Source organism: Moschus berezovskii, chromosome 23 (assembly GCF_049115385.1).
Source record: "Moschus berezovskii isolate FMDL1 chromosome 23, NW_MosBer_1.0, whole genome shotgun sequence".
Lineage (NCBI taxonomy): Eukaryota > Metazoa > Chordata > Mammalia > Artiodactyla > Moschidae > Moschus > Moschus berezovskii.
The window spans coordinates 40,567,476-40,639,564 of record NC_142482.1 but is presented as its reverse complement, the minus strand read 5'-3'; the positions used below and the strand labels follow the sequence as shown (position 1 = coordinate 40,639,564).

At 38.9% G+C, this 72,089-nt stretch overlaps 5 protein-coding genes across 5 annotated transcripts; 3 read left to right on the top strand and 2 right to left on the bottom strand.

Annotated features, from left to right (window-relative positions):
- Window positions 1-21,778: 21,778 nt before the first annotated feature.
- On the bottom strand, window positions 21,779-22,711 carry LOC129543291 (olfactory receptor 2G3-like). The gene has a single exon (XM_055406387.2). The coding sequence runs from the start codon at window positions 22,709-22,711 to the stop codon at window positions 21,779-21,781; it is 933 nt and encodes a 310-aa protein (XP_055262362.2).
- Window positions 22,712-33,542: 10,831 nt separating this feature from the next.
- On the bottom strand, window positions 33,543-34,475 carry LOC129543502 (olfactory receptor 2G3-like). Its single transcript, XM_088831110.1, has one exon. The coding sequence runs from the start codon at window positions 34,473-34,475 to the stop codon at window positions 33,543-33,545; it is 933 nt and encodes a 310-aa protein (XP_088687236.1).
- A 5,759-nt stretch (window positions 34,476-40,234) lies between these two features.
- On the top strand, window positions 40,235-45,681 carry LOC129543519 (olfactory receptor 2G3-like). Its single transcript, XM_055406661.2, has 2 exons — window positions 40,235-40,257; window positions 44,742-45,681. Exons 1-2 carry the CDS (start codon window positions 40,235-40,237, stop codon window positions 45,679-45,681), a joined length of 963 nt encoding a protein of 320 aa, XP_055262636.2.
- A 6,797-nt stretch (window positions 45,682-52,478) lies between these two features.
- On the top strand, window positions 52,479-53,420 carry LOC148774162 (olfactory receptor 2G3-like). Its single transcript, XM_088831257.1, has one exon. The coding sequence runs from the start codon at window positions 52,479-52,481 to the stop codon at window positions 53,418-53,420; it is 942 nt and encodes a 313-aa protein (XP_088687383.1).
- A 15,975-nt stretch (window positions 53,421-69,395) lies between these two features.
- Window positions 69,396-70,340, top strand: LOC129543467 (olfactory receptor 2B2-like). The gene has a single exon (XM_055406575.2). The coding sequence runs from the start codon at window positions 69,396-69,398 to the stop codon at window positions 70,338-70,340; it is 945 nt and encodes a 314-aa protein (XP_055262550.2).
- Window positions 70,341-72,089: the final 1,749 nt, after the last annotated feature.

Sequence of the window (72,089 nt, the reverse complement as noted above, 5' to 3'; positions counted from 1 at the left end):
GGTTGCCATTTCCTTCTCCAATGCATGAAAGTGAAAAGTGAAAGTGAAGTCCTCAGCCGCGTTCGACTCTTCGCGACCCCATGGACTGCAGCCTACTAGGCTCCTCCGCCTATGGGATTTTCCAGGCAAGAGTACTGGAGTGGGGTGCCATTGCCTTCTCCGATAGAAGCATTATTTCCATGCAATTATTGAGAGAGTCAGTTCCTAGACAGGTTAATAAGAAGTCCAGGGGTCCCCGAGGAAGGAGGGGTCTGGAATTCTCAAGGAGGAGGAAAGAGTAAATGTTTCTTTCTCCTCTACATTCCTTAGTCTTAGTCATATACAAGGTTTTTTTTTTTTTTCTTTAAGTCTGGAACTGATGATTACACAACAAACAACTCAGTTTAAACTCTGTACTAGGGATGATATAACAAAAATGTTTTCTGCTTGATGACAGTTTCTCCTTCTTGAAAACCTTCTGACTAATCCTGATATTTTCAGTTCAGTTCAGTTCAGCCGTTCAGTCGTGTCCGACTCTGCGACCCCATGAATCACAGCACGCCAGGCCTCCCTGTCCATCACCAACTCCCGGAGTTCACTCAAACTCATGTCCATCGAGTCGGTGATGCCATCCAGCCATCTCATTCTCTGTCGTCCCCTTCTCCTCCAGCCCCCAATCCCTCCCAGCATCAGAGTCTTTTCCAGTGAGTCAACTCATCACATGAAGTGGCCAAAGTATTGGAGTTTCAGCTTTAGCATCAGTCCTTCCAATGAACACCCAGGATTGATCTCCTTCAGAATGGACTGGTTGGACCTCCTTGCAGTCCAAGGGACTCTCAAGAGTCTTCTCCAACACCACAGTTCAAAAGCATCAACTCTTCGGTGATCAACTTTCTTCACAGTCCAACTCTCACATCCATACATGACCACGGGAAAAACCATAGCCTTGACTAGACGGACCTTGGTTGGCAAAGTAATGTCTCTGCTTTTGAATATGCTATCTAGGTTGGTCATAACTTTCCTTCCAAGGAGTAAGCGTCTTTTAATTTCATGGCTGCAATCAGCATCTGCAGTGATTTTGGAGCCCCCAAAAATAAAGTCTGACACTGTTTCCACTGTTTCCCCATCTATTTCCCATGAAGTGATGGGACCAGATGCCATGATCTTAGTTTTCTGAATGTTGAGCTTCAAGCCAAACTTTTCACTCTCCTCTTTCACTTTCATCAAGAGGCTTTTGAGCTCCTCTTCACTTTCTGCCATATGGGTGGTGTCATCTGCATATCTGAAGTTATTGGTAGTCTAGTTTAAATGGTGTTACAGAGTCTTCAGAGAGAAGCATTGTTGTGAGTTGCAAGTAAATGTTTAGCGCCTCATTAAAAACATTTTGTTTTTAATCGATATTTTATTTTATATTAATTAAAGGACCCAAAGCTTCTCAAAAATTTCATTTATTTCATAAAATTCTTTTTGAAATATTATGATTTTTTTCTTTATATAACTTTGTATTATATAGTAGTAGAATATCAAGTCTGTTTGATTCCTTTGTGATATGTCACTAACTTCATAACACTTTCATTCATAGTAACTGCTGACTCTCTGCTGAAGAATTTGATGATAAGAGACAAAAAACATTTTTGGAAAGGAGATAAAGATGCAGTACATTTTTAAAATGACAGCCTTTTTAGGCAAGTGAAGTAAAGAGTGAATAAGAGCTTACTAGTGGATAAGATAAGGAAGGACTATTTTCAGCAGAGGAAGTAGCTTGGTAAGGCTTTAAACTGAAAAAGCATTGAGGAGCTGAGAAATATCACTGAATAAGGAACATGATGGGCAAAGTTTGTCTTATGGTTAGACTGCAATAGTCAGCAAACAAAACAATCAAGAAAAATGTTTGTGATTTGTATTTATCCAAGGCCGGTGGCGCAGACGCGAGAGACGCTGGCTCTGGCACAACCAACCATGCACAGAAGCGCAGCCGAGAGGAGCTACCCCACGTCCAATAGGCGGTGGCTGCGTGGGTGCACGAGGGCTGAGAGGAGCTATTTGACGTCCAATAGGCGGTGGCTGCATGGGTGCAGGAGGGCCGAGAGGAGCTACTCCACGTTCAAGGTCAGGAGGGGTGGCCTTGAAGAGATACCCCTTGTCCAAGGTAAGGTGCAGTGGCTACACTTTGCTGGAGCAGCTGTGAAGAGATATCCCACGCCCAAGGTAAGAGAAACCCAAATAAGACGGTAGGTATTGCGAGGGGGCATCAGAGGGCAGACACACTGAAATCATAATCACAGAAAACTAGTCTATCTGATCACATGCACCACAGCCAAATGTGGTCCACTGGAGAAGGGAATGACAAACCACTTCAGTATACTTGCCTTGAGAACCCCATGAACAGTATCAAAAGGCAAAATGATAGGATACTGAATGAGGAATTCCCCAGATCGGTAGGTGCCCAGTATGCTACTGGAGATCAGTGGAGAAATAACTCCACAAGAAATGAAGGGATGGAGCAAAAGCAAAACCAATAACCAGTTGTGGATGTGACTGTTGATAGAAGAAAGGTCCGATGCTGTAAAGAGCAATATTGCATAGGAACCTGGAATGTTAGGTCCATGAATCAAGGCAAATTGGAAGTGGTCAAACAGGAGATGGCAAGAGTGAACGTGGACATTCTAGGAATCAGTGAACTAAAATGGACTGGAATGGGTGACTTTAACTCAGATGACCATTATATCTACTACTGTGGGCAGGAATCCCTTAGAAGAAATGGAGTAGACATCATGGACAACAAAAGAGTCAGAAATGTAGTACTTGGATGTAATCTTAAAAATGACAGAATGATTTCTGTTCGTTTCCAAGGCAAACCATTCAATATTACAGTAATCCAAGCCTATGCCCCTACCAGTAAAGCTGAAAAAGCCGAAGTTGAACGGTTCTATGAAGACATACAAGACCTTTTAGAACTAAAACCTAAAAAAGATGTCCTTTTCATTTTAGGGGACTGGAATGCAAAAGTAGGAAGTCAAGAAACACCTGGAGTAACAGGCAAATTTGGCCTTGGAGCATGGAATGAAGCAGGGCAAAGGCTAATAGAGTTTTGCCAAGAGAATGCACTGGTCATAGCAAACACCCTCTTCCAACAACACAAGAGAAGACTCTACACATGGACATCACCAGATGGTCAACACTGAAATCAGATTGATTATATTCTTTGCAGCCATAATGGAGAAGCTGTATACAGTTAGCAAAAACAAGACCAGGAGCTGACTGTGGCTCAGATCATGAACTCCTTATTGCCAAATTCAGACTTAAATTGAAGAAAGTAGGGAAAACCACTAGACCATTCAGGTATGACCTAAATCAAATACCTTATGATTATACAGTGGAAGTGAGAAATAGCTTTAAGGGACTAGATCTGATAGATAGAGTGCCTGATGAACTCTGGACGGAGGTTCGTGACATTGTACAGGAGACAGGGACCAAGACCATCCCCATGGAAAAGAAATGCAAAAAAGCAAAATGGTTGTCTGAGGAGGCCTTACAAATATCTGTGAAAAGAAGAGAAATGAAAAGCAAAGGAGAAAAGGAAAGATATAGCATCTGATGCAGAGTTCCAAAGAATAGCAAGGAGAGATAAGAAAGCCTTCCTCAGCAATCAATGCAAAGAAATAGAGGAAAACAACAGAATAGGAAAAACAAGAGATCTCTTCAAAAAAAATTAGAGATTCCAAGGGAACATTTCATTCAAAGATGGGCTCTATAAAGGACAGAAATGGTATGGACCTAACAGAACAGAAGATATTAAGAAGAGGTGGCAAGAATACACAGAAGAACTGTACAAAAAAGATCTTCATGACCAAGATAGTCACGATAACGTGATCACTGACCTAGAGCCAGACATCTTGGAATGTGAGGTCAAATGGGCCTTAGAAAGCATCACTACGAACAAAGCTAGTGGAGTTGATGGAATTCCAGTTGAGCTATTTCAAATCCTGAAAGATGATGCTGTGAAAGTGCTGCACTCAATATGCCAGCAAATTTGGAAAAGTCAGCAGTGGCCACAGGACTGGAAAAGGTCAGTCTTCATTCCAATCCCAAAGAAAGGCAATGCCAAAGAATGCTCAAACTACCGCACAATTGCACTCATCTCACATGCTAGTAAAGTCATGCTCAAAATTCTCCAGCCAGGCTTCAGCAATATGTGAACCGTGAACTCCCAGATGTTCAAGCAGGTTTTAGAAAAGGCAGAGGCACCAGAGATCAAATTGCCAACATCCGCTGGATCATGGAGAAAGCAAGAGAGTTCCAGAAAAACATCTATTCCTGCTTCATTGACTATGCCAAAGCCTTTGGCTGTGTGGATCACAATAAACTGTGGAAAATTCTTAAAGAGATGGGAATACCAGACCACCTGACCTGCCTCTTGACAAACCTGTATGCAGGTCAGGAAGCAACAGTCAGAACTGTTCATGGAACAACAGACTGGTTCCGAATAGGAAAAGGAACACGTCAAGGTTGTATATTGTCACCCTGCTTATTTAACTTATATGCTGAGTACATCATGAGGAACCCTGGGCTGGAAGAAGCACAAGCTGGAATCAAGATTGCCGGGTGAAATATCAATAACCTCAGATATGCAGATGACACCACCCTTATGGCAGAAAGTGAAGAGGAACTCAAAAGCCTCTTGATGAAAGTGAAAGAGGAGAGTGAAAAGGTTGGCTTGAAGCTCAACATTCAGAAAACAAAGATCATGGCATCTAGTCCCATCACTTCATGGGAAATAGATGGGGAAACAGTGGAAACAGTGCAAGACTTTTTTGGGGGGCTCCAGAATCACTGCGGATGCTGATTGCAGCCAGGAAATTAAAAGACGCTTACTCCTTGGAAGGAAAGTTATGACCAACCTAGATAGTATATTAAAAAGCAGAGACATTACTTTGCCAACCAAGGTCCATCTAGTCAAGGCTATGTTTTTTCCCGTGGTCATGTATGGATGTGAGAGTTGGACTGTGAAGAAAGCTGATCGCCGAAGAATTGATGCTTTTGAACTGTGGTGCTGGAGAAGACTCTTGAGAGTCCCTTGGATCCAACTAGTCCATTCTGAAGGAGATCAATCCTGGGTGTTCATTGGAAGGACTGATGCTAAAGCTGAAACTCCAATACTTTGGCCACTTCATGTGATGAGTTGACTCACTGGAAAAGACTCTGATGCTGGGAGGGATTGGGGGCTGGAGGAGAAGGGGACGACAGAGAATGAGATGGCTGGATGGCATCACCGACTCGATGGACATGAGTTTGAGTGAACTCTGGGAGTTGGTGATGGACAGGGAGGCCTGGTGTGCTGTGATTCATTGGGTCGCAAAGAGTTGGACATGACTGAATGACTGAACTGAACTGAACTTGAAGGATTTATAAACAGGTCAAAGGATAACGAATGTCAGGAGGGAGTCAATAATTGACACGTTGTTTTTGTTCCTTTGCTAAGTCATGTCCGATTCTTTACGACCGCATGAACTGCAGGATGCCAGGCTTTTCTGTTCATCACTATTGCCCGGAGCTTGCTCAGAGTCATGTCCATTGAGTTGGTGATGTCATCCAACTATCTCATCCTCTGTCAGCCCCTTCTCCTCTTGCCATCAATCTTTCCCAGCATCAGAGTCTTTTCCAGTGAGTTGGCTCTTTGCATCAGGTAGCCAAAGTATTGGAGCTTCAGCATCAGTCCTTCCAGTGAATATTTGAAGTTGATTTCCTTTAGGACTGATGGGTTTGATCGTCTTGCTGTCCAGAGTACTGTCAAGAGTCTTCTGCAGCACTGCAATTCAAAAGCATCAATTCTTTTTTGCTCATGTTGTTTGTGTCTAAAAAACAACTGGGTCATCCTAGTGCACCAGCCACTGGGATGACCCAGAGGGATGGGATGGGGAGGGAGGTGGGAGAGGGGGTTCAAGATGGAGAGCACATGTACACCTGGGGCAGATTCTTGTCAATGTATGGCAAAACCAATACAATAATGTAAAGTAATTAGCCTCCAATTAAAATACATAAATTAAAAAAATAAAATAAAAAACAACTGGGTTGTCGGTCCTAAGATGGTGGAGGAATAGGACAGGGAGACCACTTTCTCCCCCACAAATTCATCAGAAGAACACTTGAACGCTGAGTAATTTCCACAAAACAATTTCTGAATGCCAGCAGAGGACATCAGACGACCAGAAAAGCAGTCCATTGTCTTCAAAAGAAGGTAGGAAAAATTATAAAAGATAAAAAGAGAGACAAAAGAGGTAGGGACAGAGATCCGTTCCGGGAAGGGAGTCTTAAAAAAGAGAGAAGTTTCCAAACACCAGGAAACACTCTCACTGGCAAGTCTGTGGAGAGCCTTGGAACCTCAGAGAGCAACATTACCAGAAGAAAAAATAAATAAATAATTAAAAACCACAGATTACATGCCCAATGGTAACACCCAGTGGAGAAGCTGCGTAGACACCTGCATCCGCCATTAGCAATTGGGGGCTAGGCAGGGAGGCACGAGCTTCATTGCTTAGAGTGAGGACCGGGCCTGAATGCCCCAAGGGAAATCTGAGGTAACTGACTTGAGATAGCAAAGCAGACTGTGGGATAGCTACCCCGCGAAAAGCCCTAACCTAAGGCACCGCCAGGCCCGCTCACAGAACAAAGGACTGAGCAGAGCTACTCGGCAGTGGACCAGCCCATCCCCCGCTGGAAACAGGCAGATGAGGGCAGCCAGAGCTGGAAGGAGGCAATCATGGCCCCAGAGAGGCATCATCTACCAAACTGCAAGCAGGCTATGCTGGTAACCAAGACTTCTTGGGATTCTGGACAATCGACAGCCGCCTGAGAAGGTGCGCTAGTTTTACACCCAGAAAACCGAGCAGCAGGGACAGGGGAGGTGATTAGTCACAGCGACCATGCTCGCCAAACACCTGGTCACCTGAGCTGCTCGAACCTGGGAAGGGCACAAAACGAAGGCCCAACCAAGTCCGTGCCTTTGTGGAGTACCTGAGTACCTGAACCTGAGCGGCTTAGACCTGGGATGTGCATGCCCAGCACTGGCTTCAGACAGTTCCTGGCAGAGCAACCTAGAGCCTGTGCAGTATAGACAGGAAAAGCACACACACCATGAGCGGGGGCAAAGCCAGTGTGGCCGAGACACTGTGAGCACTCCCCACGGATGCCAGTGATATTTGTTTGCAGTGTTCCTTCCTCCCCACAGCACGACTGAACAAGTGAGCCTAAAAAAGTGCCCACCACAGCCCCCTAGTGTCAGGGCGGAAATTAGACACTGAAGAGAAGAAGCTAAAACAAACAGAGGGAACCGCCTTGGAAGTGATGGATGAAGAGGTCTTGAGGCTACTGCAAGAATAAGACTGAAAACCAGTCTTAAGGAGGAGGCTTAAGTCCAAATCCTGAGAACACCAGAGAACTCCTGACTCCAGGGAACATTAATTAATAGGAGCTCATCAAACACCTCCATACCTACACTGAAACCAAGCACCACCGAAGGGCCAACAAGTTCCAGAACATGACATACCACGCAAAATCTCCAGCAACACAGGAACGTAGCCCTGAGTTTCAATATACAGGCTGCCCAAAGTCACTCCAAACCCATTGACATCTCATAACTCATTACTGGACACTTCATTGCACTCCAGAGAGAAGAAATCCAGCTCTACCCACCAGAACACCGACACAAGCTTCCCTAACCAGGAAACCTTGACAAGTCACCCATCCAACCTCACACACAACGAGATAACTACATAATAAAGAGAACTCCACAAACTGCCAGAAGACAGAAAGGCCACCCTGAACACAGCAATATAAGGAAGATGAAGAGGCAGAGAAATACCCAGCAAGTAAATGAACAGGATAAATGCCCACCAAACCAAACAAAAGAGGAAGAGATAGGGAATCTACCTGATAAAGAATTCCAAATAATGATAGTGAAAATGATCCAAAATCTCGAAAACAAAATGGAGTTACAGATAAATAGCCTGGAGACCAGGAATTGAGAAGATGCAAGAAAGGTTTAATAAGGACCTAGGAGAAATAAAAAAGAGTCAATATAGAATGAATAATGCAATAAATGAGATAAAAAAAAACATACCAACAGTAGAATAACGGAGGAAGAAGATAGGATAAGTGAGGTAGAAGATAGAATGGTAGAAATAAATGAAACAGAGAGGAAAAAAGAAAAATGAATTAAAAGAAATGAGGACAATCTCAGAGACCTCTGGGACAATGTTAAACGCCCCAACATTCATATCATAAGAGTCCCAAAAGAAGAAGACAAAAAAGAAAGACCATAAGAAAATACTTGAGATAATAGCTGAAAACTTCCCTAAAATGGGGAAGGAAATAATCACCCAGTCCAAGAAACCCAGAGAGTCACAAACAGGATAAACCAAAGGTGAAACACCCCAAGACACATATTAATCGAATTAATAAAGATCAAATACAAAGAACAAATATTAAAAGCAGCAAGGGATAAACAGCAAATAACACACAAGAAATTCCCGTAAGGATAACAGCTGATCTTTCAACGGAAACTCTTCAGGACAGGAGGGAATGGCAGGACATACTTAAAGTGGTAAAAGAAAATAACCTACAGCCCAGATTACTGTACCCGGCAAGGATCTCATTCAAATATGAAGAAGAAATAAAAAGCTTTACAGAAAACACCTGATCTGCCTCTTGAGAAACCTGTATGCAGGCCAGGAAGCAACAGTTAGAACTGGACATGGAACAACAGACTGGTTCCAAATAGGAAAAGGAGTACGTCAAGGTTGTATATTGTCACCCTGCTTATTTAACTTATATACAGAGTATATCATGAGGAACGCTGGGCTGGAAGAAGCACAAGCTGGAATCAAGATTACTGGGAGAAATATCAATAACCTCAGATATGCAATGACACCATCCTTATGGCAGAAAGTGAAGAGGAACTCAAAAGCCTCTTGATGAAAGTGAAAGAAGAGAGTGAAAAGGTTGGCTTGAAGCTCAACATTCAGAAAACTAAGATCATGGCATCTGGTCCCATCACTTCGTGGGAAATAGATGGGGAAACAGTGGAAACAGTGTCAGACTTTATTTTTTGGGGCTCCAGAATCACTGCAGATGCTGATTGCAGCCATGAAATTAAAAGACACTTACTCCTTGGAAGGAAAGTTATGACCAACCTAGATAGCATATTCAAAAGCAGAGACATTACTTTGCCAACAAAGGTCCATCTAGTCAAGGCTATGTTTTTTCCCATGGTCATGTATGGATGTGAGAGTTGGACTGTGAAGAAAGCTGATCGCTGAAGAATTGATGCTTTTGAACTGTGGTGTTGGAGAAGACTCTTGAGAGTCCCTTGTACCGCAAGGAGATCCAACCAGTCCATTCTAAAGGAGATCAATCCTGGGTGTTCATTGGAAGGACTGATGCTAAAGCTGAAACTCCAATACTTTGGCCACTTCATGTGACGAGTTGACTCACTGGAAAAGACTCTGATGCTGGGAGGGATTGCGGGCAGGAGGAGAAGGGGATGACAGAGAATGAGATGGCTGGATGGCATCACCAACTGGATGACATGAGTTTGAGTGAACTCCGGGATTTGGTGATAGACGGGGAAGCCTGGCGTGCTGTGATTCATGGGGTCGCAAAGAGTTGGACACGACTGAGCGACTGAACTGAACTGAATCAATGAATATAGTAAAGTTGCAGGATACAAAATCAATACACAGAAATCCCTTGCATTCCTATACACTTATAATGAGAGAATAGAAATTAAGGAAACAATTCCATTCACCATTGCAATGAAAAGAATAAACTACTTAGGAATATATCTACCTAAAGAGACAAAAGACCTATATACAGAAAACTATAAAACACTGGTGAAAGAAATCAAAGAAGACACTAATAGATGGAGAAATAGACCCTGTTCATTGACAGAAGAATCCATATAGTTAAAATGAGTATACTAGGCATCTCTCGCGTCTGCGCCACCGGGGCGGCCTTGAGGAGATACCCCTCATTCAAGGTAAGGTACAGCGGCTGCACTTTCCTGGAGCGGCTGTGAAGAGATTTTCCACGACCAAGGTAAGAGAAATCCAAATAAGACGGTAGGTATTGCGAGGGGGCTTCAGAGGGCAGACACACTGAAATCATAATCACAGGAAACTAGTTGATCTGATCACATGAACCACAGCCGAACGTGGTCCACTGGAGAAGGGAATGGCAAACCACTTCAGTATACTTGCCTTGAGAACCCCATGAACAATATCAAAGGGCAAAATGATAGGATACTGAATGAGGAATTCCCCAGGTCGGTAGGTGCCCAGTATGCTACTGGAGATCAGTGGAGAAGTAACTCTAGAAGGAATAAAGGGATGGAGCAAAAGCAAAACCAATACCCAGTTGTGGATGTGACTGTTGATAGAAGCAAGGTCCGGTGCTGTAAAGAGCAATATTGCATAGGAACCTGGAATGTTAGGTCCATGAATCAAGGCAAATTGGAAGTGGTCAAACAGGAGATGACAAGAGTGAACGTAGACATTCTAGGAATCAGTGAACTAAAATGGATCGGAATGGGTGACTTTAACTCAGATGACCATTATATCTACTACTGTGGGCAGGAATCCCTTAGAAGAAATGGAGTAGCCATCATGGTCAACAAAAGAGGACTGATGCTAAAGCTGAAACTGCAATACTTTGGCTACCTCATGCGACGAGTTGACTCACTGGAAAAGACTCTGATGCTGGGAAAGGTTGGGGGCGGGAGGAGAAGGGGACGACCGAGAATGAGATTGCTGGATGGTATCACCGACTCTGTGGACATGAGTTTGAGTGAACTCAGGGAGTTGGTGATGGGTAGGGAGGCCTGGCGTGCTGTGATTCATGGGGTCGCAGAGAGTCGGACACAACTGAGCGACTGAACTGAACTGAACTGAACCCAAAGTAATCTATAGATTCAATGCAGTCCCTATCAAGCTACCAACGGTATTTTTCACAGAACTAGAACAAATAATTTCACAATTTGTATGGAAATACAAAAACTTGGAATAGCCAAAGCAATCTTGAGAAAGAAGAATGGAACTGGAGGAATCAACCTGCCTGACTTCAGGCTCTACTACAAAGCCACAGTCATCAAGACAATACGGTACTGGCACAAAGACAGAAATATAGATCAATGGCACAAAGCAGAATGCCCAGAGATAAATACACGCACCTATGGACACCTTATCTTTGATAAAGGAGGCAAGAATATACAATGGAGAAAAGACAAGCTCTTTGACAAGTGGTGCTGTGAAAACTGGTCAGCCACTTGTAAAAGAATGAAACTAGAACACTCCCTAACACCATACACAAAAATAAAATGGATTAAAGATCTAAATGTAAGAACAGAAACTATAAAACTCTTAGAGGAGAACATAGGCAAAACACTCTCCGACATAAATCACAGCAGGATCCTCCATGACCCACCTCCAAGATTATTGGAAATAAAAGCAAAAATAAACAAATGGAATCTAATTAAAATTAAAAGCTTCTGCACAACAACTATAAGCAAGGTGAAAAGACAGCCTTCAGAATGAGAGAAAATAATAGTAAACAAAGCAACTGACAAAGAATTAATCTCAAAAATATACAAGCAACGTCTGCAGCTCATTTCCAGAAAAATAAACGACCCAATCAAAACAACGGGCCAAAGAACTAAACAGACATTTCTCCAAAGAAGATATACAGATGGCTAACAAACATATGAAAATATGCTCAGCATCACTTGTAATCAGAGAAATGCAAATCAAAACCACAATGAGGTACCATTTCACGCCAGTTAGAATGGCTCCTATCCGAAAGTCTACAAGCAATAAATGCTGAAGAGGGTGTGGAGGAAAGGGACCCCTGTTACACTGTTAGTGGGAATGCAAACTAGTACAGCCACTATGGAGAACACTGTGGAGATTCCTTTAAAATCTGGAAATAAAACTGCCATACGACCCAGCACTCGCACTCCTGGGCATACACACAGAGAAAACCAGAATTGAAAGAGACATGTATACCCTAATGTTCATTGCAGCACTGTTTATAATAACCAGGACATGGAAGCAACCTAGATGTCCATCTGCAGATGAATGGATAAGAAAGCTGTGGTACATATATACAATGGAGTATTACTCAGCAATTGAAAAGAATACATTTGAATCAGTTCTAATGAGGTGGATGAAATGAGCCTATTACACAGAATAAAGTAAGCCAGAAAGAAAAACACCAATACAGTATGCAAACGCATATATATGGAATTTAGAAAGATGATAACGATAACCCTGTATGCGAGACAGCAAAAGAGACACAGATATATAGAACAGTCTTTTGGACTCTGTGGGAGAGGGCGAGGGTGGGATGATTTGGGAGAATGGCATTGAAACCTGTATATTATCATGTGTGAAATGAATCGCCAGTCCAGGTTCGATGCATGATACAGGATGCTTGGGGCTGGTGCACTGGGATGACCCAGAGGGATGGTATAGGGAGGCAAGTGGGAGGGGGGATTCAGGATGGGGGACACATGTACACTCGGGGCAGATTCATGTCAATGTATGGCAAAAACAATACAATATTGTAACGTAATTAGCTTCCAATTAAAATAAATAAATTTATATTAAAAAATATAAAAAACAACTGGCCTCAGATTGCAGAATGGATTGACAAGTAGTGAATGAAACAAGGGAACTGGTTAGGAGGCTGTTGCAATACTTCAGGAAACAGATGGCTTGATGTTAGCAGGGAAGATTTATATTTTTAGACAGACTACAGATTCATGGGGTCGTGGAGAGTCGGACACGACTGAGCGACTGAACTGAACTGAACAGACTAAGTCTAGACAAACTCCAGACTCTGGATGCAGAAAGTGAGACGGAAGTGTCAATAATAGGTCACAGGTTTATTTCTTGAAAAATTGGATGCCATCTACAGAGAAGCATGAAAGCTTAAAAATTTTTGTAGAGAAAATGCTAGATACACATGTCTCTGTTGATGATTTTAAAAATGTTGAATGGATCAGAATTTCAAGCATGATTCAATTCTACTTTTGATTCTTTGTCACATATCTTCTTCCTAAGTCATCCAACTTGGACATACCTCAGTTCAGTCCAGTCACTCAGTCATGTCTGACTCTTTTCAATCCCATGGACTGTAGCATGCCAGGCTTCCCTGTCCATCACCAACTCCCAGAGCTTACTCAAACTCATTTCCATTGCATCGGTGATGCCATCCAACCATCTCAACTTCTGTTGCCCCCCCTCTCCTTCTACCTTCAACCTTTCCCAGCATCAGGGTCTTTTCAAATGAGTCGATTCTTCACATCGGGTTGCCAAAATATTGTAGTTTCAGCTACAGTATCAGTTCTTCCAATGAATATTCAGGGCTGATTTCCTTTAGGATGGACTGGTTGGATCTCCTTGCAGGCCAAAGGACTCTCAAGAGTCTTCTCCAACACCACAGTTCAAAAGCATCAATTCTTTGGTGCTCAGCTTTCTTTATAGTCCAACTCTCATATCCGTACATGACTACTAGAAAAACCATAGCTTTGACTTAGTTGGTAAAGAAATGTCTCTGCTTTTTAATATGCTGTCCAGGTTGTCATAACTTTTTTCCCAAGGAGCAAGCATCTTTTAATTTCCTGGCTGCAGTCACCATCTGCAGTGATTTTGGAGCCCCCCAAAATAAAGTCTGTCACTGTCTCCATCATTTCCCTATCTATTTGTCATGAAGTGATGGGGCCAGATGCCATGATCTTAGTTTTCTGAATACTGAGTTTTAAGCCAGTTTTTTCACTCTCCTCTTTCACTTTCATCAAGAAGCTCTTTAGTTCTGGTATAATTGGAAAGCTTCAGTCCTTTCCCTGACAAAAAACGTTTCATTTTGCAATATTCTATCAATTGCATTCATCATTTGGATAGTATAACTACCCAAATTTAAGTTTAAATGTGATGACTACATTCATGCATTTTAACCAATATATTCTTATTTCATTTAATTTCCTAAGAAGACTTTTTAATTCATATCATCCTAGATGGCAACACATTCTAGATGATCTCATATCTTTTAGTTTGTATTCTTCATTCAGTTCAGTTCAGTTCAGTTCATGATTGTCAGAATCATACAACAATGAGATATTTATCAAGATACAACTTCTATTTCTTAAATACAAAATTGACTTTAAGGCTCTGTACAATTTCAGTTTCCCTTTCTGCTTTCAGAATTATGTCTCATCATTTAGAACTTGTTTTGGCCAAATCAATCTCTCTGTTTTCATAAAGTTCTAATGTACCGAAACTGCTTGCTAACTCCAAGTCTCCTCCTTTGAATGTCTAACCCACTTCTTTCACCCTTGACAAACTCTACTTACCTGTTAATGTTCATCTCTATATCAATATCTTCTAAGATGCACTTGCATCCTTACTGTACAATACACTTGTCTTCTGAAATCCTGATTTACTTTGTAACACTGTGTCAATATGCACAAGGACCTTTTTCATTAAGCATGCCAAGTGTTATAAAATGGAAAGTAACCTCTTAATGGGCTAAGATATCTATCTTAAATATCTTTTGTATTATCCTTAGCATACCGGTCTTTTTTAACATCAGTTCAGTTCAGTTCAGTTGCTCAGTCGTGTCTGACTCCTTGTGACCCCATGAATCACAGCACACCAGGCCTCCCTGTCTATCACCAACTCCTGGAGTTCACTCAAACTCATGTCCATCGAGTCGGTGATGCCATCCAGTCATCTGATCCTCTGTCGTCCCCTTCTCCTCTTGCCCCCAATCCCTCCCAGCATCAGAGTCTTCTCCAATGAGTCAACTCTTCCCATGAGGTGGCCAAAGTATTGGAGCTTCAGCCCCAGAATCAGTCCTTCCAATGAACACCCAGGACTGATCTCCTTTAGGATGGACTGGTTGGATCTCCTTGCAGTCCAAGGGACTCTCAGGAGTCTTCTCCAACACCACAGTTCAAAAGCATCAATTCTTTGGTGCTCAGCTTTCTTTATGGTCCAACTCTCATATCCATACATGATTACTGGAAAAACCAAAGCTTTGACTAGCTGGACCTTTGTTGGCAAAGTAATGTCTCTGCTTTTGAATATGCTATCTAGATTGGTCATAACTTTCCTTCCAAGGAGTAAGCGTCTTTTAATTTCATGAGTGCAATCAGCATCCGCAGTGATTCTGGAGCCCAAGAAAATAAAGTCTGACACTATTTCCACTGTTTCCCCATCTATTTGCCATGAAGTGATGGGACCAGATGCCATGATCTTAGTTTTCTGAATGTTGAGCTTTAAGCCAACTTTTTCACTCTCCTCTTTCACTTTCATCAAGAGGCTTTTTAGTTCCTTTTCACTTTCTGCCATAAGAGTGGTATCATCTGCATATCTGAGGTTGTTGATGTTTTTCCTGGTAATCTTGATTCCAGCTTGTGCTTCTTCCAGCCCATAGTCAAAGCCAAATAAATATGTTTTGAATAAACGAATAACTTTGCTAATTCTACTAAACAACTCTTCACCTGAACTAACAAAAAACATGTCTAAAACATATATTTTAACATAAAGCAACATAGCTACATATAATAATGTTAATTTTAAAACCAAGTATCTATTTCAAAGGACCTACATTATTCAACTGCTGCACCAACTCCCCCCATGATTTAGTCTGTGAATTTTAATGTCATCAGCAACAATAAAGAAGCTTTACATTTTTAAAAATGTAGAGCTCTGAAATATATTTCTCAGAAATGGTAGGGAGTTTTCTTAAGATAGATAAAATCTCCAAGTATTTCTTCTGATACAGTGATGATGCCCATATGTATTTAACTCACTCATTAACCCAATGCTATTCATGCAACTTGTCCCTAGGAAAACAGAATGCATGAGAATCACAATTTACTGCATCCCACAATTTAAACTGCATATATTTAGATATGAATGGAGTCTCTTCAATTATCTACCACTCTTGAAAAAATAAAATGATTCCCAGACTAAGGGGAGGAAAAACACATACATACAAACACAACATAAACATACACATATGTATGAATCCAAATGTATGACTTTATCAGAAGAGTTAACATCTGCAATAACTTAACAAACTGTATAAGTGGAAATAATTTAAGAAAGCCAAGAGTGACAAGGAAATTCTTCCAAATGTAGAGAAAGCACGCTTTCTTTGTTTTCTGTTTCTGCCTTTACCCATCCTGAATGTACATTCTTCAAAATTAAAGGATCTGTAAAAACAGCTTAATTCAAATTGAACCCCCTTCTAAAACAGTAAGAGTAAGTTTAAAATGATATTCAGAAATGAAAACACATTATAGACAGTGGACATGAAAGCTGGAAGAATTGTTATTGGCCAGGGTGGCTTGAGGAAGACTGACATGAGCAATTGTAGAACATAATTATTATTTTGTCTTTATATAGATAACTTGTAGAATGTGTAAATAAGCAAGAGAAAATATGTGGTTGTCATTATTTCCTCACCTCTGAAAATTTTGTCCTTCACTCTTCTAACTAGTTAAATAAGCCAGGAAAGTGATGCTTACGCATGAACTTTCCAAGGTTCTAAATATGTACCTCTAAATCCAAGACCAAGCTGAGGTGGTAGTGCTTATTTCTGTAACCAGAATAAACTTAAAATTTGTTACTATAGTAGGAATTGATATCAAGTCTTAAATGGAACCTTCAGTTCAGTTCAATTCAGTTCAGTCGCTCAGTCGTGTCCGACTCTTTGCAACCCCATGAATCACAGAACACCAGGCCTCCCTGTCCATCACCAACTCCCAGAGTTCACTCAAACTCATGTCCATTGAGTCAGTGATGCCATCCAGCCATCTCATTCTCTGTCGTCCCCTTCTCCTCCCGCCCCCAATACCCCCCAGCATCAGAGTCTTTTCCAGTGAGTCAATTCGTCGCATGAGGTGGCCAAAGTATTGGAGTTTCAGCTTTAGCATCAGTCCTTCCAATGAATACCCAGGACTGATCTCCTTTAGAATGGACTGGTTGGATCTCCTTGCAGTCCAAGGGACTCTCAAGAGTCTTCTCCAACACCACAGTTCAAAAGCATCAATTCTTCGGTGATCAGCTTTCTTCACAGTCCAACTTTCACATCCATACATGACCATGGGAAAAACCATAGCATTGACTAGATGGACCTTGGTTGGCAAAGTAATGTCTCTCCTTTTTAATATACTATCTAGGTTGGTCATAACTTTCCTTCCAAGGAGTAAGCATCTTTTAATTTCATGGCTGCAATCAGCATCCGCAGTGATTCTGGAGCACAAGAAAATAAAGTCTGACACTGTTTCCCCATCTATTACCCATGAAGTGATGGGACCAGATGCCATGATCTTTGTTTTCTGAATGTTGAGCTTCAAGCCAACCTTTTCACTCTCCTCTTTCACTTTCATCAAGAGGCTTTTGAGTTCCTCTTCACTTTCTGCCATAAGGGTGGTGTCATCTGCATATCTGAGGTGATTGATATTTCTCCCAGCAATCTTGATTCAAGTTCGTGCTTCTTCCAGCCCAGCGTTCCTCATGATGTACTCTGCATATAAGTTAAATAAGCAGGGTGACAATATACAACCTGGACGTACTCCTTTTCCTATTTGGAACCAGTCTGTTGTTCCATATCCAGTTCTAACTGTTGCTTCCTGACCTGCATACAAGTTTCTCAAGAGGCAGGTCAGGTGGTCTGGTATTCCCATCTCTTTCAGAATGTTCCACAGTTTATTGTGATCCACACAGTCAAAGGATTTGGCATAGTCAATGAAGCAGAAATAGATGTTTTTCTGGAATTCTCTTGCTTTCCCCATGATCCAGCGGATGTTGGAAATTTGATCTCTGGTTCCTCTGCCTTTTCTAAAACCTGCTTGAACGTCTGGAGGGAAGTTCACTGTTCACATATTGCTGAAGCCTGACTTGGAGAATTTTGAGCATGACTTTACTAACGTGTGAGAGGAGTGCAATTGTGTGGTAGTTTGAGCATTCTTTGGCATCGTCTTTCTTTGGGATTGGAATGAAGATTGACCTTTTCCGGTCCTATGGCCACTGCCTAGTTTTCCAATTTTGCTGGCATATTGAGTGCAGCACTTTCACAGCATCATCTTTCAGTATTTGAAATAGCTCAACTGGAATTCCATCACCTCCACTAGCTTTGTTCGTAGTGATGCTTTCTAAGGCCCACTTGACTTCACATTCCAAGATGTCTGGCTCTAGGTGAGTGATCATGCTATCGTGATTATCTTGGTTGTGAAGATCTTTTTTGTACAGTTCTTCTGTGTATTCTTGCCACCTCTTCTTAATATCTTCTGCTTCTGTTAGGTCCATACCATTTCTGTCCTTTATCAAGCCCATCTTTCCATGAAATGTTCCCTTGGTATCTCTAATTTTCTGAAGAGATCTCTTGTTTTTCCTATTCTGGGACTCGATAGTCCTAATAGGGCAATTAATACCAAGCCCAATAGTGACCAAGAGCAAAGGTCTCATAGGAAAACTGTATGGAAAGAACTACTTCTCATCACACAGATCTTCAGTCTTGAAGACTTATAGACCCCAGTGCACATGCTAAAATAAAAACTTAGAAAAGTGAAAATGAAGTTCTCACTCTCAGCACAGTGTATGCATCTTCCCAACCCAGGGGTGGAACTCATGTCTCCCACATTGCATGCAGACACTTTACTGTCTGAGTCACCAGGGAAGCCTAGTGTATGTATAGAGGCATGATTTCCATGCAATTATTACCATTACTTTCATGTTTAAATAATCACTATATAATCACCAAGCCCTCAGAAGCGTAACACATGTACATGTGTCACAAACTGAAGCACCCCAATAGGACTGGAGACTCCAATAGAAGACTTGGTAGTAACACATTTACTTTGGCCATCATTTCCAAAACTTTTCAAAGGTTTCTCAGGTCAAATAAGTTTGAGAAATTCAGCATATACACTCCTTAGAAACCCACAAAGTACACTGGTATGGTAAAGGCAATGCCTGTTTTCATTAGATTTCTTCCAGAATATCCCCAAACTGTTTGTCCACAAAGCATTGTATTGAGTAATGCTGTGAACATCTTGTGTAAGGAAGATAGTAGAACAAGTTTCCAGGCACATTTAAACAACATTTTACAATGAACATGGATTTTATGGAGAGTAATTATAAAATGTGAGAGTTGGACTATAAAGAAAATTGAGTGCCAAAGAATTGATGCTTTTGAACTGTGGTGTTGGAGAAGACTCTTGAGAGTCCCTTGGACTGCAAGGAGGTCCAACCAGTCCATCCTAAAGGAGATCAGTCCTGGGTGTTCATTTGAAGGACTGATGTTGAAGCTGAAACTCCAATACTTTGGCCACCTGATGCGAAGAGCTGACTCATTGGAAAAGACCCTGATGCTGGGAAAGATTGAGGGCAGGAGGAGAAGGGGATGACAAAGGATGAGATGGTTGGATGGCATCACCGACTCGATGGACATGGGTTTGGATGAACTCCGGGAGTTGGTGATGAACAGGGAGGCCTAGCGTGCTGTGGTTCATAGGGTCGCAAAGAGTCGGACACGACTGAGAGACTGAACTGAACTGAATTGAATTATAAAATGTCTGCAGTTAGACAGAGTAGGATAAAGGAAATTTTACTACTTATTACTCTGAGAGGATCCTGAAATTGGCCCCAGTTCATTATGTCTTATAAAAAGCAAGCTAATAGAAGACATTACATACAAATATGTGAAATTGCTATATATATATAAACTAAGATAGTTTAAAAATAAGGGCATTATTATATGCAGATGAAATTAAGTTAATAATCCTTCTTGAACAGATTAACTGGTAGATACAAAATAGCTAAAATTATAAATTATTTAAAAACTTAGAAGAGCATGAGAGCTAGGAAATAATAAATAAAAACATTTTAAACATTCTAATATCTTCTCACAGTTTTTAGAAAAATATGTTTAAAAGTGATTATTACAATTTGAGGGTAAAAGAAAACATGCACAAAGAACTAAAGAATATCAGAAAAATAATGTGTAAACAGAATGTGAAATCATCAAATTGGTGAAATAGACGCTTTCTACCATCTTTCCCCCAATAATGGTATTTTTGAGACTTTCTTTATGGAACTCCAGGAATCCAGAGATTCTGAGGATGGAGGCATTGACAAAGGTAAAAGAACAGTTTCACTTTACTTGTGTCACCTCTCCCGCGTGGTGGCCTAGTTCATGCTAAGAGAGATCTCGGTCTGTGATTTCTCCAATGGGAAAAAGTGAGACAAGGGAGTGAGTGCCCAGCTTTCTGGGCAGTGTGGGATGCTGCCAAAGAGACCCACTTCTTTAAGAATACTGAGGTCTGTAGCATGACTAGTGGGTAGGAAATGGCTGGGAGAACAGCAGCCAGGGCTCTTGGAGTGCATCAAAAAGACAGGGATCCTAACCAAGTCCTGGACCCCCTTAGGAAGCCTGGCCTTGAGTCCCTGAGGAAGCCTTATCTGAAGATCCCTCAAAGGGTCCATGGGTATTCCAGAGGCTCTCCATGCCTCAGCCACACAGTGGACATGATTTTGAGTAAACTGGGAGTTGGTGATGGACAGGGAGGCCTGGCATGCTACAGTTCATGGAGTTGCAAGGAGTCGGACACGACTGAGCATCTGATGTGAACTGAACTGACTGAAGGATCTTGATAATATTTTATAAATAAATATCCGCTGTGAATATACGGGAAAAAGTCAATATTTTAAAGAACGTTATTGGAACAGATAAAAATGTTATATTCAATATGAGGAAAAACAATTTTGCAAATTCTACAAAATTATATTATCTATAAAAGTGAATAACATATAAGAGACAAAAGACATTTTTTGTAAAGATATCTCTTTATTTTGTCAAATTAAATATTCACATTTAATGACATACTTAAAGCTCTATTTGCATATTTACTTAGATTCCAGATATAAAGCTAAATAATTGATCAAAAGAGATTGAGAAGTATTTTGTGCTGACAAGACATGTTTCAAAGAGAAATACTCATCTCATGGCTCATAGCCCTTGGAAGCTTTCCCTGTGGGTAGAGGAGATCTGAAAAATCCCAGGTGTACTTAATCCCAGATTCCTCTAGAGAATGAACTGGAATCAACAATCCTCCAAATAAGAAAAACTGTTAGGTAATTGTGGCTCTTTCAGTGAACCTTTTCATTTTCATATAAACTGTGCACAGAACACATACAGCCTAGGAACTATTGAATGTGAGACCTGGAGAGCGATAGGAAGGTCTCAGGTAAACCCCCATATCCGCAGCTATGTTGTGAGCTCTACCACGATGAGGCAGAAGATTTCTTCTGTGATGAGAAAGCAGATGTGTCATAACAGTATCATTATCATTAATGAGTATCTGTCGTCTATGGGGTCTCACAGAGTTGGACACGACTGAAGTGACTTATCAGCAGTAGCAGTCATTAGTTAATCACTAGAGCAGTAACTCCAGACTTACAAAAGCACATGTACAAATACATATGCACATAATATAAATATTTATTTATTCATAGGATCTTTACAAAATAGCTGAAAAAAGAGACACAACATTTCTGAGAAGAGAATAAGAAGAATTTAGAATTGGTAGCTTCAAGATGTCATTAAAAGAAAATTTCATTCCATTTTATTCAGGAGATTTAGTTGATCCTCATAAGTGAAAGGAGAAACCAGAAGTAGATGATGTTAAAAGTTCCCAGCATCTGAGGGACTGCATGAGGATGGCTCACATTTCTCCTTAGCTTGAATCTCTTCCCACTAACCTTCTTAGCGCCCACTTAACTTCTTTATTTCTCAAGGTGTAGATCAAAGGATTAAGTGAGGGTGTCACTACAGTGTAGAAGAGGGTGAGGAATTTACTGTAATTCTGTGTGTATTTGCTCTTGGGTTGAATGTAAATGGAAGTTAGAGTCCCGAAAAACAAAACCACAACAATTAGGTGGGACCCACAAGTCCCAAATGCTTTCCTCCTGCCTTCAACAGATTTTATCCTCAGCACGTTCCTAACAGTGCAGCCATAGGAGACCAGAATAAGCCCCAGAGGTATCACCACATAGAGGACAATAGCTATGGAGAGCTCATTTTCCAGGAAGGTTGTGTTCACACAGGCAATCTTAATCAGCGCAGTCTCCTCGCACATGAAATCATCCACCATGTGATGGCTGCAGAGAGGCAACTGGAAAACAAGGATGGTCTGAACCGTGGACCCCACAAAGCCACTGATCCAGGCCAGAGCTGCTAGTTGCTGGAGAAGCTTTGGGTGCATGATCACTCCATAGTGGAGGGGTCGACAGATAGCGTTGAAGCGGTCATAGGCCATAACAGTCAGCAGGACACACTCCGTGGAGCCCAGCCCCAAAGCAACATATAGCTGGATCACACAACCAGTGTAGCTAATGGTCTTGTCAGGCCCCTTGAGATTCCAAAGCATTTGTGGGACAATACTGGTGGTGAAACAGAGGTCCAGGATGGAGAGATTGGAGAGGAAGAAATACATGGGTGTGTGGAGTTTGGGGTTAAAGTACGAGACCAGTATGATCGCTGTGTTCCCCATCAGTGTCAGAATGTATATGATAGAGACGACAGGAAGGAGAACCATCTCCAGGTGGGGCTGGTCAGAAAAGCCCAGTAAGATGAAACCTGCCGAAGGGCTAGCATTTGTTCCTTTCATTGCTTAATGGTGAGTCACCATTCTTGGTCATTCCTATTTTCTTCCTGTGGGAAAGAAAGTCAGATATCATAACTAAAATAATATAACAAACTAAGTAAAATGAGCACTTTGATACTGATTTTTTTCTTATAGAGAGAAATACCAGAGTAAAATTATGCAAAATAAATAGTATAATAGGTTGTCTTGTTACAAAGAGACACAGAGAGTCTGAAAACACCAAATGCATTGCAAGGAAATACATAAACATAGAATAGACTTTAGAGAATAACCCAGAACAGATGTGAGAAGTACCCCAAATTCTCTGAAGACAAAATACATGGGCCATCAACGTGCATAGTGTGAAAAACCAAAGAAATGGAAAGCAAGATTATTGTGACACATACACACACATGATAGATGACAGATATAAAAGAAAAATATTGACAAATACATCGAGTGAGCAAGAGTCTGAAACACAAGGCATATAGAATTCAAAACATGGAACAAAATAGGAATTGTTAGAATTTTCAAAAATGAAGTGTTAGAGATAATTACATTAACATTCATTGTTTTTCTGTGAAGCAAATAATTACTGATCTAGTAAGTGTGGAGGGAAACTTCTGAAATCTCCCCATTTGAGTCACAGGTTTGCTATTTTGTGAATCTGCTCTCTGGGAAATTCTTTTTACAATCCCCGAGCTCTACCCTATATGACATGAATAGTTCACATGCTTTAATGGAGTTTCATTACAAGAGTTCATGAATTCAGCCTAATGCAATCCAGTGATCTTCCCTCAACTAAGTTATGTTGAATTTATCAGTGTCTTAACACTATTAACTTGCAAAGATTAAGAAACACAGGTATGAAAATTTGTACTTCTGAATGGTCAATTTTGAAGTCTTCAAAACAGGTTCAGTCATTTACCTTGGAGATTGAATCTAAACAAGTTGCTTAAAAACAAATGAATATACAACAAAACCATTTAATGACAATTACTGATCTCCCCTTAAGTATCCTAGCAAGAAATTTAAACTTACTTCTAAGAATTCCTCATCTTTATAGCACCTCTCAGACAATTATTGCACAGTCCAGTTCAGAGAGAAGAAGTGGCTTATTTTCTTTGGCATCCATAGGAATAATCAGTTGCATTTTAAATTTTGGCCAAGACAAAACTCTCATGTGTTTTGCATAGAGAATGATAATTATTTCCAGAATTATAGTGAAACAAAGAAACTGATCTTGGTGGTCACATTGGTTAGCATTTTTCTGTCTGTCCACACATTCTGGTGGTAAAATTAAAACCCCGAGTGTTACGATGCAACAAAATTGACATTGACCTTACTTGGCTAAATTTCCTCTATTATTCAGCAAAGTGTAAAACAACTGTGCTTTTGAAAGATCCAACATCTCCTGGGGAGAAGACAGTACCTGATTGGCCTCACTTTGCTTGATGTAACTCTACAATGTAACAATATTTTCTTGTGTATTTATGTTACAAGAAAAACCAACAATTTCTGAGCACACCCCACACGGAAACTGGTCTTTCTCCCTTTCACATTTCTGTTCTTAGTCAAGCTGAGGATAAAAGGATTTATATCTGCAAAGAGATGAAGCTAGGAAGTATTCCATAATTAACAATAAATGTCAGTTTATACATGAAAAACTGCTTTTGTTCGCTGCTAAAGGCAAGAAGCTCTGGAATTCCTGAACTTTTAAAATTGATTTTCTTTTTTTCCCCCACCTAAACAGCAAAGTACTACTTTCCAGAAGAAATGGTAATCCAGCTGTGGAGATTCTTGGGATTTTGATGAAGAGTTCGATCATGATCACAGATCTAGGACAAGCAGTGGAGGAACCCCATGCGTGCAGTTTGTTGGCTCTCTTTTTCCTGTAATCTCATGGTTCAAGTCTCTTCAGATGGATGGTGGTTAGCTTGCTTACTCTGTGTACATCTCTGGAGTTCTTCCCAGGCAACTTCCCATCATTATAATAGCGAGGAAGACATCCCCTGGAGACAGCAGAGCCATGGAAATTGTGCTTCTGTTGCTGCTGAAAGACAATCAATTGCACACCACCTTCTAAACATACATGTGCAAAATTGTCAAAGTTATTTAGATAGTATCTTAAAAGATTTAGTTTTTGAAATTAATTCATTAAAATTTTTCTTAGTTAAACTCAGTTTTGAACATAGTATGGAGACATGCATATATCTGGAAATACGTACTTAAAGTTTAATAGATCTATAGACTTCTGGGTAATAGGAAATGTTGCAGAAGAAGTAGAGTCTAGTATCTAGTATAAAAAGGGACAGACTATTGCAAATTCATGAACTGTTCTTCGAAGTGGCTAAAAATAAGGTTTTTATATCAGAAAAGATTTATGTGACACACATAGCTTTGTTATTACTTCTTGAAGAACTGGCATATTTTATAGTTGCTTTAAAACCCATGGTGTACATCCTGCTTTGTGTGAAATGATCCATTGGGTGCAGTTTACTTTTACAATGGATATAAGTATATGTGTAGAATAATACATGCGTATAATCTGAAAATAAAGTTGATATACTGAAGTTGTCTATGCAAAAATTCAACCTAGTAAATTTGAAGATCTAATTGATTTTATTGAAATTGTCATGAATTAGGCAGCATCCCATTTATCAAGTAGAGAAGAACTGTACAAAACAGAAGGAATTTATATGCTGAAGGGGAAGGAGTGGATTGTTTCAGGCTTAGGTGACTTGTGTGTGAGGAATGGTCTGGGTCTATGTGTCAGGTTACCTTACTGGTGCTGACTAGAAAATTGCAGACTGATTAAGACTACATTGCTTGGAGAGATTGTATTTAAATTAGGTACTTGGTCTTGGTTTGCTGAAGTGGTCTGAACAGCTGACTCCATTTGGGACTTTTTGTTTCATTTTTCAGTTCAGTTCAGCTCAGTTTGATTGCTCAGTTGTGTCTGACTCTTTGCAAGTTCATGGACTGCAGTACGCCAGTCCTCCCTTCCATCACAAACATGCATAACCTGCTCAAACTCATGTTCATCGAGTCTACTAGCCATCTCATCTTCTGTCGTCTGTTTCTCCTCCTGCCTTCAATCTTCCCCAGCATCACGGTCTTTTCCAAGAGTCAGTTCTTCGCATCAGGTGGCCAAAGTATTGGGAGTTTCAACTTCAACATCAGTCCTTCCAATGAATATTCAGAACTAATTTCCTTTAGGATTGACTGGTTAGATCTCCTTGCAGTCCAAGGGACTCTCAAGAGTCTTCTCCAACACCACAGTTCAAAAGCATCAATTCTTCTGCACTCAGCTTTCCTTATAGTCCAATTCTCACATCCATACATGACGACTGGAAAAGCCAGAGCTTGACTAGACAGACCTTTGTCAGCAAAGTCATGTCTCTGCTATTTAACATGCTGTCTAGGTTGGTCATGGCTTTTCTTCAAGGAGCAAGCATCTTTTAATTTCATGACTGCAGCCACTGTCTGTAGTGATTTTGGAGGCCAAGAAAATAAAGTCTGTCACTGTTTCCAATGTTTCCCGCCTATTTGCCATGAACTGATGGGACCGGATGCCATGATCTTAGTTTTCTGAAATGTTGAGTTTTCAGCAAACTTTTTCACTCTTCTCTTTCACTTTCATCAAGAGGCTCTTTAGTTTTTCTTCATTTTCTGCTATAAGGGTCATATCATCTATGTTCTTGTGGTTATTAAGATTTCTTTAATATATTGTTTCTGTTTTAACATAGAGTAAAAGTCTAAAGAGCACAAAATTCGATTCTCCATATTCTTACTCCTGTCCCTCACAATATTCACCTTATGTTCAATCAGTAGAAACCCAGCAGTTTCCGAATATTTTTTCCTTTCATTAAATTTATGGAAATTACACCATATACTTCTCAAAGTCTTACTTAAATCTCATCTTTCACAAATGTGTCTTTCATCTTTCATGTTTTAATTAATGAAAGTATGAGAAACAGAGATCTTTTAGGGAATTAAAGTTCTCTATTCTATCTAGGGGAGAAAGTATAATAGAAAATGACAAGAAATACACCTGAATGATTTAAAAAAAGACCATATCGCAAAGGGAAAGATATATATCATGCTAAGGAAGTTGGACTTCCTATGATCCCTAGGACAGTTTTTCATATTAGATAAGATCAAAGACAACTAGCCAATCTGATCACACGGACCACAGCCTTGTCTAACTCAATGAAACTAAGCCATGCCATGTAGGGCCACTCAAGACGGATGGGTCATGGTGGAGAGGTCTGACAGAATGTGGTCCACTGGAGAAGGGAATGGCAAAGCACGTCAGTATTCTTGCCTTGAGAACCCCATGAACAGTATAAAAAGGCAAAAAGATATGACACTGAAAGACGAACTCCCCAGGTCGGTAGGTGCCCAATATGCTACTGGAGATCAGTGGAGAAATAACTCCAGAAAGAATGAAGGGATGGAGCTAAAGCAAAAACAACACCCAGTTGTTGATGGGACTGGTGATAGAAGAAATGTTCAATGCTGTAAAGAGCAATATTGCATAGGAACCTGGAATGTTAGGTCCATGAGTCATGGCAAATTGGAAGTGGTCAAACAGGAGATGGCAAGAGTGAACATCGACATTCTAAGAATCAGTGAAATAAGATGGACTGGAATGGGTGAATTTAACTCAGATGACCATTATATCTTCTACTGTGGGCAGGAATCCCTTAGAAGAAATGGAGTAACCATCATAGTCAACAAAAGAGTCCGATATGCAGTACTTGGATGCAATCTCAAAAATGACAGAATGGTCTCTATTCTTTTCCAAGGCAAATCATAGAGTATCACGGTAATCCAAGTCTATGCCCTGACCAGTAACGCTGAAGAAGCTGAAGTTGAACTGTTCTATGAAGACCTACAAGACCTTCTAGAACTAACACCCAAAAAAGATGTCCTTTTCATTATAGGAGACTGGAATGCAAAAGTAGGAAGTCAAGAAACACCTGCAGTAACAGGCTAATTTGGCCTTGCAGTACAGAATGAAGCAGGGCAAAGGCTAACAGAGTTCTGCCAAGAGAACGCACTGGTCATAGCAAATACCCTCTCCCAACAACACAAAATAAGACTCTACACATGGACATCACCAGATGGTCAACACCGAAATCAGATTGATTATTTTCTTTGCAGCCAATGATGGAGAAGTTCTATATATGGTCAGCAAAAACCAGACCGGGAACTGTCTGTGGCTCAGATCATGAACTCCTTATTGCCAAATTCAGACTTAAATTGGAGAAAGTAGGGAAAACCACTAGACCATTCAGGTATGACCTAAATCAAATCCCTTATGACTATACAGTGGAAGTGAGAAATAGATTTAAGGGACTAGATCTGATAGAGTGCCTGATGAAATATGGACGGAGGTTTGTGACATTGTACAGGAGACAGGAATCAAGACCACCCCCAAGAAAAAGAAATGCAAAAAAGCAAAATGGCTGTCTGAGGAGGCCTTACAAATAGCTGTGAAAAGAAGAGAAGCGAAAAGCAAAGGAGAAAAGGAAAGATATATCCATTTGAATGCAGAGTTCCAAAGAATAGCAAGAAGAGATAAGAAAGCCTTCCTCAGCGATCAGTGCAAAGAAATAGAGGAAAACAATAGAATGGGAAAGACTAGAGATCTCTTCAAGAAAATTAGAGATACCAAGGAAACACTTCATGCAAAGATGGGCTCAACAAAGGACAGAAGTGGTAGGGACCTAACAGAAGCAGAATATATTAAGAAGAGGTGGCAAGAATACACAAAAGAACGGTACAAAAATGATCTTCACGACCAAGATAATCACGATGGTGTGATCACTCACCTAGAGCCACACATCCTGGAATGTGAAGTCAAGTTGGACTTAGGAAGCATCACTACGAACAAAGCTAGTGGAGGTGATGGAATTCCAGTTGAGCTATTTCAAATCCTGAAAGATGATGCTGTGAAAGTGCTGCACTCATTATGTCGGCAAATTTGGAAAACTCAGCAGTGGCCACAGGACTGGAAAAGGTCAGTCTTCATTCCAATCCCAAAGAAAGGCAATGCCAAAGAATGCTCAAACTACTGCACAATTGCACTCATCTCACATGCTAGTAAAGTCATGCTCAAAATTCTCCAAGCCAGGCTTCAGCAATACCTGAACCTTGAATTTCCAGATGTTCAAGCTGGTTTTAGAAAATGCAGAGGAAACATAGATCAAATTGCCAACATCATCTGGATCATCGAAAAAGCAAGAGAGTTCCAGAAAAACATCTATTTCTGATTTATTGACTATACCAAAGCCTTTGACTGTGTGGACCACAACAAACTCTGGAAAATTCTGAAAGAGATGGGAATACCAGACCACCTGACCTCCCTCTTGAGAAATCTGTATGCAGGTAAGGAAGCAACAGTTAGAACTAGACATGGAACAAAAGACTGGTTCCAAATAGGAAAAGGAGTACGTCAAGGTTGTATATTGTCACCCTGCTTATTTAACTTATATGCAGAGTACATCATGAGGAATGCTGGGCTGGAGGAAGCACAAGCTGGAGTCAAGATTGCTGGGAGAAATATTAATAACCTCAGATATACCGATGACACCACCCTTATGGCAGAAAGTATAGAAGAACTAAAAAGCCTCTTGATGAAAGTGAAAGAGAAGAGTAAAAAAGTTGGCTTAAAGCTCAACATTCAGGAGACTAAGGTCATGGCATCCGGTCCCATCAGTTCATGGCAAAGAGATGGGGAAACAGTGGAAAAAGTGACTGACTTTATATGGGGGACTCTAAAAATCACTGCTCATGGTGATTGCATCCATGAAATTAAAAGACGCTTACTCCTTGGAAGGAAAGTTATGCCCAACCTAGATAGCATATTAAAAAGTAGAGACATTACTTTGTCCACAAAGGTCCATCTATTCAAAGCTACGGTTTTTCCAGTGGTCATGTATGGATGTCAGAGTTGGACTATAAATAAAGCTGAGCACCAAAGAATTGATGCTTTGGAAATGTGGTGTTGGAGAAGAGTCTTGAGAGTCCCTTGGATTGCAAGGAGATTTAAGCACTCAATCCTAAAGGAAATCAGTCCTGAATATTCATTGGAAGATCTGACGTTGAAGCTGAAACTCCAATACTTTGGCCACCTGATGCGGAGATCTGACTCATTTGAAAAGACCCTTATGCTGGGAAAGATTGAGGGCAGGAGGAGAAAGGGTTGACAGAGGATGATGTGGTTGGATGGCATCACCGACTGAATGGGCATGGGTTTGGGTTGACTCTGGGAGCTGGTGATGAACAGGGAGGCCTGGCGTGCTGCGGTTCATGGGGTTGCAAAGAGTCAGACATGACTGAGTGACTGAACTGAACTGAACTGAAGATCATAGACTCCAGATTCAGACCAAGTTAGATTCTAATTCCCAGTGCAAGTTGTTGAACTTCTAGAAGGTATGTAAAGTTTCAAATCTATAGTGAGTGGAATAACAGTTTCAGGTTACTAGAGTGGTAGGCAATAAGTGAGGTACCACACATAACATACTTGTCAGAGTACCTGGCACCTATCAAAACTCAGTCCATGTTTAAATAAGTAAGTAAATTCACTCAGTCGGGTCCAACTCTTTGCGACCCCATGGACTGTAGCCTACCAGGCTCCTCTGTCCATGGGATTTTCCAGGCAATAGTACTGGAGTGGATTGCTATTTCCTTCTAATGTTTACCCACTGATATATTAACGGTGGGACTTCTCATGGGGTGTGGTTAAAACAAAACAATATTTTTATTCCTTTATTCATCTTGCCTGTACCATGTAGCAGTTCTTTCCTCGGTCCTCGTTTAAAGCTTCCGAGTGTGCTATAACATTTTTGGTCATTTACAAATGGTAAAATTGTCCACTTTTAGTAATAAAGTATTTTCACATTGGTAAATAAAATGTCCACTGTCGAACAACACTTAATTTACATGTAAAGATTCTGTGTTTCCTGAGCTTACAGCCTGTTCCCGTCTGAGACCTTGCAGTGGGAATTTAGTTGAGCTGAGTCCCTGCTTTCCACCTTGTGGGTGTTCCTTTCTGCCTCTAGCTTGATAAGCGCAATTTCAGAACTTGCCAGGGCAAACCTGTGCAAAGGGAAAAGGAGACATTAGGCAGGAAAGTTTAGTTGACTAAATAGATGAAACAAAATTGGCATGATATTGATAATTTCAAAGTGCTTGTTAACATACATGAGTTTATTTTAAATTATTCTATATCCATTTTCCATATTTGAAATTTTTATAAATGAAGAGCACTAATACTTTGTTCACTGTGTTACTGATTTCTGGCCTCATTTGATTTTTTTTTAGACAAAATGCTCTTATACTTTTAAACTTCTGAAATGTATTCATTTATTATTCGATATATGGTCGATGTTCTATAAATGCCCTGTGTGTGCCTGAGAAATTTTGTATGTCTTCATGCCATCAGTGTTTTCACTATATTGATTTTGTAATTTTTGCTGTGCTCTTTATATTTTCGATATCCTTATTCATTTATGTTTGTTTATCTTTTGTACCAGTTATCCATTCAATCCTGGCTGTGAATTTGCCTATTTCCTTTCTTACATGTTAGGTTTTGCCTTATATTTTGAAGTTGTTTGATAGAAAGCATTTTAATTAAAGATTATTAATGCTTTCAAGTTAATGAAATAGTTTACATTATGCAGTGTCTCCCCTTATTCCTGATAATAGTTCTTCCCTCAAAGGCTACCCTGTTTGATACTAGTAAGATCATGCCAGTCTTTCTTGGCTGGTATTCACGTGGTATGTCTTTTCTGTATTCTTTACAGTGCATCTTCTTATCAGTTCAGTTCAGTTCAGTCGCTCAGTTGTGTCCGACTCTCCGCGACCCCATGAATCACAGCACGCCAGGCCTCCCTGTCCATCACCAACTCCCGGAGTACACCCAAACTCATGTCCACAGAGTCGGTGATGCCATCCAGCCATCTCATTCTCCGTCGTCCCCTTCTCCTCCCGCCCCCAACCCTTCCCAGCATCAGAGTCTTTTCCAGTGAGTCAACTCGTCTCATGAGGTGGCCAAAGTATTGGAGTTTCAGCTTTAGCATCAGTCCCTCCAATGAACATCCAGGATTGATCTCCTTTAGAATGGACTGGTTGGATCTCCTTGCAGTATAAGGGACTCTCAAGAGTCTTCTCCAACACCACATAGACTTGTCTAATTTTTTAAATTACTCTACTACATACAAAAAGAATTTATGGAAAGTATTACTGTTCTATCCTAGTGTGGGCATAAGGATATCATTTTCAATAGCTTTAAAAATTTTATTGTATACTTAAAACTATAAGATTTTAAATGATTTGAGTAATCTTATTGCTTAGTAAGCATTTACCTGTCCTAATCAATCAGTGAAGTAGTTTGATTTTAATATAACCAGGTTTAATTATTAATGTCAATGAAATTTTATCTTATGAACAGATATAGAAAGTTTACTTAGACACCACTTGTTAAACTTATCAATGCCTCCTAAGTAGATCATTTATTTTCTTCTCCAATATAGTTGCTTTCCTTTACTAATTTATTCAACTTAATATATCTAGATAGAATTATTTATCTTTGTTGAAATGATTCCTAGGATTTAATCTCTATTAAAAGAATTAATTTTTTCGGCAGCAGCACACAGCATCTGGGAAATTAGTTCCCCAACCAGGGATCAAACCATGTCTTCTGCTTTGGAAGCACACAGTCTTAACCACTGGACCACCAGGGAAATTCCTATTTAAGAAAAAAGCACACTACATTTATAAAACCATAGCATGTTGCAAGTATATCTAAGCAGGCTCTACAATTAAAGCCAATAAACTATTGATAATATTTTATAAACAAATATGTGGATATGTGTAAAATAAGGTCAATATTTTTACACTGAAAATACTACCAAGATTTTAAAGTATGTTATTAGAATAGATAAAACTTTATATTCAATATGAAGAGAATTATTTTATAAAGTTATGATATCTATAAAAGTGAATAACATATAGGTGGCAAAGACATTTTTTGGTAAGAAATAAATATATTGTGACAAATATAAATATTCAGATTAAATGACAGTACTTAAATTTCTAACGCATATTTTCTTAGATTCCAGATAAAGAGTTAAAGAATTGGTCAAAAGAAATTGAGAGCCATTATGTGAGAACAAGAGATGTATAAATGAGAAATAGTCTCAACGCTCATATCTCTTGGAAGCTTTCTCTGTGGGTGGGAGAGATCAGAGATCCCTAGGTGTACTTAGTCCCACATGCCACTAGTAAAGGAACGAGAATCAATAACCCCCGCAAAAGAAAAACTGGTAGGTTATTGTAGGTTTTCTAGTGGACCTTTATGCTTGTATGCAAACAACGGACAGAACAGTTACGGCCTGTGGAAATATTGAATGAGAGATCTGGAGAACAATAGAAAGTTCTCAAGAAAGTTCAGTCTCTATGAGGCAGGTGATTTCTTCTGTGATGAGAAAATAGATCTGTCATGAACATATCGACCCTGCCATTACTTAATCACTAGAACAATAACTCCAGGATTTGTAAAATTACAATACGTATACATATGCACCACCATAAATATTTATGTATTTATTCATAGAATCTTTAGAAAACAGCCAAAAGAAAAAAGAGACATAACATTTCTGGAAAGGAATATGAGAAGGATTTACAGTAGGCAGCTTCAGGATGTCACTGAAAGAAAATTTCGTACCATTTTATTCAGGAGATTTAGCTGTGATCTTTACGAACAAAAGGAAAAACCAAAATTAGATGATGCTAAAAGTCCTTAATATCTGAGGGATTGTATGAAGATATTTCACATTTCTCCTTAACTTGGGTCTCTTCCCAGCAACCTTCTTAGTGCCCACTTAGCTTCTTTGTTTCTCAAGGTGTAGATCAAAGGATTAAGTGAGGGTGTCACTACAGTGTAGAAGAGGGTGAGGAATTTACTGTAATTCTGTGTGTATTTGCTCTTGGGTTGAATGTAAATGGAAGTTAGAGTCCCGAAAAACAAAACCACAACAATTAGGTGGGACCCACAAGTCCCAAATGCTTTCCTCCTGCCTTCAACAGATTTTATCCTCAGCACACTCCTAACAATGCAGCCATAGGAGACCAGAATAAGCCCCAGAGGTATCACCACATAGAGGACACAAGCTATGGAGAGCTCATTTTCCAGGAAGGTTGTGTTCACACAGGCAATCTGAATCAGCGCAGGCTCCTCGCACATGTAATCATCCACCATGTGATGGCTGCAGAGAGGCAACTGGAAAACAAGGATGGTCTGAACCGTGGACCCCACAAAGCCACTGATCCAGGCCAGAGCTGCTAGTTGCTGGAGAAGTTTTGGGTGCATGATCACTCCATAGTGGAGGGGTCGACAGATAGCGTTGAAGCGGTCATAGGCCATAACAGTCAGCAGGACACACTCTGTGGCGCCCAGCCCCAAAGCAACATACATCTGGATCACACAACCAGTGTAGCTAATGGTCTTGTCAGGCCCCTTGAGATTCCAAAGCATTTGTGGGACAATACTGGTGGTGAAACAGAGGTCCAGGATGGAGAGATTGGAGAGGAAGAAATACATGGGTGTGTGGAGTTTGGGGTTAAAGTACGAGATCAGTATGATCGCTGTGTTCCCCATCAGTGTCAGAATGTATATGATAGAGACGACAGGAAGGAGAATCAACTCCAGGTGGGGCTGGTCAGAAAAGCCCAGTAAGATGAAACCTGCCGGAGGGCTAGCATTTGTTCCTTTCATTGCTTAATTGTGAGTCACCATTCTTGGTCATTTCTATCTTCTTCCTGTGGGAAGAAAATCAGATATTAAAGTCAGTGGAAAAATAACTAACTGAGTAAAATGAACATTTTGACACTGATTTTTATATAGAGAAATAACAGGGAAAATAAAATTGTGCAAAACAAAAAATGTAACATGTTGACTTGTTATACAGAAACAAATATACAATGTCAGGAAAACACCCCGTGCTTAAAAATATATAAATATAGAATAGAATTAGAACACATACAAAAGCAGGTTTGGGAAGTATCCCAAATTCTCTGAAGATAAAATATACAGGCCATTAATGTGCATAGTGTGAAAACCAAAGAAATTGAAAGAAAGATGATGGTTATACATATGGATACATGATAGATAATAGATATAAAAGATAAGTTGAAAAATACATTGAGAGAGCAAGAGTCTAACAGGGTACACGGAACTGGAGACCTAAAGACAAATTAAGAAGAGTTAGAATTTTCACATTGCAAGTGTTAGATATGGTTATCATTAATATTCATTGTTTTTCTGTGAAGCAAATAATTACTAACCTGATACTAGTGTTAAAAGAAACTTCTGTGATCTCCCTAATTGAGTCATTGGTCTGACAACTTTCTAGAGAGTAATACTTTCTGGTATTTACTTTCGAGAGAGTAAATACCACTCTCTAGAAAAATATACTTCACACTCCCTAAAATAGCAAACTCTTGCCCCTCGTAGCCCCTTAGTTCACATACTTCAATGTCATTTTATTACAAGAGTCTATGAATTCAGCCACCTAGTACAATGTGTTGACTTTGTTAAAAGTAAATGATGTAGAACTTCCCATGCCTTTTTAACTATTAACTTGCAAAGATTAAGAGATACAGTTAGGAAAATTTGTGGTTTTGAATGGTCAGTTCAGAGATCTCCAAAATGGTTGCAGTCATTTACTTGTGATATCAAATCTAAACAAATTCCTTAAAAAAAATAATAAAAAACAAAAAACCCTCCATTGAAAATTTCTGATTTTCCCTTAAATATCTTCACTAGAAAATAAAACTTACTTCTAAGAATCCATGGCCATTACAGCAACGCTCAGGCAATTATTGCATAGTCCAGTTTAGAGAGACTAAGTGGCTTATTGACATCCAAGGTAAAAATCAGCTAAATTTTGAATTTTTTCTAAGACAAACTATTTTTGAATGGAATATGATTGTTTTTCCAGAATTGAAGCAAAAGAAAGTAACTGACCCTGGTGGTCACATTTGTTAACATCTGTCTATCTGCCCATGCATTTTGGTGGGAAAATAAAAACCCTGAATTAAAATTAACACTAGACACACTAAAATTGACATTGACCTCTTCTGGCTAACTTTGACTCTAGTATTCAGTAAAGAATAAAATAACTGCATTGTTGAAATATTCAATGACTCCTGGAAAAATGTCAGCACATGAGTGGCCTCATTTTGCTTGAAGTAATTCTACATTTTCACAATTTTTTCCTTGTGCATTTATGTTGCAAGAATAACCAATATTTTCCAAACAGACTATGCTGAACCTGTTCTCTCTTTTATATTCCTGTTGTTAATCAAGGTGAGAATACGGGGATTTACATCTGCAAAGAGAAGAAGGTAGTCAATTATTCATCATTAGTCAATGTTGGGTTGCACATTAAAAAAACTACTTCCATTCACTGCTGAAGGCAAGTAGCTCTAGATTTCTTCAACTTTTAAAATGAATTTTCCTTTTTTCTGCTTTTTTTTTTTAGGATATGTACTGCCAAAGCGAGCACTTTTTCCCTTTTTCCCAAAAACAACAGAGAGTAAGTTCTACCTTCTGGAAAGAATGGCAATCCAGGGTAGAGGTTCTTGGGGTTTTGATGAAAAGTTCAATCATGATCACAGATCTACGACAGGCAGTGGAGGAACCCCATGGGGGCAGTAAACTCAGGCTCTCCTGTTATCTCATGCTCCTGTAATCGCAAACCCCTCTAATCTGAAGCTCTCTTCAGATGGATGGTGGATTTGTTTACTCAGCACAAATTTCTTGAGTTTTTCTTCCCAGGTAATTTCCCGTCTCTATATTAGAGAGACAGGCCCCTTGAGAGAAGTGCCACAGAGACTTGTGCTTCTGTTGTCAGTGGAAGATAATCAATTGCATAATACCTTGTAAATAGATGCGTGCATGTACACAGACATTTTGCTGTCAAGGTATTCAAAACAGATACTTTCATGTTGTCATAGCATACTGGATAACAGATAGAAATGACCAATGAACTTCCAGTCTGTGAGAACATCCTTTAGTTCTATACATAATAAAGTTTGCAGAGGCTGTTAAGGTCTTTCACCTACTTTCTATTACATACTATTAAATATAGCTAGGTAATATTGTGTCTATATTATTTAGATAGTACCTTAAAAGATTTTTTATTGAAGTATAGTTGAGTTACAATGTGTTAATTTCAGGTGTACATCAAATTGATCCAACTTTATACATATATAGTTTATATATTCTTGTATTTTTAATATATACTTATAAATGATTTATGATGTTTAGTTGTTAAGTTGTGTCCAACTTTTTTGTGACTTCATGGACTGATGTCCACCAGGCTCCTCTGTCCACGGGATTTTCCAGGCAAGAATACTGGAGTGGGTTGCCATTTCCTTCTCCAGGGGATCTTCCTGACTCAAAGATTGAACTCATGTCTCCTATATTGGTAGGCAGATTCTTTACCGCTGAGCTACCCTGGGAAGCCCCATATATAATATATATGTACATCTACATTCTTTTAATATTCTTTTCCATTATAGAGTATCACCAGCTACTGAATATCAGTCCATGTGCTCTACAGGGACTGATATTCAATATCCTTTTTAATTTACTTTATAGTACTATATAGTAGTGAAATAGAAAACCACTCCAGTATTCTTGCCTGGAGAATCCCGTGAACGGAGAAGCCTGGTAGGCTACAGTCCACGGGGTCACAAAGAGTCGGACACGACTGAGCGATGGAATGGAACGGAACGGAAACTTCTCATTCATTCCTCATTAAAATTTTAATTCATTAAAGTTTTTGTTAGAGAACCTCAGTTTTGTATACATGCATGCCACAGAATCTTTTAAGGAATGGTTAAAAATAAAGCCTTTGTGGGAAAACTGGTCAACCACTTGTAAAAGAATGAAACTAGAACACTCCCTAACACCATACACAAAAATAAATTCAAAGTGGATTAAAGATCTAAACGTAAGACCAGAAACTATAAAATTCCTAGAAGAAAACATAGGCAAAACACTCTCCGACATAAATCACAGCAAGATCTTCTATGATCCATCTCCCAGAGAAATGGAAATAAGAGCAAAAATGAACAAATGGGACCTAATTAAACTTAAAATCTTTTGCACAACAAAGGAAACTATAAGCAAGATGAAAGGACAGCCTTCAGAATGGGAGAAAATTACAGCAACTGAAAAAGAATTAATCTCAAAAATATACAAGCAACTCCTGCAGCTCAATTCCAGAATAATAAACAACCCAATTAAAAAAATGGCACAAAGAACTAAACAGACATTTCTCCAAAGAAGACATACAGATGGTTAACAAACACATGAAAAGATGCTCAACATCACTCATTATCAGAGAAATGCAAATCAAAACCACAATGAGATACCATTTCACGCCAGTCAGAATGGCTGCTATCCAAAAGTCTACAAGCAATAAATGCTGGAGAGGGTGTGGAGAAAAGGGAACCCTCTTGCACTGCTGGTGGGAATGCAAACTAGTACAGCCACTATGGAGAACAGTGTGGAGATTCCTCAAAAAACTGAAAATAGAACTGCCATATGACCCAGAAATCCCATTGCTGGGCATACACACCAAGGAAGCCAGAATTGAAAGAGACACATGTACCCCAATGTTCATCACAGCACTGTTTATAATAGCCAGGACATGGAAGCAACCTCGATGTCCATCTGCAGATGAATGGATAAGAAAGCTGTGGTACATATACACAATCGAATATTACTCAGCCATTAAAAAGAATGCATTTGAATCAGTTCTAATGGGTGGATGAACCAGGAGCCTATTATACAGAGTGAAGTAAACCAGAAAGAAAAACACCAATACAGTATGCAAATGTATATATATGAAATTTAGAAAGATGATAACAATAACCCTGTATGCGAGACAGCAAAAGAGACACAGATGTATAGAACAGTCTTTTGGACTCTGTGGGAGAGGGTGAGGGTGGGATGATTTGGGAGAATGGCATTGAAACATGTATATTATCATATGTGAAATGGATTGCCAGTGCAGGTTTGCTGCACGGGACAGGGTGCTCCAGGCTGGTGCACTGGGATGACCCAGAGGGATAGGATGGGGAGGGAGGTGGGAGGGAGGTTCAGCATAGGGAACACATGTACACCTGTGGCTGATTCATGGCAATGTATGGCATTACTTTGCCAACAAAGGTCCCTCTAGTCAAGGCTATGGTTTTTCCTGTGGTCATGTATGGATATGAGAGTTGGACTATAAAGAAAGCTGAGCACCAAAGAATTGATGCTTTTGAACTGTGGTGTTGGAGAAGACTCTTGAGAGTCCCTTGGACTGAAAGAAGATCCAACCAGTCCATTCTAAAGGAGATCAATCCTGAGTGTTCATTGGAAGGACTGATGCTAAAGCTGAAACTCCAATACTTTGGCCACCTCATGCGATGAATTGACTCACTGGAAAAGACTCTGATGCTGGGAGGGATTGGGGGCAGGAGGAGAAGGGGACGACAGAGAATGAGATGGCTGGATGGCATCACCGACTCGATGGACATGAGTTTGAGTGAACTCCGGGAGTTGGTGATGGACAGGGAGGCCTGGCGTGCTGTGATTCATGGGGTCGCAAAGAGTCGGACACGACTGAAAGACTGAACTGAACTGAACTGAACTGATGGCAAAACCACTACAATATTGTAAAGTAATTAACCTCCAATTAAAATGAATAAATTTATTCAAAAAAAGCCTTTGTATCAAAAAGGAATTATGCTCTACACACAGCAGTATTATCACTTCTTAAGGTATTGCCAGTGTTATTCTATAGTTGTCTCTTAAGTAGATGGTGTATATCAGGTTTTGTTTAAAATAATCCATTCAGGTACAATTTATATTTTACATAAGTTATAAATATATGGATAAATATAAGATATAAATATATACATTTAATTTGAAAATTACAGTGTTCATGTATTGGGATTTTCTGTAAAAGTTTCTGATGAAGTTGGGCTTCCCTGGTGGCTCAGACAGTAAGGAATCTGCCTGCAATGCTGGAGATCGTGTTCAGTCCCTGAGCTGGGAAGATCCGCTGGAGAAGGGAATGGCAACCCACTCCAGTATTCTTGCCTGGAGATTCTCATGGACAGAGGGGCTCAGTGGGCTACAGTCCATGGGGTTGCAAAGAGTCCGATACATCTTAGCAAGTAACGCTCACATAATAGTAAACATTCGAAACAACTGATATGTAAACTATGTCGTAATTTTCCTTCTATAAACTTCTCTTTCAACTGCAGTGACAAAGTGAGAAAATGTAGTGCCAAAAAGGGATAAAAATACTTGCTAGGTGTGCTGGTCCTGGGTCTGTTTGCCCTCAAATTCTTTCATTGTCCCTTTTCATCACTGTTCTGTATTACAGGAGGACTGGGGTCTGAAGGCTGCTTCCTCCAGGCTCCCATATTGACTGGCTTTCACGTGGGAGACACTGACTTCATGAGAGCAGAATGAAGAGAAAAGAGAAGCCAGGGTAATTCTGCCTTCCACTGTGCTGTAGGAGGCTTTTCAAGATGCGGAGGCCATCTCTTCTTTTGGTTCTAATTCTGTTGGCAAGCTTACCATTGTCCCTGCTTCCACCTGGTTATCCTCGGCCTTTGGCTTCTTTTGCTTCTTCAAGTCCAGCAGTAGGAATAGCTGCCAGCTATTTCTAGTCTCAAGTTCAACTCTCATTTCACTGTTTGGTTTTCCAGCTACCCCATCACTTGTGTAAGCCACTTATGCATTCAGTTCAGTTCAGTTCAGTCACTCAGTCGTGTCCGACTCTTTGCGACCCCATGAATCACAGCACGCCAGGCCTCCTTGTCCATCACCAACTCCCGGAGTTCACTCAAACTCATGGCCAACAAGTCGGTGATGCCATCCAGCCATCTCATTCTCTGTCGTCCCCGTCTCCTCCCACCCCCAATCCCTCCTAGCATCAGACTCTTTTCCAGTGAATCAACTCTTCACGTGAGGTGGCCAAAGTATTGGAGATTCAGCTTTAGCATCAGTCCTTCCAATGAACACCCAGGATTGATCTCCTTTAGAATGGACTGGTTGGACCTCCTTGCAGTAAAAGTCTCCCTATTGCAAAAGATCCAAAACTATTTGTAACTGGCCCCACACTCTGGACTTTGTACACTCTTCTTTTCCAGAAAGTATACTTCTTAGGAAATATTTAGTCCACTTCTAATCACGTTCTGGTGACAAAATCTATTTTCTATGAAACAGTCTTACAAATTTCCACAGGAGACAACGCCTTACTGCAAAGCAATGAAGTTTTAAGTTGGATTTAGATACCATTATAATAATCGGCGGAGAAGGCAATGGCACCCCACTCCAGTACTCTTGCCTGGAAAATCCCATGGACAGAGAAGCCTGGTAGGCTGCAGTCCATGGGGTCGCTAAGAGTCGAACACAACTGAGCAACTTCACTTTTACTTTTCACTTTCATGCATTGGAGCAGGAAATGGCAACCCACTCCAGTGGAGAATCCCAGGGACAGGGGAGCCTGGTGGGCTTCCGTCTATGGGGTCGCACAGAGTCGGACATGACTGAAGCGACTTAGCAGCATAATAATTGGAGGATACTGGGACTAATCAATGTTTCTTTCTTCCTTGAAATGTTGCTTGAGAAAGACTGATTCTGAATATTTAAAATATTGACCCTTCTTTTGAATGAGGCTCAAGAACTCAATTACTGATATGTATAATATCAGTAATTATATAAAGACATTCATTATATAAAACCAAATCTACTTAAGGGCTTCCCTGATAGTTCAGTTGATAAAGAATCTGCCCACAATGCAGGAGACCCTGGTTCAATTCCTGGGTCAGGAAGATCCGCTGGAGAAGGGATAGGTTACCCATTCCAGTATTCTTGGACTTCCCTTGTGGCTCAGCTGGTAAAGAATCCACCTGCAATGAGGGAGACCCCAATTCGATCCCTGGACTGGGGAAGATCTCCTGGAGAAGGGAAAGGCTATCCACTCCAGTATCCTGGCCTGGAGAATTCCCATAGTCCATGGGGTCACAAAGAGTCAGACATGACTGAGCAACTTTCACTTCACTTTCACGATCTCACTTAATGCCACAAATAGCTTTTGGAAAATTATCGACTACACTTAAGATGCTTTATGTGCTGAGAATAATTTATCAATATTGAAGAAAAAGGCCAATGGCAACAAATCTACAGATGCTTTCTCTAGCACTAAACTCTGACTACCTGATAAACAGCTTATTATTCTAATAATAATAATAATTAATAGTTTAGAATTAATAATTCTAATAATAGTAGTTCAACTCTCAGAAAGTGTTTCTGAATAATTCAATACTGTTTTTTTTTTAATTGCGGGATAACTGCTTTATAAAGTTGTATTGGTTTTTCTTTTCTTCACCCACAGGAAAGAATATAAGAATGCACACGCTTGAGGGACTGGGGTGAAGGTGACGTAGTTTGTCTATGATATTGCCTGGCTGGAGATAAAACAAAGGTCCAGTTGAGGAATGCCTTCCTTCACACTTCTCCCTTGAGAAAGCCCTGTTCTGGACACTTTAGACTCCATGTTAATTATCAACTTGCAGATACAGATCCCTGAGGTCTTAAACATCTATCTCCTATGTACTTCTCAGTTTTTTCTAATTTGACTTCCTCGAAGGACTACTGCTCAAGAACCAGTTACTTCCACTGAGTTCATTGGTATTGGGCAATGATATTCACTTCAGTGAAGCAATTGTAACATGCTTAAATCATGTTGCCCATCTTCTCTTCTGCAAGCTGACAAAGATATAAGGCAGAAGGAGGATGACCTAGATGATGGAAGAAACCCCTTTTAGTTTCTTCTTTTACCACCTCTCTCTCTCCTTCTCGAGTGGCCTCCAGGTACATTAGCCAGCATTGACTGACTCAGCAACTTTAAAGACTCACTTTGTCTCTCCTCCAGATTCCCTTTCAGGAGTCCTTCCTCTATGCATTTGCCGAATACAATCATTTTTCATACCACAAAAATAATCAGAAAAGGGCATGGCAGAAAGAAAGTTCTTGAGCTTTTTGCCCAAAGGAAAAAGATATTCCTCTAGATATTTCTTCCATTTGACAGTAGTTAAAATCTTGATATAAGCTAAATGTTCTTCAATGGAAGAATGGATAAAGGAAAATGAGATTATCTATCTGGTGCAGCCATGAGAAAGGAGATTCTGCCATTTGCTACAACCTGTACGAAAATACTATATGGTATCACTTAAGTGCTGAATTAAAAAAAGACAGAGAAACAGAATATAGACTAGAATAGTGGGTTGCAGAGACTAAGGGGAGGGGTAAATGGAGCAACGTAAGTCAAAGGATACAAATTTTCAGTTATAAGAGTAAGTTCTGAGGAGCTAATGTGTGACATGGTGACTTCAGTTAATAACATGGTATTGTAGCTTGAAAGTCGCTGAAAGTAGATCATAAGCATTCTCACCTCACACAGAGAAAAGAGTTAACCAATGTTATCTATGTGAGGTGATGAATATGTTAATTTTCTTGATCTTTGTAATCATTCTGCAATATATATGTATAGCATGTTATCATGTTGTACACTTTAAATACATACAATTACATTTGTTCAACTTTCTTCAATAACATTAAAAAAACAAAATTTTGAAAGCATTGTTTATTTCACTTGAGATGCAATGTTACTTGTAAAAGTATACACATACCTGAATAAGCTTACAAATTTAGCTTTCATTATTCCTAAATGATTCAACAAGATACTGATTTTAGAACATAAAGGGGACTTCCCAAGTGGTGCAGTGGTAAACAATCTGCTTGCCAATTCAGGAGATGTGGATTCAGTCCCTGGATTGGGAAGATGCCCTGGAGAAAGAAATGGCAAGCCCCTGAAGTATTCTTGCGTGGAAAATCCCATGGACAGAGAAGCCTAGCAAGTTACAGTCCATGGGGTTGCAAAGAGTTGGACATGACTTAGCATGCACGCTTGATGAGAGCATAAAATTTGGGGACACAGAAGATGATGTTGTAGAAAAGTAGTAAATGAAGAGGTATGGTGAAATGTAATCTGGACTGATTCTGTTATGCAGAATGTAAAATTGATGACAAAGATATATTTTGACTTTTCATGACATTCAGTTCAGTTCAGTTCACCATTACCAAATGCCAATTCCTTGTCTTTAACTAAGTGGCTGTGTGTAAGTGAGTTTTTACCTTATCTTTTTAAATAAATCTGAAGACATTTTATCAAAAACTGAACAAATTGCACACATGAGTTTGTGCATCTGTTTTTATGTGCATGTATCACAAATATCTTTTTATCAACTTTGAGGTATAAAAACTTGTGGTCAGTTGCTAAATAGCTTATAAAATTATTTAGCTTTCCTCTCTGCTGAAATTCACCTGTGTCTGACCCTATACACACTCTGATCAAATATTTAGTTATAAGAAACATTATCAGAACTTGCTTTGTCTTGAGTAACAAAAGACACAAAATATGTTCCATTTATTTTTCTGATCTACTGACTCAACCGTTATTCATTATTTTTGCATTGCAATTTCTGTGGAAACAAACAAAGATCACTCATAATTCATTTCATACTAGGTGCTTAAATTTGCTTCAGCATTCCTATCCTCTTTTCCCCCCACTTCTACTAACAGAATTATATAGCCACTCAAACTGAGAGCTTTTCTTTTCTTATTAGGAAAATAACCTTCAATAATAATTTTCAACAAATGGGAAAAGAGAATGATCACACACCAAAAAAAGAGGATGAGTCAAATATTTATTGAGTCAAGAAATGATGACACAAAACAATGCCTTTGTTTTTAAGAATGCCTTTTTAATAATTACCATTTTTCCTTCTCTGTGAAAACTGACTAGTTAAGAAAATCTGAGTTTATTTCAAATTTTAGAAGTAAATGGTAATAATGTTATTTCCCTCAATTGAATTTTGTGTCCATTTTTCTCTTTTACAATAACAGACTAATGGAACAAAATAATGAAACATCTGGGGGAGATTTTATTTTGCTTGGATTCTCAGACCAGCCTCAACTGGAAACCATCCTTTTTGTGATCATTTTGATATCCTATCTTTTGACCATCCTGGGCAACACAGTCATTATCCTGGTCTCCTGCCTGGACTCCAAACTTCACACCCCTATGTATTTCTTCCTCACAAATCTCTCCTTTCTTGACCTTTGCTTAACTACCAGCATTGTCCCCCAGTTGTTGTGGAACCTGAAGGGACCAGCCAAGACCATCACATCAACAGGCTGTGCCATACAACTCTATGTGTCCCTCTCACTGGGTTCTACTGAGTGTGTTCTCCTGACCATCATGGCATTTGATCGCTATGTGGCGGTCTGCAGACCTCTCAATTACACCAGTGTTATGCACCCATCATTTTGTAAGTCCTTGGCAGGAATAGCCTGGCTATGTGGAATAGGAAACACTCTTATCCAAGGAACCATCACCCTTCAACTTCCTCGCTGTGGACATCACCTTGTGCACAACTTCTTATGCGAAGTGCCTGTCATGATCAATTTGGCCTGCTTTGACATCCATGCAAATGAAGTCCAGCTTTTTGTGGCCACATTAGTTCTCCTTCTTCTTCCCCTGGCATTGATATTGGTCTCTTATGGATTCATTGTGCAAGCAGTGACAAAAATTAAGTCATTCCAAGCTTGGCGTAAGGTTCTAGGGACCTGTGGTTCCCATCTGCTGGTGGTGTCCCTCTTCTTTGGGACCAGCTCAGCCACATACATTCAACCAAAGAGATTCTATGGCCATAGACAGGGGGAGTTCCTTACACTCTTCTACACTGTTGTAACTCCCACCCTCAACCCCCTCATATATACTCTGAGGAACAAGGATGTGAAAGGAGCCCTGAGAAGAGTGCTGAAAATAGAACAAAATTCCTAAGGAAAAATCAAGGAAACTGACTTTTCATTGAGGAAAATTATTAAGGAGACCTAAGATTAAATAACTACTCCCAAGTGACTGCTTACCTTTCTGCCTGTATTTACCAACAATATGGCTACTGTGGTTCAGGGGGAAAAAAGCACATTTAGATTTGTATATCTCATGAAACTTCATCTGTGTGTATGTGTGTGTTTTATAAACATATTCATACTTTTTTCTACTAAATGTCTTTAAAGGGAATATCTCAGAATAGGGAGATTTAGTGATCTACCCAATATGCATGTGCTTACATATTTGATTATGGAATTAAATAGTGTTTAATATGAACCAGAAAATGGAAACGTATATATTAGCATGAGGTAATTACTGTTGTACTTCTTTTGTAAAAGAGCCCTGGTGTGACACTGTTTAAAACATTCGACCACAGTATCCCAAATCTTTCAAGAAAAGAAAAAAAAAGAAAAACTTGAAAATATGGGCTCTTTTTACAGTAATGTACCAGATTTGTGAATCTACTTAAAATGCTATTAAGAAAAAGGTTTGCTTTTAAATGAAAGCAATAGAAGTAATTGTTAAATAATTATATAAGTTACTTAATCATTTAATGAAATACTAAAACTTAATGTAATCTAATTTCAAATGGATCGAGGGTCTACAGGGCAAAACTTCGTATTGAATCTTACTCGATGCTGTATTTCTTATTTCAGGGTCTCTGAAATTGTAAAACACGTGGGTTCTGAAGCCAGACTTGGTTTGAAACTTTGCTCTTTCTACTCATTAGCTATATAAAACCTTTTGTTCTTTACTTAATCTCTCTGTTCCTCAGTTTAATCACCTCACAGGTTTGCAGTGAGAATTAAACACATTAATTCATGCAATGTTCTTTAAAATGACTCATGGCTCTGGTAAGTGCTGAACAAATCTTAAAGAGTATTAAATACTTTCGAAAACACTATGGTATTCTATAACTTCCAAATTCTTCAGTCTTCCTCCATCCGTCTTAACTTGTGCTTGGTTTGTTTGCAATTGTCTTATATTCTGCATTGTCCTGTACATCGCACTTCTTTTTCATTGTGCTGAAAACACTGAGACCAACCAAAATCTCTCTTTACTTCACTTCTCTTTAGATCAGCACCAAGTTTCACTTCTTAAGAGCCAGTTTAGGTGGTGTAATCTGTGTTGTAGAGAATATGATTGATATTTTGAGTCAAAATGCTTGAGTTCAAAACCCAATCTATCAAGCTAATCAAGTAAATCAGTACTTAATATTTGGGTGGTAATAAGAGTTCCTAATTTACATGACTGTTGTGATAAATAAATCTGAGTTTAGCCCACGGTCTGTTATATATTAATAGAAACCACACAATAATTAAGGCTACTTCTACACCACTTTTGTGATTTAAAAACTCACGATGACTTGATAGGCCTTAACCATTTGATCTCTCTGACAGAAACTTTCACCATTTTCTAAAATTATTTTAATAACCTTTAAATAGACCAAAGGATCCCCACTGCTTTTCATAACTCCTCTAACTCAGCATAAAATCTAAATATGAGTTCTACTTTATAGTTAGGTCTACCTGACCCTCGCATGAATATCAAAGTCTTCTTAATCTTATTCCCTATTGTTATCTTAATCCTTTCCCTCCATCTTATTCACATTCCATTGCCCTCATTCAGATCCTCTATTTTGATTTTAAATAAGTTTGCAAGCACGTGATCCTGAGCTGAAATGAGTTTATGGATATATTTGGTATGGAGATTATAGTTATTTCAATAACTATGAGTGCCTTCAGCTGTGTAATATGCTCTCTGCTGCACAACAGACCTTTATGCCAACCCATGTAATTCAACTCATGTAATTCACCTTCTAGTCTCTTAGACACTTGTTATCTATGACTGAATTCCTAAGACCTCCAAACTGTTTCTTCAAACCTTCCTTTTCTCCCAGTTTGATTATTCCATAAAATTATTTTCCATATATAATTCTACTTTTCCAATTTAAATGATTGCTGTTCTTTAGTTGCTAAGCCGTGTGCAACTCTTTTGTGACCCCATGAACTGTAGCCCACCAGGCTCTTCTGTCCATGGGATTTCCCAGGCAAGAAGACTAGAGAGGGTTGCCATTTCATTCTCTAGGGGATCTTCCCAATTCAGGGATCAAACCTGCATCTCCTGCATTGGCAGGCAGATTCTTTACCACTGAGCCACTGATTACTAATGTCAAAAAACAAAAATTCAGCCTAATAAATTTTAAGATTTAATTGGTTTTATTTAGCAAGTCATAAATCAGGTAGCTTCCCATCTACCAAGTAAAGAGAAGTTATACATAATAGGAGACTTTTATAGGCAGAAGGAGAAAAGACCGGATTGTTTCAGGTTCAGGTAAGCTACCTATGGGGGATGAAAAGGGACTATGTATTAGAATACCTCATTGGCGCTGTCAACAAAAATTTATCAGCCTCAGCCTACCTAAGAAAGAATTGGAAAATTTTATTCAAGCCAAATTTAAGGATTATAACCCAAGAAGAGCATCTCAGAAAGCTCAGAGAACTGTTCCCCCATTAGAAGTCAAAACACAGTTTACATAAGTTTCTTGAGACAGAGGGCTGTACATCAAATGATGTGTTCTTGACAGTTTATATAAACAGACTTTAGCACCTTCATGGTGAGTCATATGACCCTAAACAAGATCAAGAAGAAATGTTGTCTTTTAAGGAGTTGTCTTGTGGCTGCCCTTTATGGATGATCAGGTGTTCCTACCAATGGGACAGGTTTTATCAACACATAACGGAGAGACACAATTCACAGTGTGGGGAGAGAGGAGGCTAAGGGCAGAGAAGAAATTTTATGTTTAAATTTTTATAGGACTGTCAGAAAATATTAATTTTATTTCAGTGTGTTGACAAGAAAATTCCAGACTGACTAGCTAAAACCACACTCCTGAAGGAGGCTGTAACTACAATTAGGTTAGGTTTTGTGTCTCGGTTTACTTTTCTGAGCTTAGCACAGTGACTCCATCTGGGATCGGGCATATCTTTATTTAAATAAAGTTTTAGTAGCACAAAATTCCAGGTTCTCCAGCATTATGATCTGATTTATCCCTTGTCTCCTACAACATGCTGTCATTCATCTTTTGTTCAATTAATGTTTAAACACCCAGCAACTTCTTAATATTCAGGGCAAGTTATTGAACTTGTAGGTAAAATTATTCCACTATAGTGAGAGAAACAATAATACCAAGTTCCTAGGGTGGTGAGTGATAAGTGAGGTACTGCATGTAACATGCTTGGCAGAGTGCCTGGCACCTAGAAAAACTCAGTCCATGTTTACCCATGATATCCTAACAGTAGGAGTACTCATGGGGTGTGATTAATGGAGAAGAACAACAATTTTATTCCTTTATCCATCCTGCCTGTACCATGTAGCAGTTCTTTCCCTGCTCCTGGATTACATCTTTAGAATGTCCCATAATCTTTCCAGCCATTTTCAAATGGTAAAAATGTCAACTTTTAGTAATAAAGTGTTTTCACATTAGTAATTAAAATGTCCACTGTCGAGTGACACTTAATTTACATGTAAAGATTCTGTTTCCTGAGCTTGAGTCTGTTCCCATCTGAGACCTTGCAGTGGAGATGTGGATGAGCTGAGTCCCTGCTTTCCACCTTGTGCATGTTCCTCTGTGCCTCTAGCTGGTAAGTGTAGTTTCTGAACTTGCCAGGGTAAACCTGTGCAGAGGGAAAAGTGGAATCTAGGCAGGAATGTTTACTTGTCTCTGTAGTCAAAGACTGACTTTTCAGTTTCTCACATTTATGTTATTTGCAGTCAATTATCAGGCAATTATTAACATGAGGTCAACTAGCTAACTTCATCAGTTATCAGGGGAATACAAATTGAAATCATGAAATATACAACCAGATTGGCTAAAATTTAAAATATAGAAAATATGAAGATATATTTGTATCTTCAATTCAAATATACAAGATTTCGTTTTGTATATTCTTAAATATACAAATATTCAAGATTACAATTCAATTTGTAATCTTCAATTACAAATATAACAGAATATATTTGTAACTAGCAGGTTCAGTTCAGTTCAGTTCAGTCGCTCAGTCGTGTCCGACTCTCCGCGACCCCATGAATCACAGCACGCCAGGCCTCCCTGTCCATCACCAACTCCCGGAGTTCACTCAAACTCATGTCTAGCAGGTACATATATGTATAATATAGATTATATTATTAGAAATTTAACATGAATATGGCAGAAATGAGGAAATCAACTCAGCGTTGGGTGGTAATGAGGGCTGACTTTAAATATCTCTGGGGTTTGGCCTAGGTGGAAACAACAGTGAAAAATCAGAGGGACAAACCTCTCTCTTTCAGGATCATCTCCTGGGACAGTTCTTCTTATGATGATGCTACAGAGCCTGATATTAATGGCCATGTTGGGAGAACTGTTTCCATGGAACTTTCCCATATTTGGTGTTCTGTGTCCTTTCCAGTCTCTCCTGACTTGCTGACCTTCAGGGAGCTCCATCTTAAATGACAGTCCCTAACACTAGTACATGGGCCTTCAGAGCTCATTTCGAGGTAATAATAATTTGAATCCTATGACTTAAAGTTCTTTTTCACAATGAGAGTATCAGTATTCCAAGGAAGAAAAAACAAAAAAAGGAAATCTGGAAATGTTCTTCTTTTAACTTATTTACTTCTGCTGATGCCTTGTTTTTATATCTACAACATGCTTATGACTCTTAACTTTTAATGGCAAACTGAGATTCTATTTTAAAGTGATGTTCACCCAGGTGTGGAGATCATATGGTCCATGGGTGATGATAAATTTTGCATCATAGTGGCTTAGAATTTTTCTAGAAGCCTAAAGTAAACATACTGTTATAACTTTCTGTATAAATAAGGAGCAAGTTCATGACTGTGAATTGATCTTTCATGCTATTTCTGTTGAGGTATTGCATATATGTGTCGGGGAATGTGGCAGGAGTTAAAACACAGGAGAAATTCTCATTTGAGAGGATAAGGTAGCAACCTGCAGGCTGAATTAAAGAAAATCAAACAAGAGACATGAATTTGGCTTTTTGTTACGCCTTTAATAGGAAAAATGAGTACTTTTTAGGGAACCAAATAGTTGGGAATTGACCATGAATAATAGAATCGAAGGAATTATGCATGTGTGCATGTATTTGTATTTTTGTGCATGCATATGAAGATATATAATTATAAGAGTGTTTATAAGAAAAATGTCTATATAATATAAACTGGTTTGTTCTGTAGGGGTCCTTTTGTATGCTTATTTTACTGTTATTTATTTTTGCTATTTTGAGTGATCACTCAGTGACATCATGCTGCTGGTGAATGTCTAGATCCCACACTGGACGCTTCCCTTAACTTCTTTCCTTTTCACTGGGTTCTACTAAGTATCATTTTTACATGATAAGATAAATCAACACATATTATATATGAGTATATTTTACTTCCATGATTAATTTTCTTGACAAGTAATAAAACAATTTCAGGATATGCAATTATTAAGGAAGAATTTTGAGACCTGAGTGATTTTCACTGATGGCATGTAAAAGCACCTGTTTGTCTTAAACAGGAAATAGAGTTACGGTCTTTGGGGAATAAGGTTTGTATCGGTGAATATACTTCAAACATTTGCATAGCTGTTTGGACTTTTTGAAAGTCCATTACAAATCCTGGCCTTTTAATCTTCCTAAAGATAAAAATTCGATATGGATGTGAAGTGCATTGAAGCAGCCTTTTTCATCCTACCTAAGACGCTTCCTTTCCTGATCTTCATTCCTTCCATCAGATTCAACTACCTCTTCTTTCAACACACAAGACAGGAAAGTTGACTCCCTTCCTCAACACCACTCACCAAAGAAGGCAAGGAGGTTTGCTCCGAATATGTTCATGAATTTACATCACTAATAAGTGGTGGGATAAATGAGTTGATTAATCCTTAAAGGAAATACATTTTTGAAATCATGTGTGCATAATGATTAAATATTTAGATATAAATGTTAATATTCATTTCAATAGCCAAATGTTTGCCATTTTATAGGAAAAATGATCTTATAATCTCGAGAAGTAGGCTGTTATATATATATATATATATGAAAATCCTGAGGAAAAAATAGCCAACTCAAAATTACAGTTGAAGAATTGAAATATTATTTACACATATTTTACATCAGTATTACTGAGTTTTCCCCATTTAATTTGAATGAATTTGCATAAGCTATAAGTTAATCATATACATTTTATTCTTCTGCTATTCTTTATTTTTTGTGATAAATTTTATCTCACCTTCTAATAGTTACCTCTCAAGAAAACTCTTTCTTCTACAATTAGCCATCATGTACCTCTCTTTGTAGTCTGGGTTTTATTGTCATTTGCTGCAACTTCTGAAGGACATTGCCAAAATTTATTCTATGGGGCACAGTAATTTCTCTCAGAGGCAGCATTTCAAAGAGAAATTTTAAAAGGTTGATACTGGCTTCCCTGGTGGCTCCACTGGTAAAGAATCTGCCTGCAATGTAGGAGGTGCAGGTTAGATCCCTGGGTCAGGAAGGAGGAGATGGCAACCCACTCCAGTATTCTTCCCTGGAGAATCCCATGGACGGAGGAGCCTGATGTGCTTACAGTCCATGGAGTCACAAGAGGCAGACACAACTTAGCAACTAAACCACCACCACCACCACATTGTGACCAGAGGCCGATACATTATCCTTCCTCTGAATTCTTACAATGTTTTCCTCCTTTTTGTGAACAGGGTGATGGGCATGAACAGTAGCAGTGTCAAAGAAGACTTCATCCTGGTGGGCTTCTCTGATCAGCCCAACGTAGAAAAGATACTCTTTGTGGTTGTTTTGGTATCCTATCTCCTGACTCTGGTGGGGAATACAGTCATTATTCTGATCTCCTCCACAGACTCTAAACTCAGAACACCCATGTACTTTTTCCTTACTCACCTCTCCCTAGTTGATATCTGCTTCACTACCAGTATTGTCCCCCAGCTGCTGTGGAACCTAAGAGGACCAGCCAAGACCATAACAGCCCTGGGCTGTGCTGTCCAGCTCTACGTCTCTCTGGCTCTGGGCTCCACTGAGTGCGTTCTCCTGGCTGTAATGGCTTTTGATCGCTATGCTGCGGTGTGCAAACCTCTCCACTACGCAGCCGTAATGAACCCACGGCTGTGCCAGGCTCTGGCAGGGGTTGCATGGCTGAGTGGAGTAGGAAACACTCTCACCCAGAGCACTGTCACCCTCTGGCTGCCTCGCTGTGGACACCGGTGGCTCCATCATTTCTTCTGTGAGGTACCCTCAATGATTAAACTTGCATGTGTGGACATCCATGCCAATGAGGTCCAGCTATTCATTGCTTCATTGGTCTTGCTCCTCTTGCCCTTAGCACTGATATTGATGTCCTATGGACATATAGCCAAGGCAGTTATTAGGATCAATTCAGTCCAGGCCTGGCGCAAAGCCCTGGGGACATGTGGATCCCACTTGATGGTTGTGTCCCTCTTCTATGGGACCATCACAGCTGTTTACATCCAGCCCAACAGTTCTTATGCCCATACTTATGGGAAATTCATCTCCCTCTTGTACACAGTAGTGACTCCAGCCCTCAATCCTCTCATCTACACACTGAGGAATAAAGATGTGAAAGGAGCCCTGGGAAGACTTTTTCACAGAGCCAGAGACCTAGGCTTATAAAAAAATGAAGCTGAGCGCACGGAGGTCGACTTTTTGATGGCAAAATGAAGCGGAAGGTCATCTTGTACCTTCTTTCTCTAAAGAAACACTAACCTATAAGGAACACGCACAATCATCACAGTCTGCTTTATTGTCTGTTACTCAGCCTCAGAACCTTCCGACCTCGCAACCTCTTTCCCAGGCTTCTTTTGGACCCTTTGAAGCCGCCCTCTCCCACACCCTTTAATTGTCCATTATTCACATAATTTCTGTTTCTTGCCCTCCCTTCCTGCTTTTCTTCAATCTTCCTTCCCTTTTCCACTGTTCGTTCTATTTTTCCAATTGTTCTCTCCTGTATTACCCTTTGCCTTCCCTTCCCTCCTTTTTGTTGCTTCCTTCCTTTCCCCCATTTTAGTCTTTCATTTCTTTCCATTTTTATGAGGTGCAGAACAACCATTTCCCTGGCTGCTTCTACACATTATCCCTTCCCAACAGTATTCTCACAATTCCTGGAAACAACTCTGTCTAAAAGTAATTTCCCGTTTATCACAATAAAGAGTTTTCATTTGCTGTGTGGTGTCCAGTGCAGAGAATAGACTCTAAATGTGTGGATTTTAACTCCACAACTTCCTTTCTGAGCTTGTGCAAGTTGTATTAAAGTTTTTTTGTATCATATTTACTTAGGAGTAAAAAATGAGTGAACGTAATTATTATGTTTATTAAAAGATCCAAAAGTCATTGCAGTGTAAGTTTAAGGGGCTTTTCTTTGTTCATTTTGTAGTGCAAGTGCCTGACTTAAGCTATGACTGTGCAGGCATCCACTTCAAATGTTCTTAAAAAAAACAACCATTGCTAATCACATGAATAGATAAAGAGCCAGCTGCCTATACTCTTAGACTATTTTGTTTCAGAGTCTTTTGCTTCAGAGATCTTGGTTGATTTTGGGTTACTGACAATTTGGGCCACTTGTTTTTCACTTCCTGCTCTTTTAATTCCTTCTCTTCTGTTTTCACCAATGAAGAGGGAACCCAGAAACCCAAGGCCACCACCTTCAGCCTCACTGAAAGCAGAACCCTAGACCTGCTCTCTCTCTATCCAAGACCAGACTTGCCATGTATACTCTTGAACTTGTTAGTAATGAACCTTGTTCTTTTTTCAAGTTTCTCAGTGGTTATTGTTGAGGGCATCTTGCAATCATAATAACTACAAAGGGCTAATCCAGCCACAACACTGTTTACCCATAGGCTGAGACCAGCACAAAACAATAAGTAAAGATATGCAAAAAGTGATCAGCAAATAGCAATTAACACCTTTTCAATCTTCTAATTTTCTGATCATAATATTTCCTCTATTTTAGTCTATATATGCTTACTGCTTGCAGTTATGTTCAATTTACATAGTCAATAATTAGTTACTCATTTATATCTGGATGGAAAAATAATCACCTGAAGAGAGCTATTCTGAGAGACTGCTTCCCAGGCCTGGAGTCTTCAGAAAGTCTGCCAAATAAAACAGAATTCTAAAGAAAGAAAGAGAGAAGGAAAGAAAATGAAAAATAATCACCTGAAAATGTGGCAAAAATAAGTTAGTCCATTTTTTTTTGTCTTCATAATATGGAAAAAACATGTTTATTTTCTCCACTCAATAAGTGTGACACATTTGCTTTCAATGGTGACAACAGAGCCTAAGCTGTTATTTCCGAAAGGACAAGTATAGTAGTGTGGTAGCAAAGAATATTTGAACTCAGAGATCAGACTCTATGTCCTGTCTCCATCATTTATTTCCCAGCTGCATAACTCCAGGTAAATCACTAAGCATTTCTAATCATCATGTCTCCATTGCTAAAGTGAGGACAACCTTAGAAGGCAAATAGTAAGAATCTGGTCAATGTCAGCTATCATTAATAAACTTTGTTGATCTTGGTGATAAGCATGGTGTCAGACGGAGTGGCCTTGATAGTAAATATGTTTTCCAGGCATAAATTTTGTGGGTAGTCACAACTCACAATTCTACTAGTTTCACTTATGAAAATCAAATGAGTTCTGGTTTTGACACCTAACAAAATGTGTTGGTAAGTTGTTTCATTCAAACATGCTTTTTTTTTTTTTCATAGATAAGACAATAGCAATTAGTCTACTGTGATCTAATAATTCTGAATCAATTACAGTATCTAAGTCTTGCTTTGATTTTGGTGGTTTTCCATTGCCAGAGCCGAGGGGAAAATGTATTCCTCACGTGAACTCTGAACAAAGATATTTCTATTCCTAGTACACTTCATCGGAGAAGGCAATGGCAAGCCACTCCAGTACTCTTGCCTAGAAAATCCCATGGATGGAGGAGCCTGGTAGGCTGCAGTCCGTGGGGTCGCTGAGGGTCGGACACAACTGAGCGACTTCATTTTCACTTTTCACTTTCACACATTGGAGAAGGAAATGGGAACCCACTCCAGTGTTCTTGCCTGGAGAATCCCAGGGACGGGGGAGCCTGGTGGGCTTCCGTCTATGGGGTCACACAGAGTCGGACACGACTGAAGTGACTTAGCAGCAGCAGCAGCAGTACATTTCATATTTGCTTATAGTTCACCTCCCAACCTCCAGACTGAATTCATCTACTGTAATAGTAACAGATGAAATCTTTATTGACAAGGTTCTCCTGAAAAGCTGTACCAGCAGGATCCATTAATCACCTGTATAATCATCCATACTTTTTCTTTTAGTTTTTATAGCTATAAGCTGTCTCTTTCTCCCTATTATTCTCACAGTTCACCTTTTCAATATTCACAGTTACTTAATTTCTCACACTAAACCTAAATCAATAAGAAATTTATACTAAAGAAAATGAACCTATGATCTCTACCATTTAAGAACTCTCCTTAAATGAAAGCATGTACACTTAGAAGTGACAAATCGAGTCATAAATCAACATTTATCCCTAATTTACTCAATCAGGAATAATTTATGCACCATTGTATGTTTATCACTGTGAAGAATTAGAATATCCTAGCATGACTGAAGAATAATACATAATATTCCTATAAAATACATTTCATGATTTATGAAACAATTAAAAATTAATTGAAGATCATGATAGATGCAAAATAAAACAAAAGGGCAAGTATATAGAATATCTATGTGTTTAGGAAATTCATACTAAAGGATAGATCTATTATAATTGCTTCATAAATCATGAAATTTATTTTATAGGGGATTCCTGAGATTCCTTGGTAACTCAGATGGTAAAGAATCTGCCCACAATGCAGGAGACCCGGATTCAATCCCTGGGTTGGAAAGATCCCCTGGAGAAGGAAATGGCAACCCACTCTGGTATTCTTGCCTGGGAAATAACATGGACAGGGGAACCTGATGGGCTACAGTCTGTGGGGTTGCAAAGAGTCAGACATGACTGAGCGACTGTCACTTTCACTGTTTACTATGTAATACTTTGAAGGAAGAGATAAAACTGCAAATATACGTGGAATCAAGAAAGTTGCCTTCCAGGAAAGAAGATCCTGAATCTGGTAAGGCTCAGAGGGCATCATCTTTGAAGGATGGAAATCACATCATTGGTTTCCAATGATATATATCAAGAATAAAAATAATATGGCACCTTACATTTTATAATTGTATAAATCTTTGCTGAATAAAAAGTTAAGGTGCATTTTTCCAAGCTTAACATATATTTTCTATTATTTTATCCTCATAACCAGCTATCTAAATAGTTTTTTTAATTGTTCATTTTTCAAAATAGTAAATTTAGCAAAAATATTTATTCCCATTCCTTTCTAAAAACCATAAAAATTGTATTAAATACAAAATTGTATGAATCTGTAAGAACAAATCAAACTGGAGCCAAACCATGAGCAGAGAAGAGATCTAAAACATTAGGGAGATGGGACGTAGGTGCTTGTGTGCTCAGACACTTCAGTCATGTCCAACTCTTTGAGACACCATGGACTGTAGCCCACCAGGCTCCTCTGTCTATGGGAATTCTCCAGATAAGAATACTGGAGTGGGATGCCCGATTCTCCTCCAGGAATCATCCTGACCCAGGGATCGAACTTGAGTCTCTTTTTTAATTGCATTGGCAGGTGGGTTCTTTACCACTAGCAGTGGAAGACAGTAAGTGACTTATAGAGAAAAGTATGACATCTGACCGCTTTTAAAAGATTGGGAGGCAGAAATAAAACACAGCAGCCAACATCCAATTGCCTCAGGAAATCCTATTATCTCCAGCTTTAAAGATATCCAGAATTTCACCACTTCTCTTGCTAAGACCCTGCTCTGAGTCTCCATCGTCTCTCAGATTACTGAGAGTCTTAGTGTCTGTTTTTGTAATCACTTCCATGTTCCCAGGGAATTCCAGGCACAACAGATATTCTGAAATTCAAGGTCAATCATTCATCTTCTTATTTCTCTTTTTAAAGCCCCAAATGTCTAAGCACAGGAAAAGCGCAAATTCTTACAGTGGCATCTCCTGACCTCATCTCCCAACTCCCTCCTGACTCACTCTGCTCAGCCTGTTGGCCTCCATGTTGTTACTAAAATACACCAGGTAAGGCCCTTGCCATTCTCTGGCTGGGAAGCTTTATACCTGCTTGACTCACTTCTTCCCCTCCTTCAAGTGTTTAAATCTCACCTCCTCAAGGAGAGCTCTCCTGACAGCTGTTTAATTCTACCATCTCTCCATCTCATCCACTGGATGCTTATCTTCCTACTCTATGGTTTCTTTCACCCAGAGCACTTTTCCTCTTCTGAAATACTCTACAGCATAATTTATTAGGCTTATTTTTTATTATCTTCCTCCTTCCCCTTAAATTTTACTTCAAGAGACAACAGTCTTTGTTATTAGCATGCTAAGTGCATGGAGTGGTACCTAGCACTCTTACGCAATGAGTGACTACGTTTGAAAATGTTGAAACAATTTAGAAATACTCAAGAAACTGCCAGATAAAAAATCTAGAAGAGCTGAATATACTTTCTTGTCATAACAGAAAATGGAGGTAGAGAGGATATGGAATACTAGCTGCTGCTGTTTGTTTTTTTAAACTATGTAGAAATATTTGACTTCATATTATTTACATGTATCTTTGAGAAATCATTGAATAAAAGGTCAAGTCTTATGAAAAATAAAGAAATGCATATAAGGGGAATTTGGTTAAGGTAAACTGTTGGTTTATTTAATTTCAAGCTGTGAAAGTGTTAGTCACTCAGTGTTAGTACAACTCTTTGCAACCTTATCGACTGCAGCCCACCAGGCTCCTCTGTCCACGGGATTCTCCAGGCAAGAATACTGGAGTGGATTGCCATTCCCTTTTCCAGATCATCTTCCTGATCCAGGGATCGAAGCTGGGTCTCCTGCGTTGCAGGCTTTAAGCACATTTTTTTCACAGCTGTCAACATATTCTCTTTACATCCCTCAGGAAACCTCCCATGAAGGACACCATAGTTGTGTAGTGTTGTTTTGTCCTTATTATTGTTAAAAGACTCATGTCAAAGTATGGCAAAACCAATGCAATATTGTAAAGTAATTCAGTCAGTTCAGTTCAGTCGCTCAGTTGTGTCCGACTCTCCGCGACCCCATGAATCACAGCAAGCCAGGCCTCCCTGTCCATCACCAACTCCCGGAGTACACTCAAACTCATGTCCACAGAGTCGGTGATGCCATCCAGCCATCTCATCCTCTGTCGTCCCCTTCTCCTCCCGCCCCCAACCTTTCCCAGCATCAGAGTCTTTTCCAGTGAGTCAACTCGTTGCATGAGGTGGCCAAAGTATTGCAGTTTCAGCTTTAGCATTTAATTAGCCTCCAATTAAAATAAATTTCAAAAAAAGTTTAAAAATGTGAAAAACCTAAGACAGGAAATACACATAGTAAGACTATTCATGGGGCAAATAAATTTCTCCTTCACTCCTAACTCCATGATTGCACTCTGCTCTTCCTGATATCTTCTGTATACAAACTAGCACACTTAGAGTATGTGCAAGTGTGTTTTTATACATACATTTATTTATACACTTATGCTGATAGATCAGTAAATAGCATCTTGTGTTATCAGTACCCTCCTATAACTTTGTTCTCAAATATATATACCTTAGAGACTATTCTAATTCTGTAGCCAGAGACTTGCCTCATTAATTTTAATAAATACATAATATTAATTTGTAAAGACATATTTAAAAACTCCAGGGCTGGTAGTCACTTATGATGTTTGTAGCCTTTTGCTAATGCAAACAATGCTGCAGTAAAGGTCTTTGCACATCCATCTCTGCATGCCTATGTGAGAATATCTGTCTGGGTGAATTCTGGAAATGGAAATGCTATGTCAGTAGATGTACATTTTTGCACATAGTGTATAGTCTTAAAATACTCTAAAAATAAACTAAAGCAAAATGGCTTTTCAACATGATATAAAGTATTTTGCTGTATGCAATTTGATAAGCAAAAATTATTACCCATTTAATATAATATGCATTTTTGTACGTTTAAGAATAAACCATTTTATCATATATTTGAAAATCAAGCAAAAGCCTATGTCCTGTGCTTTTGCCGTTGTTTCAGTCGGATCGTTTTTTTCCATACTGATTTTTTTTTAAATAATTGATGTGTATATGTTGAGTTTAGCCTTTTTAGTCTTTCACATGGGATTTCACTAGTTGCTCAAACAGTAAAAAATCTGCCTGCAGAATGGGAGACCTGAATTCATCCCTGGGTTGGGAACATTCCCTGGAGAAGGGAATGGCTACACACTCCAGTATTCTTGCTTGGAGAATTCCATGGACAGAGAAGATGCTTCACAAATGCTTTTGGAAGTTTATCACATTTTTTATTTCATTTTGTGTATCTTATTTGTCTTTACAGAAATTTTTATGTAACAAATGCTTCAATCATTTTAAACCCTGAGTTTTAGTGATTTTTTTTGAGTGATTGTAGATCTTTTGTATGCTATTATCTTGTTTCTACACTTAAAGTTTTTATTGTTTTGGAGTTAATTTGAAGGTAGAAATTTATTATAGTTTTTTTAAAGATTTTAATCAGTTGGCACAATCACATTCTATTGAAAAATTCTCTTGATGACATGAAATTATAATAATATAAAGTTCCACCTTTATTGTAAAGTAAACCTTCATGCACATTTGGGTTTATTTCTGAAGCTTAATATAAATTCCTTTCAAAAAATTAATTTCATATCATAATCTGAAGCCAAGTAAGTCAGGAGTTGAATAACCAGAATTTTTATGATAAAGAAGTACAAAGTCTGGCTTTTGGAGTTATTTGTCCAAAATTACAGATTTAATATTTATAAACAATCATAGCAGCTATATGTCCATTACTTTTCCTACTACATATGTATTGTGAAAGAAAAAAAGAAAGGCTAATACAGCAGAGACACTGGATGAAAACATGTTGAATTTTAATTCTGACATTCAAACTGGGGAATCTGGATTAGTATTGATCAGTAACTTGGAGGAAGGAAAACTAGATTGAATTTAGAAGCACTAGTTTTATTCCTGGTTGAGAATCCCTTGGACTGCAAGGAGATCAAACCAGTCAATCCTAAAGGAAATTTGTCCTGAATATTCACGGAAAGGACTGATGCTGAAGCTGAATCTCCAATACTTTGGCCACCTGATGCAAAGAACTGACTCACTGGAAATGATCCTGATGTTGGGAAAGATTGAAGGCAGGAGAAGGGGACGACAGTGGATGGGATAGTTGGATGGCATTACCAGCTTGATGGACATGAGTTTGAGCAAGCTCCAGGAGTTGGTGATGGACAGGGAAGCCTGGTGTGCTGCAGTCCACGGGGTCACAAAGATCTGGACATGAATGCGCTACTGAACAGACTCTGATTTTACTTGGCTGTATATTTTGGGCAAGATATTTTATTTTTCTGAGTTTTAGAATTATCATTAGCTAAACTCACTGGAAAAGACTCTGATGCTGGGAAGGGTTGAGGGCGGGAAGAGAAGGGGACGACCGAGAATTAGATGGCTGTACGGCATCACCGACTCTGTGGACATGAGTTTGAGTGAACTCCGGGAGTTGGTGATGGACAGGGAGGCCTGGTGTGCTATGATTCATGGGGTCGCGGAGAGTCGGACACGACTGAGGGACTGAACTGAACTGAACTGAACTGAACCTAAATTAAATTATCAAAATGTATACCCCTAATTTATACAGTGACTATGCTACCAAATGACTCACTGGAAAAGACTCTGATGCTGGGAAAGGTTGGGGGCGGGAGGAGAAGGGGACGACGGAGAATGAGATGGCTGGATGGCATCACCGACTCGATGGACATGAGTTTGGGTGAACTCCGGGAGTTGGTGATGGACAGGGAGGCGTGGCGTGCTGTGATTCATGGGGTCGCGGAGAGTCGGACACGACTGAGCGACTGAACTGAACTGAACTGAACTGAAATATACATCTTATGTTTATTAAGTAGCTTTTATAATAAATACAGAGTGAGAATGAGGAGCCACTATGGTGGTGAAACATGAAAAGAATCATAATTTAGAAAGATTACTTTTGCAACTATACCTAGTTGTCCTATTTTTCTCAGAATAGTAAGCATATGTAAAGTATGGTTTTACCTATTTAGTATTGCATATTATTAATATAGTTATTAATATATCAACACATTAATGTATTAATATAATATACTATATAAAATATAAATTAATCTATAATATGTAAAATTATATATAATATCTATATAACGTATATTCTATATTAATGTGATTATCAATATGTATTAATATAATTAATAATATAAAATAATATCAACAATCACTAAATCTTATTGGAATTGATTTGATCTCCTCTTAGGTGACTTTCCATACTGATATGCCCAATGTTTGTGAATCATTAGAAGCATTTTCCTGGTTGTCTTTGAGGTTATCTCACCTTCTAGTCCCTCTGGTTTTTTTCTCCTGGACATACTGGTATCATAAATGTTAATTATGCTGAATCTCAGAGGTTTAAATGGAAGGATGAGCCAAGATAGGAATAGCATGACAACTCCTGGGAGAGCTTCCTGTGGATCTATGAATTCTATGTTTAGCCTTAAATTAGAGTTAGCTTCTTGAAGTTGACCCTTCAGTAGGTCAGAGAGAGCCTGGCTGAAACTCTGCAGAACGGAGAAGAAATGCAAACCAAGGTCTGGGTATTATGGTATTATGTTTCAGCCACAGGTCAGTCTCACATAACTCCCCCACTCTGTCATGCACTGAACAACCGATGAATTACAACTCAACATCAAGAAAGTGCAGAAGGAATTTGGGGAGGTAAGGATAGTAAAAAATCAAAAGTCACCTTGCTTTGTCTTTGGTTGCTTTATAAGATGGAGTAAAGGGACCATTCAGCAATAGAACTCTAAGTGATTTTCTTTTAAAGTTAAATGGTTGATTCTACAGATGCATATATTTTTGTTTGAGAGGAGAACAATGAAATTAGGAAAAGTGTACAGACCTAGGATTCAAAATCTTATTTTATTCAAATTTTTGCTTCTGAAATTTCTAAGTTTATATACTTGGGTAAATCCTGTAACTTCTTGCTTTCCGAGTTTCTTCTCTTCTATCATTAAAAAAAAATCCTTTTTACTTTAGAAGGTCATTATGTTAACAAAACAAACATAAATGTGAGGAAGATTGTTATGTGAGTACCAAAGCAAATATATATGTGTGTATATATATGGTTATATATATGTGTATGGAAAATTCTATATATTCTGGTGTTTCTAAATCCTAGGTATACATTATTTTATTTTTATATGAGGAAAGCTATGGGAAAATATAAATTTACTATTAGTGTTAGGTACCTTTGGGACTTTATATTTTCATTTAAATATTTTTAGGTGTGACTTTTTTATCACTTCTGTAGAATAAAACTGCTATTGGTATTACAAAGTTTGTGAACAGCAGGATATTGATTTTATGTAGATAGCAATTAAGCTCTGAAGGTCCTACTATTCAAACAAATCAAAGACTATTTAAATCTATGACAATTTAGAACAAAGGAATCTGATAGGCAGAGAGCATGGCATTGAGATCACAGCAAAGATCCTCAGACAATATCTAAAATAAACCAGAAGTGAAATGAATACTTAAATATTGTTTTTATTTTATCATAACATATTATATTCGAATCATGCTTGTGAAGTTGTTAAAGAGTATATCAAGATGCAAACATCTATAAAAATGGCCCATATTTCCTTAAGCCATGTTTTAAGATACTTCTTTCTTGCTGCCCTTTCATTCCTTTGCAGGTCCCATTTGCTGGAGAAGCACGGATTCTTCTGTCTTCCCAGCTCCATTTTTCATCCTCTGGGGGGTTCATCAGCATTTCCTTTAACTTCCTATTTAGACAAATTAAGCTCTACTAATCCCATAATTTCCATACACAACCAGAAAGGCAAAAACTCCCCACAGCCCCTTCCAAGCAAATTAACAACTACTGGATTTGGACTCATCCCTGTAATCTTTGCATCTTATTTTTTTCTGTTTCTCTCTCCTGTTGCATATTCAGAAGACACATTTAACTGATCATCTGCAATGTGCTGGACAAAAGAGTACGCTCTTCCTGTCTGTGTATACCTTTTCTCTCTCATTCCCATTATTTCTCTCTCATTCCCATTATTCTTTCTTTTTTCTAAATAATTCTATCGATTCTTTTTATTTTTTTTGTCCTTGCCACATAGCCTGAGAGCTCTTAGCTCACTGACCAGGGATCCAACCCATACCCCCTGCAGTGGAAGCACAGAGTCTTAACCACTGGACCAGTAGGAAATTCCCTCTTTCCCTATTTTCTTTCTTCATTGTTCCCCCTCTTTACTTATCTGTTGCTATCATTTTGTCATCACTTATTTTATCACTATTTTTCTATATATCTTCAATGTTTAGAAACGCTGTCATGTATTCCGAAAACCAATAAAACATGCTACCTATTTTCCTTTTAAAATTTTTACTCTTCCTGGAGTATGTGATTTGATTTTATTCATAACTGTCCAAGTTTATCTCAGAAACTTAAAGGCATGCTGGATCCATTTAGAGGGATATAAGAGAAAATAATAAAGATTGGGAAAATAGCATGGCAGTAATCTGTGAAAGGTAGGAGAAAATTTTCAGCTTTCTTTAGATTTAAAAATAGTGTCTAAGTGCAGGTAACTACATAATGAGATCCTGAGTCTGTATTTAGCAAGAAAGCAATTCAGATAGGGTGAATTCTACAATTGTAGCTTTTATGATTCTAATTGGAAATACTCATGTGCTCATTGAGTGGCATCCTTCTATAAAGTAACCCTGCAACACATGAGTGATTTTTCTTTGATCAGAAAAGATGAGGTAAAATTAGGTTCAGAAATTATGTATAAAGATAAAAATGTTTCTCAATGTTGAATCAGGATCTTATGTTTTATTTCTATAATTCTCTAATCAACTGGCAATGATATCTGTGCCATTTCTTAGCAAATAAAATATAATGCCAAGCATAATCATATTTCCAAGACTCTATTCCTAAAGTCCCACTATTATACTATAAGAAATGGGAGAAGAAAAGACATTTTTAAATGAAGAGTGTTATTCTATATATAAGGATAGGATTTATAAGGGGGAGTCTCAGAAGATAATCAACTTGATTTTCCATAGACGTTCACAGGCACTTGAAAATTTCCAGAAACATTTTTATATAATTTTACCATGTAAGTAGTCCTACTAATATTTCAGCTACAGTTTATACTTCCCTTAATATTATACACTTTTTTCTTGATCCAATCATCATACAAGCAGTATGGAGTTCGAAGTGGCATTCAAAATCCATTGATTTTGATAAGTAAAATAAATATATTTATTGATTGATTAGTTGCATCATTTTAGGAATGAGCAGAAAAGCCTCAAAAGATTTGCTCTAAGGGTAAAACAGGGTGTATTTAAACTCTGCTTTAGTTTTGGGGTATGAAATGAAAAAGTAAAGATGTATCTGGGTTCTGTTGTGATGAAATAGCAATGAAATGGATTGAGGTCATAAAAGAAAAACATAATAAATTCAAGGGTGCTAACATAATTTAACATATAGGAAATCCAAAGGGAAGAGGTTCACAGTTGTTGATTTCAATTGAATTAAAGTTAATTCAGTACAGTTCAGTTCAGTCACTCAGTCGTGTCTGACTCTTTGTGTCCCCATGAACCGCAGCACACCAGGCCTTCCTGTCCATCACCAATTCCTGGAGTCTACCCAAACCCATGTCCATCAAGTCGGTGATGCCATCCAACCATCTCATCCTCTGTCATCCCCTTCTCCTCCTGCCCTCAATCTTTCCCAGCATCAGGGTCTTTTCCAATGAGTCAGCTCTTCGCATCAGGTGGCCAAAGTATTGGAGTTTCAGCTTTAGCATCAGTTCTTCAAATGAACACCCAGGACTGATCTCCTTTAGAATGGACTGGTTGGATCTCCTTGCAGTACAAGGGGCTCTCAAGAGTCTTCTCCAACACCACAGTTCAAAAGCATCAATTCTTCGGCGCTCAGCTTTCTTCACAGTCCAACTCTCACATCCTTACATGGCTACTGGAAAAACCATAGCCTTGACTAGATGTGCCTTTGTTGGCAGAGTAATGTCTCTGCTTTTTAATATGCTGTCTAGGTTGGTCATAACTTTCCCTCCAAGGAGCAAACATCTTTTAATTTCATGGCTGTGGTCACCATCTGCAGTGATTTTGGAGTCCCAAAATATTAAGTCTCTCACTGTTTCCATTGTTTCCCCATCTATTTGCATGAAGTGATGGGATCAGATGCCATGATCTTAGTTTTCTGAATGTTGAGCTTTAAGCCAACTTTTCCACTCTCCTCTTTCACTTTCATCAAAAGGCAATTAAAATGTAGTAAACACTTATTATGTTTAACATACACTCTTGCCTCTATCACATGCTTACTCTTTAAGAGTATACAATCCATCTGGTCAGGAAAATAGGACAGGTACAGAAACAAAAACAAATTACACACACACATATATATATAATTTTTATAAAATATGGAGTGTACCAAAAGAGAATTACAAATAAAGTGCTCTAGAGAATTAGAAAAGGAGTGCTTAGTCACTCAGTTGTGTCCAACTCTTTGTGACCCCATGGACTATAGCCCACCAGGCTCCTCTGTCCACAGGATATTTCAGGCAAGAAACACTGTAGTGGGTTGCCATTTCCTTCTTCAGGAGATCTTCCCAAACCAGCAAAAAAGGAGAGTGGGGAATAATTTAGAACACTTTAGTACTTGAAATGGCCCTTACAGGATGGAAAACAACAAAGGTGTCTCATATCAGCATAAACACCAGTGAGAGAATAAAAAGTTTGGATAAAATGGAATGGTTTGAGCCATGATTATAGGAGGCATTGAATCTAGGTCTGCATTTTAATAAAATGTGTTACAATGTGGAGATTCACTGCTGAATTTTGAGCTGAGATGTGTGTGCATGATCAGATTTGAACTAAGGAAAGACTGTTCTGCAAACATGTTAAGAAGCTTTGAAGATGAGAGAGCCATTGTAAGTGTGGAGACCACGTTGAAAAGTAGAGGATATGGAACATTGAATTATTTTCTCTGTGTCTGTTTTAATTTTTCTGTGTAGATATAAATTTAATGGACAGATGCAAGAGACAATGTTAAAGAATAGTTGGTCTAGTCTGACAACTTAGATGACACATTGGCAATTGTAATTCAAAGATGACAATTAGGATCCCAAAAGAATTGTGATTTTATAACCAGAGCAAAGAAATTAGAAGTGTGAGATGGATGGGTAAGAAGCTCTGTTTTAGAGTTAACGGTTCTGAGCCTTGGGCTGTGAAGCAAGCAGCAAGCACTTCTCCCTATGATTTCTCACTGTCATTCACCCCCTGCCCCCCGACACACACACTGTCTAATTCCACAGCTCAATGACACCAATGTGAAAAAAAACCTGACCAACTATATCCAATAATTCTACCATGTTAAGAGCACAAGAAGATTATAATGTAAGGCCAATTAAGAGAATCAGAAAAATAAGTAATCAGAGGTTCCCGGGCTATTTTCCTAGCAGTCACATCATTTTTATTGTCTGTCAGTATTTATTAATTATCTGTTACAAATACCATTCGATACTGGTTATAGATGCACAAAAATAAGAAAAGTCCAATATTTTAGGGAATTCATAATTTGGGAAAGAAATCATAGTTATTGAATTATTCAGTTCAGTTCAGTCGCTCAGTCGTGTCCGACTCTCTGCGACCCCATGAATCACAGCACACCAGGCCTCCCTGTCCATCACCAACTCCCGGACTTCACTCAAACTCATGTCCACAGAGTCGGTGATGCCATCCAGCCAACTCATTCTCTGTTGTCCCCTTCTCCTCCCGCCCCCAATCCTTCCCAGCACCAGACTCTTTTCCAGTGAGTCAACTCATTGCATGAGGTGGCCAAAGTTTTGGAGTTTCAGCTTTAGTATCAGTCCTTCCAATGAACACCCAGGATTGATCTCCTTTAGAATGGACTGGTTGGATCTCCTTGCAGTCCAAGGGACTCTCAAGAGTCTTCTCCAGCACCACAGTTCAAAAGCATCAATTCTTCGGCGATCAGCTTTCTTCACAGTCCAACTCTCACATCCATACATGACCACGGGAAAAACCATAGCCTTGACTAGACGGACCTTGGTTGGCAAAGTAATGTCTCTGTTTTTTAATATGCTATCTAGGTTGGTCATAACTTTCCTTCCAAGGATGAAAATAATTGAGTTTACATTAAATCACTTAGTCCTATGAGATGCATATGCTCATTTTAAAGAAGAGAAGATTGAAGTATGAAAGGATTAAATGACATTTCTAAAGTCACTCAGCTGGTAAAAGGAATCATTGGGATTTGAAGGACGAAGGAAAATGTCTTTCATAAAGTAACTTAAAATGCAAGACAAATTTTCCATAACCAGTGAATCAAACCTAAAGAGGTTTTAGAGAATAAAAATTAATCACTAGAGTTTCCTTCAGAAATTTATAATAAAGGAATCGTGTGATTTCGATGGGGGAAGAGTGAGATAGAGGCACCTCAGATGGTCGAAATATTATACTTAATGAGTAACAAAACAAAATAAGGAAGGGAAGGGGGAAATGTTTAATGTGCTCATAATTATCTTGAGGAGTTAGAAAGCTGTATATAAAAATGAGAGAAATTTACTTAAAGGAGCCAAGTATTTGAAACTCTTTCTGGTATTTTCACTCAGAGGTTAGAAATTCATCAAATTTATTTAGATATCTGTTGAGTAGCATTTCAGAGCAGGCAAGTTTCCAATGCTTGATTGTTTTGTGTGTGTGTTATCTTGTTTGAATTTTTTGTTTCTTCCTCCTACTTTCAAATTTTCTTAATAGGATCAGCACTAACACTTGGAAGAGGTAAAAGGAGTCCTGATACTCCATCTTTTCACTGTGCAAAATCTATGACGTGCTCCAGTTCCCATGATGTTTCTGACTAGGATCAGTTTGAGGAAGATGAAGATATCAAAATGCCTTGGCTCCCCCTGGACTGCTGATCCACCTGCCTTCTTCATGCTGTCTTTTGCTCGACCTGTATTTGGGAAATCTGCCTTCTTGCAATCTGTTTTCATCTATACTCTTTTGTTACTGTTAAATATTCATGACAAGTAGGGTTGATGGTAGTTCTATTGAGACTTTTTAGAGGAGAAGATAGCAAAATCCAAAGGAATGATAACTAACCAGAAGACACTCATCACATAAGGAAAATTTCCCAGTTACTTTGCTGGTTCTTTTTATTCTTTTATTAATAATCTTTCACTATTACACTGATAATGTTGGCTTGATATTTCATCATAATTGGAATATAGATGCAGATTAAAGCAGAAATGAGAGTTTCATCTTAGCATCTCTGGTTTTTAGCTTCCAGTGGCTTCCTTTTATCATTGATACCCATCCTTAGAGAAGCGGGTGTTTAGAGGTCTCCGCTGGAATTTCTCCCTTCAGTACCAATATGTGGGTCAGTAATCAGAGCTCACTAGATGATTTTATCTTATTGGGATTTTCTGATCAATCCTGGCTGGAAACACCACTCTTTGTAATCTTTCTGGTGGCTTACATCTTTGCCCTGTTTGGAAATATCTCTATTATCCTAGTTTCCCGCCTGGATCCTCAGCTGGACAGTCCCATGTACTTTTTTGTCTCTAATCTATCCTTTCTGGATCTCTGCTTTACTACCAGTACTGTCCCACAGATGCTAGTCAACCTTCGGGGACCAGAAAAGACCATTAGCTATGGTGGTTGTGTTGCCCAGCTCTATATTTTCTTGGCCTTGGGTTCTACAGAATGCATACTTCTAGCCATCATGGCCTTTGACCGTTATGCTGCTATTTGCAAGCCCCTTCGCTACCCAATCATCATGAACCAGAGACGTTGTATCCACATGGCCAGTGGGACCTGGATTAGTGGCTTTGCTAATTCCCTTGTGCAGTCCACTCTCACTGTGTTGACCCCAAGATGTGGACAGAGGGTGATGGACCATTTCTTCTGTGAAGTTCCTGCTCTTCTGAAACTAGCTTGTACAGATACCCATGTGAATGAGGCTGAGCTCAATGTGCTAGGGGCTTTGCTACTTCTGGTGCCCCTCTCCCTCATCCTGGGCATTTATGTGTTCATTGCCCGGGCAGTAATGAGAATCCGCTCTGCTGAAAGTCGCTGGAAGGCCTTTAATACCTGTGCTTCACATTTGCTGGTGGTCTCTCTCTTCTACTTTACAGCCATCAGTATGTATGTCCAGCCTCCCTCTAGTTATTCTCGGGACAGAGGGAAGATCATGGCTCTCTTCTATGGAATCGTCACACCCACACTCAATCCATTTATCTATACTCTGAGGAACAAGGATGTGAAAGCTGCCCTTAGAAGGGTACTAACTAAGGAATTTTGGGTCAGGACAAGATGATCTTTGAAGAGAAGACCTAAGAAGTAAGGATGACTGTTTCTGCCTTTCAAAGAAGATTTCAGACATGGAAGTGACGAGAGGACAGTGTCATAAAGTTCACCGGTGAAACAGGACAAAGAAAGAAACCATTAACTCTTAATGATCTCTACACAGCCCTTATCTACTTTTGAGATTCTTTTTGCAATATTGGATCTTACCAAGTCATATCATTTTTTTCCCTAACACTTATGACTAGTTAACTTAGTTTCAGGGGAAAAAGTTGGTGTAATAGCTAGAGAAAAGATATTTAGAAAGCTTTAAAAGGTATATTTGGCATAAACTGTTCCTAAGTGAATCCCAAGTAAACTGGAAATAATCTCATGTTTTTAAAAATGCCACTACTATCTTGAGTTAACTTTAACCAACATGTATTGACAGCATTTAATCATCTTCTAACAGTCAATGTCCAATTATGTCATCCACCAAAGGCCCCAGAGACAAGTGAAATCAAGAAATATTTAGGTCAAAAGCATATAAAATAAACATATGCAAAGGGAAATACATAAAAAATTTTAGACTCAGTGATTTTAAATATGTTACTTTTGCCATGAACCTTAGCCAGTCTTACACTGGTATGATAAACAACAATGACGTCAGGGCAAATACAAGTAGAACTTACTGTGGAGGAAGAGAGAAAAAGCAGAAGGATGCTTTGAACGGTGAACAACGATTGAAAAACCTAAGGCCGAAAATATTCTAACTCAAGAAAACTTGCTAGTAATTTACGAGTTTAAAGAGACAACTTCCTTTACCATTTGACTGCATAAGTTGGGCCTAGTTCAATGTAGGAGTTATAAGACAATCACGTTGAGTTTAAATCCTTGGTTGACTTCTCAGCTTTACTTGAAAAAAGGTCTTATAGCCAACTGCCTTGCAAATACATATTAGTTAAACATGCCTAAAGAAAAGAGAGTTCAGTAAAAACTCAACATCATTGCTTGGGATGCAAATCAAATCATTTTCTTCATTAATGAGTATATTTAGCCCCATATAGAGTGATAAACATACGTGTGCCTTTTGGGGAAAACCATTCATTATCTTTGACTATAGTTTCTTTGCCACCAAATAGGGACATCAACATTTGCCTTAATTCAAAGGTGCTTGAAATTGCCTTTCTTAGCAAACTTTGAATTTAATATTTAATACTATAGCTCTGTGGCCCATAAAACAAATCTAAATAATAAAATTTTAATTCTAAATTCATAGAACTGTACATAATTCTTTTCCCATATGGGTCATTACAGAGTATTATTCTGAGGATCAATAGAATTTCTGCCAATCTCTTTTATAGTACACATTCCCCAAACTTTCTTTATAAAGTTATCCTTTCCAAAATACATTTAACCATTTTTACTTATTTTAGTCCTCTAGTTATTTCAAAGGAATAAATCACAGTCCCTTAATAAGGTAATCTCTAAGGTCTTGATAAACATGAATTTCTCAAAATCCATCAGTGTGTTTCATCAGATTCCTTAATTTTGGAGAATAAATACACTGGATGGTATGAATTCTGGAATCTGAATTAAATTAGTATATGACTAGGAACATTAACAATCTATGTGCATTCAACACGGCCAAAAATCATGTAAAATTTTGAAATGCAAACACTGAAGACAGGATGTAATTAAAATATGCAGAACTCTCCCTCCCAAAGATAAAATATTCTAGTAAATTGAGATCACCTCATATAATGGAATATTTCATATGAAT

Bases quoted from the DNA above. Each gene is read 5' to 3' on its own strand.
- LOC129543291 (XM_055406387.2), bottom strand. From the start codon at position 22,711: ATGAAAGGAACAAATGCTAGCCCTTCGGCAGGTTTCATCTTACTGGGC.
- LOC129543502 (XM_088831110.1), bottom strand. From the start codon at position 34,475: ATGAAAGGAACAAATGCTAGCCCTCCGGCAGGTTTCATCTTACTGGGC.
- LOC129543519 (XM_055406661.2), top strand. From the start codon at position 40,235: ATGAAGAGAAAAGAGAAGCCAGG. The intron at 40,258-44,741 runs GTAATTCTGCCT...TTACAATAACAG, and splicing joins AAGAGAAAAGAGAAGCCAGG to ACTAATGGAACAAAATAATG.
- LOC148774162 (XM_088831257.1), top strand. From the start codon at position 52,479: ATGGGCATGAACAGTAGCAGTGTCAAAGAAGACTTCATCCTGGTGGGC.
- LOC129543467 (XM_055406575.2), top strand. From the start codon at position 69,396: ATGTGGGTCAGTAATCAGAGCTCACTAGATGATTTTATCTTATTGGGA.